This window comes from Zingiber officinale, chromosome 10A (assembly GCF_018446385.1).
Source record: "Zingiber officinale cultivar Zhangliang chromosome 10A, Zo_v1.1, whole genome shotgun sequence".
NCBI classification, from domain to species: Eukaryota; Viridiplantae; Streptophyta; class Magnoliopsida; order Zingiberales; family Zingiberaceae; genus Zingiber; species Zingiber officinale.
This window is the reverse complement of record NC_056004.1, coordinates 30,284,672-30,356,760: the sequence shown is the minus strand read 5'-3', so window position 1 is coordinate 30,356,760 and position 72,089 is coordinate 30,284,672. Positions and strand designations below refer to the sequence as shown.

At 40.6% G+C, this 72,089-nt stretch overlaps 2 protein-coding genes and 1 long non-coding RNA gene across 3 annotated transcripts; all 3 read right to left on the bottom strand.

Moving 5' to 3' along the window:
- Nucleotides 1–22,087: 22,087 nt before the first annotated feature.
- LOC122028133 (NADPH-dependent aldo-keto reductase, chloroplastic-like) lies at nucleotides 22,088–37,936 on the bottom strand. The gene is made up of 7 exons (XM_042587148.1): nucleotides 37,814–37,936; nucleotides 23,516–23,566; nucleotides 23,261–23,337; nucleotides 22,950–23,037; nucleotides 22,577–22,852; nucleotides 22,242–22,487; nucleotides 22,088–22,171 (listed from the first exon to the last, which is right to left on the bottom strand). The coding sequence occupies exons 1-7, from the start codon at nucleotides 37,934–37,936 to the stop codon at nucleotides 22,088–22,090; spliced, it is 945 nt and encodes a 314-aa protein (XP_042443082.1).
- Nucleotides 37,937–38,241: 305 nt separating this feature from the next.
- Nucleotides 38,242–40,552, bottom strand: LOC122028131 (laccase-4-like). The gene is made up of 6 exons (XM_042587147.1): nucleotides 40,393–40,552; nucleotides 40,161–40,312; nucleotides 39,848–40,092; nucleotides 39,653–39,781; nucleotides 38,614–39,576; nucleotides 38,242–38,548 (listed from the first exon to the last, which is right to left on the bottom strand). Exons 1-6 carry the CDS (start codon nucleotides 40,483–40,485, stop codon nucleotides 38,415–38,417), a joined length of 1,716 nt encoding a protein of 571 aa, XP_042443081.1. The 5' UTR covers nucleotides 40,486–40,552; the 3' UTR covers nucleotides 38,242–38,414.
- Nucleotides 40,553–60,004: 19,452 nt separating this feature from the next.
- On the bottom strand, nucleotides 60,005–60,589 carry LOC122027931. The gene is made up of 3 exons (XR_006124578.1): nucleotides 60,430–60,589; nucleotides 60,232–60,307; nucleotides 60,005–60,140 (listed from the first exon to the last, which is right to left on the bottom strand). It is a non-coding gene; the product is annotated as an uncharacterized LOC122027931 (long non-coding RNA).
- Between the last annotated feature and the right edge of the window lie 11,500 nt (nucleotides 60,590–72,089).

Below are 72,089 nucleotides of genomic sequence, written 5' to 3'. Positions count from 1 at the left end.
CTCATGTATATTTTACCTGTTTATACATGCTTATAGGGGGTAGTGATATACCATGCTTGACCATGTTCAGGACCTAGGTTTTTATACCTTCTGTGTACCTTTGATTCAATATGATTCGTTGACCTAGGGTGCACTTTTCTATATATATGGATTAGGTCAGGATGTTTATATGGTTATTGCCATACATCATTTGCATGATTGCATGTTGTGCGATAGTCCGCTCCATTATTGCTGAGCACATCGCTAGTTACATGGATCTGCATACCCCACCACTCATGGGTTAGTGGTCGATTCAGGCAGAGTGTGTTGCAGCAGGGACTCTGTTAGGCACCATTGGTCCGCTCATGGGTAGTGTGACACAACGTGTTATCCGGCAGGGATTCCTCCCTGTCATCGTGTACCGGGAGTTGAGAGCATTGTGCTCTCCCATCTATGATTTGGGGTAGGAGGATAGGTGTACTCCAACAGCATCCCGTCCACTCGGTCACTCATCAGGAGTAGTGACGACAGATTGAACGGTTGTCACAGCCCTACCCACTCGGCCTCACTTTTGTATGAGATGATCGACTGGCGTCAGGGGTGACCAGGACGCATCATTGGCATCATATGCATGATGCATTTATTGTTTGTGTTTGTGGTTGCTGCATTTATATGTTGCATATTGTTTGGATACCTATGTTTGACATGCATACAGGATTCCTATACCACTCGGACTGTTTGTCCTTATACTCAGGTCCTGGTTAGTACAGTTTCTCTCCTGTTTACTTCAGATGCATATTTATATCTTTCTTATATCAGGAGACTGTACGCATGATTAGTGTTAGGTGTTATTTCTTTATTTTGCATATCAATTGTACCGAGTGTTGGACTCACCCGCCTCCATTGTTGTTATTTTCAGGTTGATCCGGTGGGAGTTCCAATCGCTAGTCCCCACCCTGAGTGCTACTGGTTTTTGAGTTGTTGTTTCATTCTAGCTTTTCGCTATCAGACTTTGTGTTAGTTTTGTTTTGGACTTACATATGGATATTGTATGGAATATTTCCGTTGGATGGACTTTTAGTATGATTTGGATTTACTCTACTACATGTCTGCCTGGACGGCAGAAGAGGTAAGAAAAATCGGATTTGGGCTTTACGAGTGTAGTTAAGTAGGGTTGATTTCGAGTCAGAGTATTACTATGTTGTTTATTTTTATTAACTGCGTGGTTGTGACAGCTAGAGGCTGAATACATATATAAACTGCGTGGAGATTGATTTTATTTACTGTTGTTATTCCAGCCGCCTGTGGCTGAGGTATTTGTGAGATGTAGAAAAGTTTCAGATTGTCCACCGTACATGGGAGATGCTGCCGAAATTTTCTCGGACAAAGACTCCTCTGGGGCGTGACAATTTAGTGGTATCAGAGCGGGTTATGATACCTGCTTTCGGTGTTCTGGAGATTTATCGGATACCGGTTGTTGGTATTCAGGATATTTGGGTTAGCCAGGTTTGCCAGTCAAATTGGGCATTTTCGGATTTCGATATGGTTATGTTTCGGATTTCCGTTTCTGATTTATTGGATTTCCGGCGATATTCTCGTTCGGAATTTTGAGGTCAAATTGGGAACTGGACAGCGACGGAACATCTCCAGACAGCAAATAGGTATGTTGTTATTCTATGATTTTTATACTTGTAGTAATATCTGTAATCTAATTTAACAGATATGAGACGATCCACAGTATTGCTGCGAGACGTGGTGCTGGACGACCACGTGCGAGGACCACGGGATCTCTGGATATGCCAGAGATGCCCAGCATCGGGCTCTCAAGTCCTGATAGCTCCTGTAGAGATACCTACTTTGGCCACACCGACGGTATCCACTCCTACCGTATTTACGGTACCATCAGGTGTACCATTGGCGTACCCGACATTTGCTCCAGAGCAGCCTACGACGTACTCGGCACCACCGCCACCTGGACCTACAGTGTACCCGACACCAGTGGCACCTGTGCCCCCAGTGCCTACAGTAGCAGCAGCTGCACCATATCCGGTACCATTACCTACCGTACCTCCAGCTGCCACCACTTTTGTTCCCCAGGCAGTACCACCGACGGCTTATGCTCCGGTATATACAGCAGCACCGGGAGTTCCTCCTCCGGTTTATTCCGCGGTACCACCTGTAGTATCAGCTCCAGTGTTTCCGCCAGTTCCTGCAGCCGTCCCGACACAGCTCACTGATATTGTCGCTGCACGAGCTAGGATTCCAGCACTGGCCGAGTCGATGAAGACTCGTTTCACTCTTTTCCGCGGAGATCTCGATCCGAGTATGGCTCTGTCATGGATAGAGACTATGGAGCAGACTTTCTTCTATATGGCTTGCTCCGAGTGGGAGAAAGCAGAGCTGGCTGCTTACCATTTACGGGATGAAGCTAATGCCTGGTGGGTTACTCAGCGTTCTATTATTGGTGAGCGCAACGTAACATGGACGTTCGAGAGGCTTTTGAGAGCCGCTTTTCCATCGTCCTATCGATGGCTCGCCGATGATTTTATGAGTCCGAGGCAATAATCGCCGATGATCGAGTATAATCTGAATTCCTCCGTTGGCTCGGTTTTGTCCGAGTTAGTCATGAGGACGTAACTCGCATGATGCGCTTTATACAGGATTGATGGTTATCTCGCATGTACGACTTTGGGATTAGGGATTTCATCTTACTCGATGCATTGAATCGAGCTTTGATGATAGAGTTAGCTCGGCAGACATATCCGGACAGAAAAGAAAGCATACGGTCGACATCGTGGCAGTCCAGCAGACACGATGTGACAAGATCGAGTAGTCACGGTCAGTCGAGTTCTTCCGGGTATCTCGTAGGCCTCGTGTCGTGGTGGTCTTCAGACGCCCTTTTCTCAAAGAAACCGCAACCACCTCCTAGTGATACTCATTGTTTCAGATGTGATCCAGAGATCACCTCACCCCAGCTTGCTCTCTAGGGCTTTTATTGCAACCTGCCGAGGCACCAGAGCCGAGATTGTCAGCCGAAGGCTCACAGGTCAGAGGGGACAGTCTAGTCAGTCAGGGCATATCGAGGAGGGCGAAAGCCCAATCTTCACATAGCAGCTCCCTCGGCAGCAGCATTTGGCATGCTTGGACAGAGTACTCCAGTGCTTCTATAGCACCCCAGAGTTTTTCTCCAGGACCTTATTATCCGACTCAAGGGCGATTTCACCCCACCACCGTGACAAGATCACCATCCTCTCGGTCTTATCCGCACATAGTCCAGCCACTGGGTGCTTACCACCCGGGCAAGTTACCACCTCCTCCTCCGCCAGAGCCTGGTCGTGTTCATGCGATTACCGAGAGGATGCTCGGCCGATTGATCCGCTTTTCCGCAGACGATTTCTATTTATGCATTTATCGCTGATATTTTGATTGACACTGGTAGTTCGCATTCTTTATATCCCGTACCTTTATGCGAGATTGGTAGATTACCTCCGTTAGGTTGCGGTGATTGACTGTCTCTCTACCGTCCGGTGATACTTTAGACGTCACCCAGGAGATCAGAGGTTGCCCGTTAGACTTTGGCAACATAATACTTACGGTAGATCTTCTAGTATTGGAGATGATCGAGTTTGATGTCATACTTGGCATGGATTGGCTATCAGTTTATCATGCTACCGTTGATTGCCAGACGAGGGTGGTCACCTTCCGGCCTCCGAACCAACCCTCGTGGAGTTTCGCTGGCATCAGAGATGACGGCATCTCGATTATTTCAGCGATTCAGGCGCAGAAGCTGCTATCTCATGGCTGTCATGGTTTTATGTTATCTTTGATTAGTACAGACGACAGCAGCAGTTCGCAGCTCTCCGACATTCCTGTAGTCCGAGAGTATCCAGATGTATTCCCTGAGGAGCTTCCTGGTTTGCCTCCTAGAAGGCCAGTGGAGTTCACTATTGAGCTGATTCCGGGAACCTCACCGACATCGAAAGCTTTGTATCGTATGGCACCGAAAGAGTTGAACGAGCTGAAAGTTCAACTCCAGGAGCTTTTGGATAGGGGATTTATACGCCCTAGTATTTCACCATGGGGTTCTCCAGTTCTATTTGTCAAGAAGAAAGACGGTACCATGAGGTTATGTATTGACTATAGGCAGCTGAATTCAGTGACCGTCAGAAATAAATATCCATTACCACGGATCGAGGATTTGTTTGATCAGCTCAGAGGTACATCAGTGTATTCTAAGATTAATCTGCGATCCGGATATCATCAGTTGAGAGTCAGAGATTCTGATATCCAGAAGACAGCTTTCCGTACCAGATACGGTCATTATGAGTTTTTGGTAATGCCATTTGGGCTTACCAATGCTCCAGCGGTGTTTATGGATTTGATGAACCGCATCTTTATGGAGTATCTGGATCAGTTTGTTATCGTTTTCATTGATGACATATTGGTCTACTATCGTTCCGAGGAGGAGCATGCACAGCATCTTCGCACAGTCTTGGAGATTCTTCGACGACATCAGCTGTACGCGAAGTTCAGCAAGTGTGCATTCTGGTTATCCTCAGTCGATTTTATGGGACACGTGGTTTCTAGCAGAAGTATTTCAGTTGATCCTCAGAAGATTGAGGCTGTCAACAGTTGGGAGCAGCCGAAGTCAGTTCAGGAGATCCACAGTTTTCTGGGACTAGCAGGATATTACAGACGGTTCGTTGAGGGTTTCTCGCGTATTGCTATGCCATTGACACGTCTTACCAGGAAAGGCGTGAAGTTCATGTGGACAGAGGATTGCGAGACCAGCTTTCAGGAGCTGAAGCGGAGATTAGTGTCGGCTCCAGTTTTGGTTTTACCTTCTGGAGATAATGGATTTGTACTTTACATCGATGCATCTCTTCAGGGTTTGGGCGCTGTTCTGATGCAGCATGGCAGAGTAGTCTCTTATGCTTCTCGTCAGCTGAAGGAGCACGAGAAGAATTACCCAGTTCATGACCTGGAGTTAGCTGCCATCATCTTTGCTCTGAAGCTTTGGCGTCATCATTTATACGGTATCACATTTGAGATTCTCACTGACCATAAGAGTCTCAAATACATTTTCACTCAGAAGGAGCTTAATCTCCGACAGAGGAGATGGATGGAGTTCCTGAAGGACTACGATTGTACCATTAGCTACCACCCGGGGAAAGCTAATGTGGTTGCCGATGCACTCAGCAGGAAGTCCAGAGGGACTTTGGCTTGCCACCGAGTTTCAGTTACAGACTTGGTTCAGGGTTTCTCTGAGTTAGACCTTGAGGAACAGGGACAAACAGAGCAGGGTATTCTTGTTACCATGGTTGCTCAGTCGTCGATCAGGACGAGGATCCGAGAGGCCCAGGCCAGTGATCAGCATTTGCAGTTTATTGGCAGTCATATAGTTTCCGGGCAGCAGACCGAGTTTACACGAGACGAGGAGGGTATTATATACTTCCGAGGCAGGTTATGCGTACCTCAGTCTCATCCGGTCTTACAGGAGCTACTTCAGGAGGCTCATCGCTCTCGATTTACGATCCATCTAGGCAGGACCCGCATGTATCGATATTTGAGGCGTTCTTACTGGTGGAACGGTATGAAGAAAGACATCGCGAAATTTGTAGCGAGATGTTTGGTCTGTCAGCAGGTGAAGGCCGAGCACCAGAGACCTGCAGGATTACTTCAACGGATTCCTATTCCTGAGTGAAAATGGGAACACATTACCATGGACTTTGTGGTGGGTTTGCCGAGGACACGACGAGGCCATGACGTAATTTGGGTAATCGTTGATCAAATAACCAAATCCGCGCACTTCTTAGTGATCCAGAAGACTAATTCCCTAGATCGATTAACGATTCATTGTCGAGAGATTATCGGACTACATGGTGTTCCATTGAGTATCATTTCGGATAAAGATCCACGGTTCATGTCTCGCTCGGCGAGTCCGCAGCAGCCTTGGGCACACAAATTGCTTCAAGACCTTCCATCGGCTGCATGGATGGACAGAGCGGACCATCTGACGTTAGAGGACTTGGAGGTCATGTGTTATGGATTTTGGAGGCGTTGGGAGGACCATCTGCCGTTGGTAGAGTTTGCCTACAACAACAGCTTCCATTCGGCTATCCAGATGGCACCGCTTGAGGCGTTGTAGACCTTGTCGGACACCCGCCCTTTGGGATGAGGTTGGAGAGGCTCAGTTGTTGGGACCTCATAGAGTTCAGCAGGATGCAGAGTTGGTCCGTACTATCAGACGGAGGATGTCAGAGGCGCAGGATCGTCAGAAGAGTTATCCTGATCGGAGACGCAGACCACTAGAGTTCTCTGTTGGCGACCATGTATTTTTGCGAGTTTCACCCACGAAAGGGGTGAAGAGATTTGGCCTCAGAGGTAAGCTAGCTCCGCGGTACGTTGGTCCTTTCGAGATCTTGGAGAGGATCGGAGCAGTAGCTTACCGACTGGCACTACCACCGTCCCTGTCAGGCGTGCACGATGTATTTCATGTATCCATGCTGAGGAGATATGTACCCGATCCGACGCATGTGCTGACAGATATTCCAGTTCCTGTCCAGCCTGACATTACATATGAGGAGGTTCCGGTACGGATTCTCGACCGGAAAGAGCGTCAGTTGCGGAACAAGACTATCCGGCTGGTTAAAGTCGGAAGGCAGCATCACTCGGACGAGGAGACTACTTGGAAGCTCGAGGATAGTATCCGAGCTCGATATCCCCATCTTTTTACTTGAGGTATGTGATTCAGTTTACCGTTCAGCATTTATACTTCCTGTTTATTGTTAGTACTTGCTGATGGTAGATAACGAAATTTGGGGACCAAATTTTTATAAGTGGGGGAGAATGTAAAATACCGAAAATAGGCGAATATTAATAAAGGAATTTTCCGGAATTTTTGGACATTTTTCGGGAATTTTTCGGAGCTCGTAAGGACGAATTCACGGGGATAAAAACGGGGCCCCGAGAAAGCCTGTTTGGGCTACCCATTTAAGAGAGGAAAAGATTTATTTATTTATCTATTTTTCCTTTTCTTATTTATTATCTTATTTTCTTTTATTTCCTCTCATTCTCGCCGTTCTCTCTTTTCTCCCCGACGCCGCCCGAGCCTTCTCCTCCTCTCCTTGCCCTAACCGCCGGCCGGCGGTTTCTTCTTCCCGAACGTCGGCGGCCGGTTCATTGTCGGAGCCCTAGCACCGTCGCCCGACCGCCTGCCCGAGCCAAACTCCTCTCCTCTGCTTTCCCTAGCCACCCGACGCCACCACAGCGCCAGCGTGCCCTAGATCCAAAGTCGGTCGTTTTCCTACTGCCGACGCCGTGCCCTAGCCTTTGTACAACGCCATCGTCGCCCTTCCTCTGATGACGCTGACCCCTTCCATGCCCTAGCGCCGGTGCCGCCACCACAGTCGACGCCGAGGACTTCTCTTTTCTTCCTCTCTGTTGTGCCCAAGATTCAAAGGAGCGTGCCCTAGATTGCCTCTTGCTGCCGGATCTGAACAAAATAGTAAGGTGAGTTGGGATTGTTGTATGATCCGTTTGAATTCAACAGTGACTCCAGCAGTGAGGTTCGGTTTTTTTTGCAGGGTTGTGCGCTGTGGGGAAATTAGCAGCAAGGAGGTCTTGCTGTGGTATACCTTGTTTCCAGCCAGCAATTACCTCATCGTGTTCTATGTTCAACAACGACTGAGCTTGAGGTATAGTGTAGGAATTGATCTTAGTTGTTGAGGATTCCTAGTCGAGTTAGCAATAGTTGTTAACTTGGATTCATGTGTAGGTTTTAATGAAATCGAATAGTAGAATGGTTAGGGTTAATGGAACTAATCCTAATTGATTTTTAGTTCAATTCAATTGGGGTTCCTGAAGAAAATAGTTTGGTTTAGCTATTTTAGTTATAATTAAACTTAGCCAAACTGTACGATTTATTACAGGATATTGATTCGGGACGGTGTCTTGACGGGGGATCTGTTTTGGATACGATCCTTTTCGATTGGAGGCGGGTACTTTTGACTTTTTTGTCTTTGATATGCTTAGTAATGGAATTAACATGTTGCATTAATTGTGTTTCTTATATGTTTCGGTTAATCACTACCCAAATCTTGGTACGTGCTTGATTGATTGATTGATTTGCATCTCATGTATATTTTACCTGTTTATACATGCTTATAGGGGGTAGTGATATACCATGCTTGACCATGTTCAGGACCTAGGTTTTTATACCTTCTGTGTACCTTTGATTCAATATGATTCGTTGACCTAGGGTGCACTTTTCTATATATATGGATTAGGTCAGGATGTTTATATGGTTATTGCCATACATCATTTGCATGATTGCATGCTGTGCGATAGTCCGCTCCATTATTGCTGAGCACATCGCCAGTTACATGGATCTGCACACACCACCACTCATGGGTTAGTGGTCGATTCAGGCAGAGTGTGTTGCAGCAGGGACTCTGTTAGGCACCGTTGGTCCGCTCATGGGTAGTGTGACACAACGTGTTATCCGGCAGGGATTCCTCCCCGTCATCGTGCCGGAGTTGAGAGCATTGTGCTCCCCCATCTATGATTTGGGGTAGGAGGATAGGTGTACTCGACAAGATCCTGTCCACTCGGTCACTCAGGAGTAGTGACGACAGAGTGCACGGTTGTCACAGCCCTACCCACTCGGCCTCACTTTTGTATGAGATGATCGACTGGCGTCAGGGGTGACCAGGACGCATCATTGGCATCATATGCATGATGCATTTATTGTTTGTATTTGTGGTTGCTGCATTTATATGCTGCATATTGTTTGGATACCTATGTTTGACATGCATACAGGATTCCTATACCACTCGGACTGTTTGTTCTTATACTCAGGTCCTGGTTAGTACAGTTTCTCTCCTGTTTACTTCAGATGCATATTTATATCTTTCTTATATCAGGAGACTATACGCATGATTAGTGTTAGGTGTTATTTCTTTATTTTGCATATTAATTGTACCTGCTGAGTGTTGGACTCATCCCGCCTCCATTGTTGTTATTTTCAGGTTGATGCTGTCAGGAGGGAGTTCCAGTCGCTAGTCCCCACTGCACGTAGTGCTACTCCTCTGCTGGTTTTTGAGTTGTTGTTTCATTCTAGCTTTTCGCTATCAGACTTTGTGTTAGTTTTGTTTTGGACTTACATATGGATATTGTATGGAATCTTTCCGTTGGATGGACTTTTAGTATGATTTGGATTTACTCTACTACATGCCTTCCTGGACGGCAGAAGAGGTAAGAAAAATCGGATTTGGGCTTTACGAGTGTAGTTGAGTAGGGTTGATTTCGAGTCAGAGTATTACTATGTTGTTTATTTTTATTAACTGCGTGGTTGTGACAGCTAGAGGCTGAATACATATATAAACTGCGTGGAGATTGATTTTATTTACTGTTGTTATTCCATCCGCCTGTGGCTGAGGTATTTGTGAGATGTAGAAAAGTTTCAGATTGTCCACCGTACAGGGGAGATGCTGCCAAAATTTTCTTGGACAGAGACTCCTCTGGGGCGTGACAGTATACATCAAATGCACATCACCCAACTTCACCTCTATTCACATTGATCATGGCTTTGGCACAACAAATCAACACTTCAAGTTTAAAACCAACCCATTAATCATAAGATTGCATCTCTATGGCTTGAACATACTTAATTTCAAGTTGATCTTGACTATGGTTAACAACACAAACAAGAACTTAAACTCTGGTTCTTACCATATTAACGAAAGGTGCAAGTTCTAATATTAAGTAAGGGATTTATGTCTCATCTACATCATGCAAAATTCTGCCTACATGACATTACACACATGGCATAAATGATGACATGACGCATCGCACGCATGACATAAATGATGACATGACACATCAAACACATGGCATAGCATGACACATCATATATATATGGTAAGATCTAATCACATCACATGCATGGCAAAAACTAATCATGTCATAATTAATACATCTACATGATATACAATATGATATGTTCATGACAAAAATTTACATATATTATAATTCTATTTTGGAAATAAAAATATATTATAAATCTGATTTTAATAAATAAAGATTTATCTAATCAAATTAGGAAACCAATTTATAAATTTAATTAACATATTTCATCTAGAATCTTTATATCAATCAAGAATCTTTAATTATTTTAGAAATAAATTTCCAAATTAATTTCCTAACCATTTAAGAAATAAATAATTAATATTTCTTAATTTATTACATAATAATTTAAATCTGTATTTTTTGTGATTTTTTAAATCTTTTCAAATTTGGTATTTCCTCACAATTTAGAAACTTTCCAAAAATAGAATATTTTAATAAATCTAAAAAATTCAGAAAATATTAATTCTATAATTTAATTTAGAATATCTCAAATTTAGATTTTTTATGATTTTTTAAATCTTTCCAAATTTGGTATTTCCTAACAATTTAGAAAACTCTCTAAAAATGGAATATTTTAATAAATCCAAAAATTTCAGAAAAGATTAATTTTATAATTAATTTAGAATATCTCATATCTGAATTTTTTTAAAAGAATATCAGAATCTTTTCATATTTGGTATTACCTAATAAATTAGGAAATTTTCTAAAAATAGAATATTTTTTAAAATTTAAGAAAATTTCAGAAATTATAATTTCTAAATTAACATAATATTTCTAAATTTATTTTTATGAAATTATATAAGAAACTTTCCAAAAATAGAATCTCCTAACAATTTAGGAAACTTTCCAAAAATAAAAAAGCTTAATAATTCCAGAAAAATTCTAAAAATAATTATAACACAAATTACGAACCGTAAAATAATTTTAAGATCATGTCAAAGCACGATCAGGCTCTGATAACACTATTGGGATATTTCCGATGCGGTGTGTGCTAAAACACGTTTCGAAAACATGCGATGTTGAAAATAAAATAATAATAATTCCTAAATTATTATATCACGCGCACCACACGCATACAAGGATACAACATGTCAAACATGATCGCATAATTAAATTTGTATGGAAAGTAAATTTATGCTAGGTGTACCTTACGGTTAACCTGTAACGAGAAGAACATCAACCGTAGTGACGTTGTCGAACCTCGCCTCTATTCGTATCCACACCGAGTTCCTCAAGACAACTCCTTGAGTACAAGCCTCTCCTTCGAAAGTTACTAGCCACAAGCGAAGAAGAGGGATCAAGAGGAAGAGGAAGAGGAGCACACAAGGAAGAGATTTCTTCCTTGTGGTGGTCACGGCAATAAGGGGAAGGGCTTCCCCTTGTTGGCGGAGGCAAAGAGAGAGTGGAGAAGAGAAATTGAGTTAAGGCTTTCCAAAAACCTTACAAGCCAATTAATGATCTCATGTGTATAATCTTCTCTCAACCATATCAATATATAGCCTTCATTAATGAGTTGGATTAGAAAGTCCAAATCCAACCCATTATCCCTTAACCAAAAATCATCTCATTAACCCCTTGGTTTGGTTCACAACTAAACCAAGTTGGTTCATGACTAATTCATGATTAAACCAAATATGGTCTAACTCTTCCATAAGAGATGTGGCCCATCCGTGCTTCCATCGTGATAAATATTTTTATATTTGTCTTATGTATGGTCCAACCAAACATTTATCTCTTGATCTAAAAATTCTATTCTTTAACTTATTTTACGTCTTTTAGGTCTTTAGACTCGTTACGCTTGGCCGAACCAAGGAGTATAACCCGTGCTAGTCTTACAAAATTGATGGCGTTCGAATACATCAATTCGACGACTAGGGAAATTTCAATATATTCATAATTGCACATATAGAGATAATCACTAGTTGCGATCCAATCACAAATTCTCTCAAGCTATGAATTATATTACGAACATTCGGTAAATGAGTTTAAGACAATGAAACATATACTATGCACTCAAATAGTGAATCAATACTTATCAAATAAATAGAAAAAATCATAAGACGATTGCCTTAGGACATCCCTCAAATTCTAACATATGTAAGCAATGATAACCATGGTGCAAATTGCTATAACCAAGAAAAACACATTATAGTGAACGAGAGTCAAGTTTGTATTTAGAGTAGGGGAGTAGCCACAGATAACATGTGCAACCAAAAATTCAAAGGAAAGTGTAATCAAGAGTTGATTATAAAGTTTTTAAAAAGGACATTTATGATTGAGTAATGAAGTAGAAAGTCAATTTATGAGATATATGACAGTGCTAACAACTTCAACCCAAAATTTATGTAAAACTAATGCATGATGAAGAAGTACTAAAGCAATTTCAACTATATATCTATGTTTTCTCTCAACAAAGTCATTTTGCTTTAGAGTGTGAGAACAAAAGATTCGATGAACAATTCCACATGAGACAAGATGACGATGGAGAGCTTGATACTCACCTCCCCAATTAGAATAAAAAGAGATTATTTTACGATTGAAACACCGTTCAACTTGTTTTTGAAAACGATAAAATATGTCAAATAAATCAAATTTCCTTCTCATAGAATAGAGTCAAGTATATTTACTAAAATGATCAATGAAAGAAACATAATATAAGAAATTTTGGTTAAACAAGATAAGTGTAGGGCTCTAAATATCAGAATGAATTATTTCAAGTGGAAAACTAGAAACATGATGGAAAGAATAAAAAAGGCAACTTATGACTTTTAGCTTCCATGCATGCCCTACATGAATGAAATGGAGAGGAGGTGAAGGAAGTAAGTAAACTATACTTATTGATGATCGTCTGAACAATACGAAGAAAAGGATGACCAAGTCGAGCATGCCAAACTGGTTTATTTGTGTGTTCACCAATAAAAACTTTGATGAAAGAACTTTAAAAATAGTAGAGACCATTTTTACGCCACCATAAAATAAGATAGTATTTATTCCTATATCTTTTATAAGATAACGATTGTGATAAAATTCAAATACGACATTGTTGTCAAAACAAAATTGACGTATGGAAAGTAAATTTTTTGTAACAGATAGAACATGAAAGATGTTGCGTATGTAAAAAGTATGATTAGATAAATGAATGTATGTGTTTTCAAGATTAGCAATTTACAAATTTGAACCAGCACCTACTTGAATCATATCTGAGCCATAATACGACATTACGTTTGTAAAGATATTATAATCTGATGTAACATGATGTGTTGCTTCAGTGTCAATATATCATTCTATTGATGAAAACTCTGGGAGTTTACCATGAATAGGCACAGATAAGAGGATTTTAGGATAGACTTGTGAAACAGTTGATTGTCTTGAAGCTGTAGGACCATCAATGAAATTTGAGTCAAATTGCCTAAGACATTGAATACCAATATATCCAATTTTGAGGTAAATTTAACATTTACTCTGAGTATATGACTAATCAAATCTTCTAGAGCATTGATTTATAGTATATCCAATGATGCGATAAATTTGACATTGTTCTGAATGTTGCCTTTATTCATGATGTTGTTGATTATTTGACATCATAAATAAAATAAAAAAATGAACAAAGATGTGGGAATGAGCATGACTAGTGATGGAAATGGATTATTTTGAGATGAATTGAAAAAGATGAAGTCTTTGTTAAGCAAAAAAGGGAAAGAAAGATGTGTAGGGGGATCGGTGGCCGGCTTGAAGGGGGGTTGGATAGACGGCGCCCCCAAATCGATCGCTCTTCCTACAATGTTAGCTTGCACAGCGGAATACAAACAAAACAAACAAGCTAAACTAAATACAAGACAAGAAAGAGTGCAAACCAAGCTACACGATCATTTAACGTGGTTCGGAGATTAGGGCTCCTACTCCATGGTTGTCCGTAAGGTGGACGATCCCTATCCGTCGATGGATTAGCCCCCGACAAACTCCGGCTAGCTCAAACATCCTTGTGGGTGGAGAAACCTCGCCACAAACTCACCAAGACCTCTTGGACACAAGGGAAGCATTTGAGCATTGGTAGACTACTAATTAGACTTTAACCAAGTCCAATTTCGTCAGGAATAACCAAGCTTCTAAGCCTTGGTTATATAGGTCGCGGGTTGAAAACCCCGCCTACCAGTTGACTGACAAAACATGCAGTCGACTGCCCTTTGTGGAAATTCGACCGTTACATCCCAACGGCTCGATACTAGTCGACTACTAAAACTAGCAGTCGACTGCTCCACACTAACCGAGCGAACAGAAATATTCTGTTCGCTGCCAGTCGACTGGTGAAACCAGCAGTCGACTGGTACCCGAGTACATTCTCTCAGCACTCAGACCCTCACCCTTACGACTCACTTGACGCTTCTTTGCAGCCTTGACCTCTTGCCTTCAAGTCTACTTCCTTTGGCTCTCGTCCCTCGGATGCATACAAGCCCGCGGCTCATCCCCAATGTCATCCTTCGCGTATGCCTCGAAGTTTCTTCCCTCGGCCCTTGTCCTCGCTGCCTTGTCCACGGTCCCTCAGATGCTCCATCCTTCTCCAGACCCGAAGCCGTCAACCTGAGTCACATGTGTATCCTACAGTCCTGCACAACTCAAGTACACATATCAAATATAAGGGTGAATCTAACTTAAATCGTTTGCCTAAACACCAAAACACATGGCCCCACAGACCATTGGGATTGCTCCAACAATCTCCCCCTTTTTGATGTTTGGCAAAACGTTTAAGTTAGGGAAAACATAATAGCAAAATAATATGCTAAAAAAAATGGATTTACGATGTCAAGGCTACACACTTGGACTTACACCGCTGAATGGACTTATGTTACCAAGGCTACACACTTGGACTTACACTGCCGAATCAATGCACCATGCATTGGAACCTATCCAAGGCTCCCCCTACACCTAAGCTCCCCATTGAGCTACGAATTTCCCACAAGGCTTTTTAAGAACCTATCACAAGGCTCCCCCTACACCTATGCTCCCCATTGAGCTAGGATTTTCCCACAGGGCTTTTTAAGAACCTATCCCAAGGCTCCCCCTACGTAAAGACATTTTCAGGTTTTCCCAACTAAACTTTACTTCTCCCCCTTTGCCTAACATCCAAAAAGCTTTCCAACAATATCTCAATTGTTAAAAATTTATCATCCAACTGACTCTAAACTCATGTATTCATCCTCCATGGATCTCATACACCTCAACGAGTTGACCCGGTCACAAACCAATGCTGAAACAAAATTAGACTGGTATCAGTCGACTGCCCCAGTCGACTGCCCTTATCGAAACAGCACACAGAACCATTCTGTGCTCGATTTTCACTGTTACCAGTCGACTGGTAACTGTACCAGTCGACTAGTACATTGTTTCAGCCCTTTTCAGCATTTTGAACGTAATTTCAGAAATGCGTCAATAATTCCACAAACATCAAAAAATCCTCATATTTTATGGAGAGGTTTGTTTTACCCATGTCTACTTGGTAAAAATATATTCAAAAATGTATCTATCACCAATCCTAAGATTGACACAAAACTCAAAACTAGCTAAATGGTTCAATTAAACCTTGATCTAAAGTCCTAGTTTTGGCTTCCTCTTGATGTATTTGCCCATACTAACCCATAATGCATCCCTAGCATTGGTTTATATGACATCTATACATCAAAACCAATTATCATGCTATATGACTCCCATGTCATATTTCTAAGCATGAAACACAACTCAAATGTGTTAAAATCCTAGATTTGAGACTCAAGTCCGTCTCCAAACCACTTGGCACATTCCATGGCTTATCTAGACTCCCAAATAAAACTCATTTGAGATTCATTGGTCATGGGTCCCAAATTGACTCTTTGAGCTCTCCCTAGAGCTCTTAGCCTTAGTCACCTCCCTAGGTGACTCATCCACAATAGCTAGGCCACATCGGTACACCTTCGGTGACATTTGGCCTACAAACCTAACCTTCTTAACCTTGGACATCTTGTCCTTGGTTAATTTAACCTTACCATTAAATGACTTTCCCTTATCATTTATTGGTTTCTCCTTGCTATAGTCATATGCAACCCTAGCATACGACTTTCCCTTAGCCTTGGAGACACTAGATCGGTATTCTAGACCCGATCTATCATTGTTGGGTCTTTGGCTATCCAACACCATACCTAAACCTTAGATCCAACATTGAATCTTTCTAAGATTTTCTCCAACTTATCAAGCTTTGCCTTCAAAGCTTAATTTTCCCTTTCTAGGTTCCTAAACCTAGAATCAACATATCCACCATAGACATTCCTAGACCTATCCATTTTTCTAGGCATATGTCTCCCCTTCTTGGGATTAATGCCTTGGGTCTCCTTAGGTCTACCATTACTAATTTTATCATGAATGGTTCTCTAGGGTTATGATCTACAATTACCCTATTCCTATCATGATATTTAAATCCAAAATTTTTCATTGCTACATAATGATAATCATTATTTTTCCTAGCATGCATGGAGGAATTTAAATTTGACTTCAAATTTAAACTAGAGTTTACTTTACCCTTTACCTTTGGAGCTCCCCCTTGACATGAGCCTCCATTCTTCCTCCACTTCTTCTCCTCCTTCTTAAAATACGCCAACTTCTTGATTTCTTTCTTCTTTGGGCATTTGGTGTGGTAATGACCCCGCTCACCACACGTGAAGCACACTATGTGCTTCTTCTCCTTCTTCTTCCTACAACTCAAATTAGATTCAAAATGAATTAAATTGAGTTTAGGAGATACCTTCTTCTTACCTAATAGACACCTACTCTTGTAGTGCCCCTTCTCATTGCACTTGAAGCAAATGATGTCATCTTTTGACTTTGCTTCGGTGGAGGTGCTCACTAAGTTGACCTCCAAGACCTCTTCTTCATCCGTCTTGGATTCTTCTTCAACCCTTGAGGATGTTGATGATGCTTCATCTTCCTCATCCACACTTGCGGATGGCCTTTCTTCATCCTTCTCTTCCTCATATGTTGAGCAAGGCTCAACTTCCGTTTGCTCCTCAACTTGAGCAATTAAACTCATCTCCTTGGGTTCTTCTTCTTTTTGTGTAGGTTTAGGTTCTTCCCGTAAAACCATCTTCACTTTGCTCCACAAATCGTGGTCGTTCTTATATTCACCTACATCACTCATCACATTAGACGGCAATATATCTATTAAGATTGATATTACCTTTGAGTTTGCCTCCGATCGTGAGGTTTGCTCTTCCGTCCAATGTCGTGGTCGGAGTCTTTTTCCCTTCTTGTCTCTTGGGACTTTGAACGGGTCCTTGATCACTATCAAGGTGTCCCAATCCGTGTCGAAGAAGACTTCCATCTTCATCATCCAAAATGTGATGTCCCCAAGGCTTCCTCCTTCAAACTTTGGAGGTTCAATCAAGCCGGTCAATCTTCTTGTAGTTTCTCTTCTCGGTGGTTAGTCTGGTGAAGTGTGAACCTCGCTCTGATACCACTTATAGGGGGATCGGTGGTCATCTTAAAGGGGGGTTGGATAGACGACGCCCCCAAATCGATTACTCTTCCTACGATGTTAGCTTGCACAGTGGAATACAAACAAAACAAACAAGCTAAACTAAATACAAGACAAGAAAGAATGCAAACCAAGCTACACGATCGTTTAACGTGGTTCGGAGATTAGGGCTCCTACTCCACGGTTGTTGTAAGGTGGGCGATCCCTATCTGTCGGTGGATTAGTCCCCGGCAAACTCCAGCTAACTCAAACCTCCTTGTGGGTGGAGAAACCTCGCCACAAACTCACCAAAATCTCTTAGACACAAGGGAAACCTTTGAGCACTGGTAGACTACTAATTAGACTTTAACCAAGTCCAATTTCATCAGGGATAACCAAGCTTCCAAGCCTTGGTTATGTAGGTCGCGAGTTGAAAACCCCGCCTACTAGTCGACTAACAAAACATGCAGTTGACCGCCCTCTGTGGAAATTCAACAGTTACATCCCAACGGCTCGATACCAGTCGACTGCTAAAACTAGCAGTCAACTACTCCACACTGATCGAGCGAACAGAAACATTCTGTTCGCTGCCAGTCGACTGAACCAGTCGACTATACTAGTCGACTGGTGAAACTAGCAGTTGACTGATTGTAAGGAACTAGATGCGCTAAACACGCAAACGCGCAGCGAAAAATACTAGTTCCTCTAGAAGATCCATGCGAAGGGAAACAAAAACGTATACTAAGTTAGATCTAAAACATGATGGAGTATACCTTTGTTGCTTACTCACGGACTCCCGACAGCTCGGATCTCAGCACGAACACACGCTCGCGCCTCTATGGTATCCACACGAACAAGGGTTCGTTTGTCTCACAAACTCACTAAGTGGAGATGCCTACCACCTAAGGTTGTGCTAGCAATCTTAGAAAGAGGATTCGTCCAAGAGGAGAAGAGAGGGAGGAGATGATGAAGAAGTGATGAAAAATGAGAAGAAAAATGGCTTAAATATTTTCATCCAATGAAAATACTTAATGATCATTAATTCCATTAATGAGCCTTAATGCTCATTCACTCTCCATTAAGGACCACATTTGAAAACTCCTCATTTTCAAATCAATTTCGAAAATTGAATTGAATGAAATGATTCATTGAATTCAAAATTCAATGAATGCCTCCATTAAGTCTCACTTGAGTCTAACTTAAGTCTAATCCACTTGAGTTTAACTCAAGTCTAATTCAATTGAGTCTTACTCAATTAATCCTCATACAATTCAAATTCAATGAATCACTATTTCATTAATTTGAATTGACTTTCTCTAGTCTAGTTTGAATTGGACTTAATCCAATAATTAGATTCAATTGAGTCTAACTCAATAAGTCCAATTCAGATTAGACTTAATCTAATTATTTATCATATGAATATATCTCCACATCTACTTGTTCTTTATGTGTGACCCAATAGGTTCTCGTAATGTTGGCAATATATCCAAATCAACATTTAGATACATAAGCAATGAGTGGCATCTAGCAAGGCATCATTGCTACCCAAGTGACGAGAAGGTCAAGATCCGACCTAACCTATCCATGGCTATTATCTTGTATGACTTGGTCCCTCTATCCTTGATATCTTGGTTGATCAATGAGGCATAGACCGTGTCATCCTCTTATCAACCTTTGTATTTCTTGATCTAGACACATTCAATCAAATAAGCTCAATATCTCATATTGACTCATTTGCACATGACCATGCTTTCTTGTGTCATACTAATCAAGGGGCCCACAGATATTGCTTCCGTCATATGGAAGGAATAGATCTCATCTACATCACTCACATCCCTCTGCATAATTCATTGCACACCCAGTGATCGACTTTATTGTCCACCTTGTTACAGGTGACTTTTGCCGATACCAAAGTACACAACTCCTTATGTAGGGAACTATAGTGACTTCAGGTCCAAGAACTATTCATACCAATAGTCATATGAGAATGTTTATGACACTCATATAACGATCCATGAAGCATTCTCATGGCGAGTCATTCAGTATATATTCTCTAATATATACCCATGTATCAACCTAATATCTCATATCCATGACTTGTGAGATTAAGTCATCAGTTGACCTACATGCCAGTCTCAACGTATTAATATTGTCCTTGTATATTAATGCTTGACTAAGAATAGTTAAGAGTAGTGTTCTATATATATCTATATATCTCACTATCAATTCAACTAATTGATATGTTGTAGATAAGAATCTACTACCCAAGGACATTATTATATTTATTCAATTGGCACTGAACTGAAATAAATATAATAATCAACTTTGCCTTTTATTTATAATGAAATATGATACAATAATGTGCTCATTACAATCATCTCATAATTGACACTAGAGCTAATACTAACACTGGTACCCGAGTACATTCTCTCAGCACTCGGACTCTCGCCCTTACGACTCACTTAACGCTTCTTTGCAGCCTTGACCTCTTGCCTTCAAGCCTACTTCCTTTGCCTCTCGTCCCTCGGATGCATACAAGCCCGCGGCTCGTCCCCAATGTCATCCTTCGCGTATGCCTCGAAGTCGCTTCCCTCGGGCCTTGTCCTTGCTATCTTGTCCATGGTCCCTCGGATGCTCCATCCTTCTCCGGACCCGAAGCCGTCAACCTGAGTCACATGTATATCCTGCAGTCCTGCACAACTCAAGTACACATATCAAATACAAAGATGAATCTAACTTAAACTATTTGCCTAAACACTAAAACACATGGTCCCACGGACCATTGGGATTGCTCCAACAAGATGGAGATTTTTTTTCAAAAAATAAAGTAAAAAAGAAGAAAATGAAGAGGGAGAAAAGTTTTTTTTAATTTTTTTTAGTTTTTAAAAAGAAAGTAAAAAAAGAAAAAGAAAATGAAGAGAGTGAAAAGATTTTTTTATTGCTAGAAAAGAAAGAAAGAAAAAAAAGAATTAGGATAGTAGGGTTTGTAGGGTTCTGCGGGAGATGCGACAATAGGATTCGGACAACAAGCTGGGAGAGGGAAAGAAGAGATGATGAGATAATAGAAAAAAGAAAAAGAGAAAGAGGGATAACTTAGTTGGTAAAAAGATAAAGCTGGTGGAGGAGGCTGAGTGAGAGAGAACAAGCGGTGGAAAATTTTAGTAATGAAGCAAATTGTAGCAATGAAGGTTTAAACTGTTATAAGAAATCCAAAATTTTAGCGATTCGGCCTCAAGGTGTGTCTTCGAGTGTACCGCGAAAGAAGAAGAGCTTTAACTCTAATAACATGTCAGAAGAATAGGAAAAGGGTAAGAAAGAATATAAGAGTAATAATAAATTTTATTGTTCATTGATATTTGTCTTAAAGATAGTACAATATATAATGTATAAGAAGTACTTGGTCAATTAATCAATTAATAAATAACAGACTTATTCTAAAAATTATTCTAATAATTATAATAGAATTATTTTAATAATTCTAATCCTAATACTAATTTAATTTTATTTGATGATTTAATCTCGTCAATTCTAATATATTGAAGGATTCTCTTTTAGAGGCAACTATCGTTCAAAGGAGGCAATGATCGAAGCTAGCACTCAACAAAACTTGTGTACATAATGGCGGAGCCACGTTCAAGGCTATTCGAATGGTAGACGGGGAAAAAACATAGATTTACTATTGGAGAAAGAAAGAAAATGTGAAAGAAAGAGGAAGTAGCCCGAATGACGGCGTCGGCATAGCCCACAACCCGGGTAGATCACCCGGGCTAGCTCCACCAGTGAGTGTAACGGAGTTCGCTTAAGAAGGCCCCTTCAGTTTTGTTCTTCAACTCTCCAAAGTTACAGTTCAAAAAAAACAAAAAATAGAAAACAAAGAGCATGAGGAAAATAAAACAAGGAGATCACAAATCATCACCTGGTACGTGGAGCTACAGCCGCTGAAAATAAAGCCAGAGGGGAAGTTGTCTCTACTGATGTCTCTCGCCGGAGCTGCCACCGCTACTAGAACTATTATAGCACCCAAAGCAACGCCGGGGGATACCATCTCTCTTTTCTCTAAGCAAAGAAAGAAAATGCTTAACTTTTCCCACCTTTAAATAATCATCATACCACGGACTGATAGAGACGACTTCTCTGCTCTCTGGATGTGTTTTACTGATGCCACTTGAGGTGTGCGGTTGCGGACAACAAGTAACAAAGGAATCAGCATTGTCAAGGATCCAGGAATTAGGGCCCAGGACAGCCCTTGCCTTGTCTGGATCCGTCTCTGGTAGGCGGGAGGAGTAAAATGAGAAATAAATGTAAATTTAAAAGTTAAATACATCTTTTCAAAATTTTGCATCATGTAATCAATTGCTAAAGAATTATTGTTTAAGGATCTTGCCAAATAATTAGTTATTTTTTAATAAATTTGTATCTGTTGAATAAATTTAAGTTCTCATCCTCCTCATTTTTTTTACTAGATCTTTTCCTTCTCCTTAGGTAAACACTGGCTAAGAAAATCAATCTGTCGATCAGTATTTTGTCTTGAGGGTAAATGCAATTATATGCTGAAATCTTCTTAAACAATACATCAACCAGCTTTAGTCGTAAATTATATATTACTACAATTATCTTTTCCTTCTCCAGTGCTGAATTAAGTCGTAAATTATATATTACTACAATTTTTTTTTGAAAAAAAAAGATAATTAATAATACATAGAAGCTCTCGACAATGGGGTGTTATATTTCACCATCCCACAGCTCCTCCAGGCTTTTGTAAGGTCCATTTGAATGAACAGCAAAGTCCCCTCGAAGCAGCCTCGTCTGCACAACCAACGTCAATGAGAAGAATTTCATGATCAGTTCTAATAGATTTAGTTTCATGTTAAATTACCTGTTGGATTCTAGTGAACCTGGAAAACGCATCTGGAGGGATGCACCAACTGAAAAGATCAATGTTCTCTTTGATCCGCGACTCGTTTGTGCTCTTTGGAAGGACACTGTGACCACTCTGAATGCCCCATCTCAGTGCAACTTGCGCCGGTGACTTGTGTAGCTCTTCAGCAATTTGTATCAAAACTGGCTCCTTTAGGACCTCGCCCTTTATCCATGAACCCGGCGAACCCAACGGCGAGAATGCCTGACAAATGAAAAACACCATTAAAAAAAGACTACCAAGTCACGAGAATCATCAACAATCTACTCTGAATATGGAGGGAAATAGCGTACCGAGAGATGGACGCCTGTGGACTGGCAGAAGTTCCCAAGCTGTGTCTGTTGCCACACAGGGTGGCACTCAACTTGGTTGACGGCCGGTGGCACTTTAGCAAAGGATAAAAGGCCCTGCAACTTCTTGGTGGAGAAGTTGCACACCCCTATAGCTCTTGCCTGCCCAGATGCATAGAGGCCCTCCATGGCATTCCATGTCTCAGGTAAGCAAAGGGGAAGGATGGCACCCTCTTCGAACCGATGAGAACCAGGCTTAGTCCGAATTGGCCAGTGCACCTGCATGAATTCACTAGTAGGTTAGGAGAGCCAATGCGACATTTGGAGATAGGAAGTATGTGTGGAAGTTAGAAAAGCTAAGAGAACATTTGTATACCAAATACAGGTCAATGTAGTCCAGTTTCAAATCCTGCAGCGTTTTGCTTAGTGCCTTTGGCACATCACATGGTGAGTGATCACTGCACCTGTTCATAGGATGGGCATCACAAGTCATAGTGGGGTTACTCATCGGAAAGGTCTACAATTTCTCTGTTTATATATGAACATTTTAACACTAGTGACATTCTTCACAATTTATTTCTATAAAGAAGAAAATAAGAGATTAGAAACAACTTACTTTTGTCTTACCAATGAAAACAATTTAGTTAAGGAGTTTAAACCAAAAGCTCAACTGCATGATTTAGTTACCAGAGTTTGGAAGTTATCCAGAGATCACAGCGTTTAACCGTTCCAGTGGAAAATAACCGCTGCAAGGCATCCCCGACCTGTATTTTGGGAGAGAAATGGCTTACCTCTTGTAGGTCATAGGGCAACAGAGCTTAACAGGAAATTTTGAAGGTGACTATTTCATAGAATGAAAGGTTAAGTAGGGTATCTGAGGAATATCTACACTGAAATGGTCATCAAGGCAGATAACAAGACTATTTGTAGATCTTTCATTACCTCATTTTCGTTTCCATATGCACTTGCACAGTCAATATGCCTATAGCCAGCCTGCATCAGAGAATCTATTAGAGTTTACAGAGCAGCTGTGAGATAATTCAGTGCAAGGACTAGCAAAAGAGATAAGCCAACAGAATCTCTTATCACGATCTCATGTAGCCTATTTATTTTCAATGTTCTTATTTTTTTATTTTGTTTATCCGATAGGGTTTGTATATCAATCTTAATATATTTATCTTCGAACTCTCACATTTTATTCCAATTCATAATTCAGCATTTAACTTTCGTCTAATATAATAAATCTAATTACAATTTTATAAAACATTCTTTTAAATACGTTGCGATCAACAAAGAATTTACGGCAATTCATCCGAGAGGCACTTAAAGTTAGGAATTTATAAACGAAGCACCTAATTTTTAATTTTTTATATATTTATTTTTCATCTTACCTCTTCCGTTAATTACTATGGTACTATATTCAAAGAACAATATCACTACTATTATGATACTATATTCAAAGAACAATATCATTACTACTATTGATCTTATCTAAAAACGATAGAGATGATACACTGGACATGATAGTTTGGTTGTTGACTGAGATAAGATTTTTTACTCCACGGATAGACTTCCTTTCTATCCTTCGTAGACTTAGATGAGCAAACACAACGTTAGTGTCCCAAAACCAAGGAGGAGTCTCTCGCGAAGGTCCTCCGACACTCAAGTCAGTACAATTCCTGCCGCATGTATGAAGAATAGTGAATATGCGCCCGAGAGTAAGTTTTAAATGTTCAGAGAACGTACCTTGCCAATAGAGAGGGTCCCCCTTTATATACCACCTCTCATAACCTCCGCAATCATGAGGTGACAAAAAATGTCAGAGGTTATTGGATAATGGAAAGTGTACAACTTAGGCAATGTGCAATAATTATCCGAGGAATCTTCCATTTACCCATATGTATACCTCCTTTGTCGTTTATAGCTTATATCGTTGCCGAGGCCATTGAAGGAATATACTGTTATAAGTGATTAGCTGATGGAAGACACAATAATCCTTGAAGAAGGTTTCAGTAGAATATTCTCTGACATGTGATTGTTTTCTAACAAGTTGTTAGGATTCTCTACTTATGTTGTCGGCTGAGTATATCTCAGTCTACCCATAAGGCCAACCGTCTTTATATTTGACCTTGCATTAAACTGCTCAGTTATGTTCTGCATAGTATTAGCAATCTGCTCAAAAAATAATCTGATGTCTTGGACGTGCTGAAATCCGTTCAAGAAATCATATGACGAACTATGTGCTGGAAATCCATTTGGGAATCAATATGAAGTTAAGTGTCTTAGGTCCAGGTAGCCTTTTATCTAGTCGGGCATGCATAGAAAGATTTGTAAGAATAAGTGCCTTAAGTCTGACTGACATTTTATCTAGTTGGGCATGTATAGGGAGATTTTTGAGGTTGTACCTTAAGATCAACCGACCTTTTATCTAACCAGGCATGCAAAGAGAGATTTATGAGTCTCGGGGAGGCTAGTTCATATTCTGTCCATACATATAGCTGGTTGATTATGAGGTGGGTCAGACATTCCGGGCAACTTATAAGGCTGACTTTCTTTAAACCCGGTCGACTATTGAATGATTGTACATGCTATCTTTTCAGTTCAAGAGTAAAGCCCCAAACCTCTTATGTTCGACCAGCTTAAGGGTCGGTTGGCTTTCTCTAGAACGGCTTACAATTCGGTCGGGCTGGACCTGAAAGTCTTGACGTTGGGTGAACAATCAAGCCAGGTGGGGAATGCCCTCTTCCCTTAACTTTGACCACCATGTCACTTTGACTTTGACCACCTTATTATCTTCTGGGTCTGCTCATTACAACTCGTATCACTAGTCTCCCCTTTAAGTCTAGTTGAAAGAGGTGTAGCCGACTGACTGGACCTAAGTTTAATTTTTTGTCTGTTCACCCTTTTTATTAGAATCATTTGAAAAATTTCTATTTTCCTTCGCGCCTTGGACACTTAGCAACCTTTTTTCAAAAATTACTTGTCAAAGGCGTGTTGTTCAGGAGAGAGTACTGAGGACGCACGAAGAGGTGCTTCGCCGGTGGAATGATTTGGTTGTTACCTCCTCCATCATAAATGTCTATTTATGGGTGAATGCCACGTGACACCACTCCTCACTTTTTAAAATGACTTCTAGCGCACGCTTCTTTGTGCGGACTAACGACATCTCTGTTGGTGCAATTGACCCAAGTTTGATCAGTACGATCATGGTTTGATGTGTGTGTCAAAGAGTTTAAGTTAGGCTTTCATATGTGTTTGATATGTGTGTTTGAGTCTTGCAGGACTTGGTGAAACACACATGAGGAGCTTGGTGCAGCCTAGGGCTCAGATCTGTGAGTCGGTGAAGGATGATGTGGAAGACATCCGAGGGACCGTCGGACAAGGAGCAATGGAGTGGAGCCAAGGGAAGCAGACTTCAAGACAACGTGAAGGATGGCACGGAGAGGAGCCGCGAGCTCAGGTGCATCTGAGGGACGAAGGCCAAAGAAAGAGGGCTTCAAGGGCGACTCCGGAGAGGAAGAGTGTGAGTGTGTATGAACCAGTTGATTGGTGCAGTTGACTAGTGCAGTTGACTGGGAACGAACAGAAGCATTCTGTTCGCTCAGCCAGCAACTACCAATCGACTGATAAATAACCGTTGGTGTTGCGAAGTAGCCGCTGGCTACCTCCAACGGTAGCACCAGTCGACTAATTGTTTTGCCAGTTGACTGGTGCCGAGATGAGTTGATATAATGATCAACTCTCTCTTCTTATTTATAGGAAGCTTTGGGGCTTGAAGGAGGTTACTCATACTTGTTGAATAACTCCTAAGTCATTGGCCAAAGCTTCCAAGTCATCCTCTTCTTTCTATTCTTAATCTCCATCTTGTAAAAGAAGAAGAGTGATTTGTGAGAGGTTGTACTCCACCGAGAAGGAGTAAACTCTAGTCGGAGATTGCGGGGGATTGATCCACCGAAGGATCAAGGGTTCATCCACCTCAAGGACACGCCGTGGAGTAGGAGCAAGCAATCTCCGAACCACATAAAGGAATTGTGTTAGCGTTTGTATTCTTGCTTTGGTTTCATTGTTTTAGTTTTAGTATATTCCGCTTGCGCACTAACCTTGTAGAGAAGAAATCGATTTGGGGGGCAACCTAGCCATCCAATCCCCCTTCTAGCCGGCCACCGATCCCCTACAATCTCTCCTCTTGTAGATCAACGGTTTGCTCCATGCCCATTATTTTGATCAAAAGCAATAATTAAGTGATACCTTGTAAAAAAAACCCTAAATGAACTCTCAACCCTTTGCCTTTTGTCTTCCCTGATTTTCTCTCCGGCGAACTCTCTTCTGGAAACTTCTCTTTTCCGCCTTAAGTGATCTAGTAAGTCACTCGTTCCTTGTTTACTTTGCATTCTCTCATAGCTCAAGAATCCTTCGCCCCCTAGTATACTCTTACGTACTCAAATTTTGATGATTCTGATAGAATTTACATCCGTTCTTGATATGAGATCCCAAAAAGTTATCGTATTACTATCCCTTCCCCGAACTCTCGTCCTCATCATCCTCCCGCTAACCATATCATTTTCTTTAAAGACCAGTTAGTAGTCGGTCTACGTTTTCCTATCCCTCAATTCTTGTCAGAGGTAAGTTAGTATATTTTAATCAAACTGTAAGTTTCAAGGAAGGTGTTTTATTTGAATTTATTGTGCAAGTTATTCAACCCCCTAGTTGACCACAAGGGACCAACACATTTTTCATTCTCTTTGTCTTCTTTCTCAGAATGGATGAGGATAGCGAATGGTACACACTCTATTCCTCATATCTTCATACTGTGGATGTTGACGACCTCCGTTTTAACTATGAGCTCCCCACTTATGTAGTCATACCCAATAGCTAAGATCGTCCCCACCTTCCTCCCAATGAAAGCGCCACTGCTTTTTAAGGAGCAGGTTGTAGCGGGGCTTTGCTTCCCTCTCCACCTTTTCTTTGCTACTGTTAACCAATACTTCCATATTCCACTTCATCAACTTGTTCCAAATGTCATTCACATCCTAAGTGGTGTCATTGTTGCTTTCCAACTACTTGGCGCCCCTTTGTCTCCTCATTTATTTCATCATTATATTTACCATCAACAACTGACAGATGGCTTGCTCCGTTTCTGTGCCTATCTTAAGGCAACTTTATTTGATAGGATTCTACTTCAGGGCGAGTAGATAAACAAATACTTCTTCATTCGACTTCTGATTTCCTTGTCTTGCCCAACGACATAGCAGCAACACCTTCCCCCATCCCAGATTTAGACAATATTCACATGGATCCAGCCCTATGCAAGGCCTTGGAGAAACTGGGAGGTCTGAAGTTTAGTTTACCCAACTTGACTATAGAGGGCTTGTTATATGTTGTTGGATTTACTCTTATTGATCTTGAGCTAAGCTCCACTTTTGGTAAAGAATTTTTATTACCCCCCCCCCCCCAAAATTATCTATGAAGCTCTTTCTCATCGTATTTACTTATTTTTATAGTGGAGGCTATTACCCTGATATTTTTCTTTAAAAATACTCGGGTAACGAAAGACGCTCTGAACCGGCTGGGTGAAGCCCCTACTAAATGATCTCAATATCGAGTAAGTCTCATCCTCTATCGGCTACGTTCCTCCCCTAGATTGCCCCATAGAAATCTCCTCTTCTATTTTATTCTATTCGAATACTCCTCTTACGTTTAAGTGCAAAAGACCCCAATCGGAGAATCTGAATCTACCCGAGCAACTATCGGCTAAGCGGACTTCACTTGATATGACCAAGGTTTTCTCTGCTCGAGGAAAAGAGCCCATGACACTAAAGCGTCGTCAATCTAAACTTGTTATGAGGTCGGTCAATACTACACTTGTGCCTTGTGCAGTCGCTTAGGATCCCAAGCTGATCGAGACGATATCAGAATCTTTACCTGCTCAGCCGACATCACCGCAAGCCATAGGCATTCCTCCCCCCACATTGGGGAGTTTGAGGCAAACGTTTGTTGCAAGGTTGGTTGGTCCTACACTCGCGCGCTCTATAGTTGTGCGGGATCTTGAGCCCGTTGGGAGAATACCAGAACCCTCCTCAACCGTTCGTTCAATATCAGGTTGTCTTATGGCGCGCTCCTCCTTCAAGGTCCAGCTCTCCAGCTAGCCCCCATCAATACTTCAAACAATCTTACGTGTTACCATCTCAACAAGGAGTAGGGGTTATTGCCTCATCCTCCTACGGAGTACTGAAGCTAATTGGCCCGTTAGCCGAATCTTAAGTGAAAGCATGTGGACAGTCAAAAGGGTCCACGGTGTTGTCGTGCATAGAAGAACACACTCAAATGCTACTGCGATAAGCTCCTAACTTAACCCACCTTATAAATTAAGACATCATTGTTATTCTTTTTCAGCTTTACGCTTTAGGGATACATTTAGTCAGCTGGATGTGGACTTGGAGTGGACTAACAATGAGGAGTTAGAAGTTACCGCATCCACTCCAAGTACCGAGATGGCTAATTTGCGAGAAGAGGTTAAAGTTCAAGCTGGGCTTCTCTTAACTATGGGGCAAACCTTGAAGGAATCCGAACAATTAGTGGATTCTCAACAGATGGACAACAAAGATTAGAAATCTTGCTACAAACCAGTGAATCCAAGCTTCGAGTAGAGAGCGCTATAAGGGCTAGGGTCATTTCTGACTTAGCTTAGAAATTTGCCCTGCTAGAGGAGTTGAGATTTTCTCACACGTCCGGATCCTCTAAACAAAATGATGAATTATCCTCCAAGGACTTAGTGCTATTGGAACAATAGGAAAAATTGGACATGCAAGCAACTCGATTGGAGTCACTACAAGCTGAGTTGGACTCTACAAAAATTGAGTTGGAAACACACAAGACTAGGGAAGAAGAGTGTTTTGAGGTTAGATGGAGAGCTCATCTCGATTCTCCCGAATTCAGTAAAAAATTCACCAAACACATTTCAAGAACACTCAACCATATAGCCAGAGAAGTTGTTCAACAATTACAGGAGGGCGGCTATCCATCAACAGAACCTCCTCCACAATTCATAGACCATCATCGACTTCTTAAAGAGCTTCCAAACGATTAATATTTTTCATGTTATATTTTCGTGGCATGTAATTTTTGAAAAGAACAAAAATTAAATGTCAAGATGCGCATTAAATATTGTTAAATCATACTTGTTTTCTTATATATCTTTAGAACGACCAGTACTTCTTGTAAAATAGCTTCCGTATACATTCTCTATGAAATATTTATCAATCCGCATAATAGAGTGGGCATGATTATAATATCGATTCAAATAATCAGGTCGAATAAATGAATTGTATCATAAGGGGTTACTAGGTTAAATAATATATTGGACGAGATATTGCCGCTGAGCGGAACAATCAAATTAGATGATTATAAACTCTTAATATTGGTGAGAACCTCTTAATGAATTTTTCATAATTGATTACCGAACTGAATAATAAATCGGGCGAAATAATGATACTGAGCAAAATAACCTGACCAACTAATACAATGAACCCCTTATAATCAGAACCCATATAAGAATCTAAAAGTCTGGAATTTAAAGGCACGAGAGCATGCTCACTTATAACCTGGCTAGGAACTCAGGAGTTTGGAATATAAAGGGTGAGAGAATGATTGCTTATAACCCGGCCAAAGGCTCAGGAGTCTGGAATATAAAGGCATGAGAGTATGCTCTCTTGTAACCCGGTTGGAGGCTCAGGAGTCTAGAACTTGATGGTCGGAGTCTCTTGTAACATGGCGTGAGATCATGCTCGTTTATAACCAGCCGAATGTGTGGGAGTCTAGAATCTAAAGGCACGAGAGCGTGCTTGCTTATAACCCAGCCGAATGCTCGAGAGTCTGAATATAAAGGTGCAAAAGCATGCTCGCTTATAACCCGGGCGATGCTCGAGAGTCTAAAATATAATAGCACGAGAGCATGCTCACTTATAATCCGACCGGAGGATTGGGAGTTTGGAACTTGAAGGCTCGAGAGCATACAATCTTATAACCCGATCGGATTCTCGGGAGTCTGTTATATAAAAGTGAGAGAGCATACTTGCTTATAACCCGACCGGAGGCTCGAGCGTCAGGAACTTGAAGGCGCGAGAGCATGCTCGCTTATAACCTGGTCGGATGCTCGAGAGTCTGAAACTTGAAGGCACGAGAGCATGCTCACTTATAACTCAGCCAAATGCTTGGGAGTCTAGAATATAAAGGCACGAGAACATACTTATAATCCGGTAGGTAGCTCGGAAGTCTGGAATATAAAGGCGCGAGAACATGCTTACTTATAACTTAGCAGGTGGCTTGGAAGTCTGGAATATAAAGGCACGATAGCATACTCGCTTATAACCCGGCGGAAGGCTTAGGAATTTAGAACTTGAAGCTATGACAGCATGCTCGCTTATAACTTGGCCAGAGGTTTGGGAGTCTGGAACTTGAAGGCACGAGAGCATGCTCACTTATAACTCGGCTAGATGCTCGGGAGTTTAGAATATAAAGGCGTGAGAGCATGCTCGCTTATAACCCGGCCGGTGGCTCGGTAGTCTGGAAAAAAGGCATGAGAGCATGCTCGCTTATAACCCTACCGAAGGTTCGGGAGTCTGGAACTTGAAAGTATGAAAGCAAGCTCGCTAATAACTAGGTCGGATGCTCAGGAGTCTAGAATATAAAGGAGAGAGAGCATGTTCTCTTATAACCTGGCCAGGTGTTCGTGAGTCTGGAACATAAAGGCGCGAGAGCATGCTCACTTATAACCCGATCAGAGGCTTTGGAGTCTGGAACTTGAAGACACGAGAGCATCCTTACTTATAACCTAGCCAGATGCTCAGGAGTCTAGAATATAAAGGCATGAGAGTATGCTTGCTTATAACTTGACTAGTGATTAGGGAGTCTATAATATAAAGGCACGAGAGCATGCTCACTTATAACCTGGTCAGAGTCTTGGGAGTATGAAACTTGAAAGTGCAAGAGTATGTTCGTTTATAATTCAGTCGAATGCTCGAGAGTCTAGAACTTGAAGGCATGAAATTATGCTTGCTTATAACTCGGTCGAAGGCTCGGGAGTTTGGAACTTGAATCCGCAAGAGCATGCTCGCTTGAAACCCGGGCGAATGCTCGGGAGTCTAGAACTTGAGGGAATTTTTCAAATGAATTTGCCTGCATTCTCATTAGGTGTAAAAATTTTATATAATACATGAGTGAATTATAGGCGTACTTTTCAAACCCTATAAGACTGTAGATAATTCGCACTCCAAGGTCGCTCCAACCCTTTCCCTTCTGCGTCTTTAAGGTAGTAGGAACCCAAGACAGGCTTTTGTACCACCTTATATGGTTCTCCTCCTGCTTGTTGACGTCTCCGACCAGTTTCATCCGCTTCTAAACTAGATCACCCACCTGAAAAAACTTGTTGCTTCTTGGGGGTGCTAATCTTCTCGGGAGAGTTGCAAGTTGTGGGAACTTTTCCTTTGTGCCTATCTCGGACAGGTGCTTGGTATAGTCCTTCTTAGCCCATGTACTCAAGCAGCGTACGGAAGAGCACTCGATGACGCGGGATTGGCAAGTGAGGCACGAGAGGTAGATAAGTAGGGCATTCCTCCCGATCCCCTATTTCCTTTTGATAGGTTGTTGTCGACACTACGGGATTAGGTGGTAAATTACCACCAGTAGCTGCTTGTTGTTGCTTCTAGGCTAGTTTCTATGCTCGGGCATTGATGAACATCTTTAGATCTTCTTGCATTAAGGTGACTGTGGTGAGTCATCCAACTTCTTCCATCTCTGATCTTAAGATTCAGGCAAAAGTTTTCACAAATAGCGCTAAATTTGATCCTATCTGAAAACTACAAAGATGGTGCACTAGGCATGGTGGCTTAGTTGTTGATTGAGAGAAGACTGACTTTTTACTCCACGGATAGGCTTCCTTTCAATTCTGCGCACACTCAGACAAGCAAACATAATGTCAGTATCCAAAAACCAAGGGGAATCCCTGCGAAGGCCCGCTGACGCTCAAGTTAGTACAATTTCGGCTTAGTGAATGAAGAACAGTAAAGAACATGTGCGCGAGAGAAAGTTCCAGATGTTCAGAGAACGTACCTTACCAATAGAGGTGACCCCCCTTTATATACCACATCTCATAACCTCCACAATCATGAGGTGACTAAGAATGTCAGAGGTTGTTGGATAATGGAAAGTATACAACCTAGGCAATGTGTAATAATTGTCTGAGGAACCTTCCATTTATCCATATATGTACGTCTTTTGTTATTTACAACTTATGTTGTTGCTGAGGCCATTAAAGGAATATATTATTATAAGTGATCGGCTGATGGGAGACACAATAATACTTGAAGAAGGTTCCAGCAGAATATTTTTTGATATGTGGTTGTTATTTTTACAGTTTGTTAGGATTCTCTGCTTATTTTTTCGGCTGAGTATACCTCGACTGACCCATAAGGTCAACCATCTTTATGTCTATTGTTGCATTAAGCTGCTATATTATGTCCTGCATAGTATTTACGATCTGCTCAAAAAATAATATGATGCATTGGGCATGCTGAAATCCATTCAAGAAACCATATGTTGAACTGTGTGTTGAAAATCCATTTGGGAATTGATATGAAGTTGAGTGTCTTAGGCCCGGCCAGTCTTTTATCTGGCCAGGATGCATAGAGAGATTTGGGAGAATAAGTGCTTTAAGCCCGGGCGGCTTTTTTTTTGGCTGGGCATGCAAAGGGAGATTTTTTAGGCTATTCCTTAAGCCTAGTCGACCTTTTATATGGTCGGGCATGCAAAGAGAGATTTATGCACCTCCAGGAGGCTGGCTCTTATTCTGACCGCATATATGGCTGGTCGATTATGAGGTAGGTCGGATATTCCGGCCGACCTATTGTTGATGCGGGAAGCATCCGACCATCGAACTCGTGTTTTGATAATGGCAAAGGATTCAAAGTTAAGGTGTTTTGTAATCTAACAAGTCTGCTTGAGTATTTCAGAAAAGTCCTAGCTGCGGTTAGGCAAACGGAAAACCCTAGGGGGTGATAACCCTAGGTCATAGGAGGTGGTAACCCTATGCGGAAAGTCTTGGCAGGTCGATGGCTTCAGGCAAAAGTCCAAGGGGGTGGTAACCCTAGGTAGAAAGTCCTGGTGTCGCTAACCAGGTGAAAGTCTAGACTAGCCGGGAAGCGGATGTCCAGCAGAAAGTCCGGAAGCGTCGAGTGCTGAGCAAAAGTCCAGTCGATCTGGAGGATCGCACTGGCAACAGGTAAATCTCCTGAGTGGAGTAGGTGAGGATGCGTTCCCCGTAGAGGGAACAGTAGGCGTCGGGTTGACCTAGGGTTTCCGGACGGAAATCCGAAGTCAGACCCGGACAGTTCAGAGACTGTCATAATATTCTTTATCATATTAATGCTGCTGTTTATGCTAACTTTGTGTTGCAGGATAGTATTTGGGACTAACATGTCTTGCAGGTACAAAATAATGAAGTTTTCCCTCGGATGAACAGTGTCCGAGGTGCCTCCATGGAGCTTGGAGACGCCTCGGGTGCAAAAGCTGACCTGGCTGCGAAGCATCCATGGAGGCGCCTTGAAGGGAGTATAAGGCGCCTTGGAAGGCGCCTTGAGTAGGGTATAAGGCGCTTTAAGCAGATAAACTTCGACCAGTTCAAGCTTGATCCACGCGGAGGACTCGGCAGCATGGAGGCGCCTTGAACAGCCTTCAAGGGGCCTTGAACACCCTTTATAAGGGGGTTTCGACCAGCACTTCAAATCATCAACTGCCAAGCGATTTATTTGCATCTAGCTGCTAACGACACGATCCAGAAGTGCTGCAACAACCTCCCGACGACCCGGAGCTCTGTTTTCCTCTTCTTTAGTTGTCGGTATAAAGTTGTTATAATACTTTCATTGTAATTAGTTTGTAATTCTTATCGAGCTTATAGTTGTTGCCCATGGAAAGCGATCAAGGATCGCGGGCCTTCGAGTAGGAGTCGCCTTAGGCTCCGAACGAAGTAATTCCTTGTGTCTCTGAGTTTCTTTATTTCCTCTTATTATTCCGCTGCACGTTTTAAACTCTGATAGTTTTCCGATAATCGAACGAAATAGCCACGAGCTCGATCCAACACCTATAAGACTGACTGTTTTTAAACTCGGTTGTCTATTGAATGATCGAACATGCTATCTTTCCAGTTCAAGAGTAAAGCCCCAAATCCCTTATGTTCGACCGGCTTAAGGGCCAATCGACCTTCTCCCAAACAGTTTGCAATTCGGTCAGGCTAGACCTGAAAGCCTTGAAGTTGGGTGAACAATCATGCTAGGTGGGGAATGCTTCCTTTCCTTGACTTTTATTGCAATATCACCTTGACTTTGACCGCCCCGTCATCTTTTGGGCTTGCTCGTTACAACCCGTATTAACTATAATTCTTGATTTTCAAGAATAGTACCCCTAAGACTACGGTGCAATGGTAAGACATCAAATTTTCACTCAAACATCCACAGTTCGATCTCTAGTTACAATGCATTTGCAAGAATTTTTTACTCTAAATGGGGCACGCAACTACGAGATGTTGGGCTTTTGGACCATCTACCGTGAGCGCTTCTACAATTCAATTTTAATATGAACAATAATATAATATAATTAATAAAATATAAAATATAAAATATAAAATTTGGGTTACAAATTAAGTCGGTCAAACTCATGAGCTCATTGAATTTTTTATTTTAATTTTAATTTTTGGAGATTTTTTTTTCTCAACCGAGAGCCAACCCAAGCTTATTGTGGGTTAACCCGCAAGGGTCACGGCCTATGTGGGGTCGTCCACCTTTAAATGAGTTGATAAAATTTTAATCCAACTTGCTTAAATTGTTTAGTATGGCAGGCCATTCCGATGAGCTCAATCCAAATTAACGGCTCTAAATTAACGACTCTAGTATTGCTTCCCAATATCACTACTAGTTCAACACCGTAGATGTGCTCTATGTGGGAATCAAACTTTATTGCTTGGGAAAACCACTTGTCACTTACTACTAGTGTAGTGAAACGAGCCAACTTGAGGCAGGGTGGGACAACTCGTCTGAAACCCATCGTATGGTGGGGCAAGGCGGACTGACCCACTATCTTAGCAGGTTGAAAAATCTCTAATCCGACCCAAGATGGGTTGTGAGTTAGGTGGGTCAAACCATGAGCCTATCAAAAAATAAAAAATATGAAAAGGTTGAAAATTTCATGTTTGAATTGCAGTTTAGACAGATCAAACACACGAGCCCATTAAGTTTTACACTTAAATTTTAAATTTTGGAAAGAAAAAAATCTCAATCCTTAGACCGAACGTGGGTCATGGGCTTAGGCAGGTCAGCTCGTTAAGACCAATTTTAAAATAGATTGATAAAATTTCAACCAAATATGCTTAAATTATTTAGCGGGCTAGGATAATCCGATGGCCCCAACCTAAATTGAGGACATTAATTACTACCAAACCATATCCATGGGGTTGCATAAACTTTTTTTTAGTTGATACTAGGTATCTAGTTCTCCTAACCGACTAATCCTGAGTGTGACCAACCCGACCAAAAAAAAAAAATTCATTGGTTACTAAGTAAATCAGGAAACACTAATGAAGGCTCATATAGATCGTCAACATCCTTAGGCTTGTTTCTCACATGAGAGAATGCATAAACTTTTTTTAACTTGAAAAAAAATATTGAACCAGTTAATACTAGGCAACCGATCCATCCCCATGAAAGTTTTCATAAGTTATCAGGATAAATCGAGAAACGTTCATGATGGATGATCCAGAAGTTTAACATTCTCTAATTACACATTTTATTTGAGTTTTTTTTTTATAAATATGTTATAATTAAGAATCGAATCATAAATACTTAAATGATAATATCTAAGAGTTCTACAATGTTATTACTTATTAATTAAAACAGATCTTCAGTTCGTATGCACAAAAACTGAAGATGAATGTGCTTTCGCAAAATCCAGAAATAGCAAGAAGTATAAACAACCAGCACAGTGTATTTCCTCTTATCAATGACTTGAAAACATGAGGTAGTATTTCTTATAATCAACGCTTCATGATAACAAAACTAGTAAATTGTGCCAACTTTGACAACGTTTTTCAAATACAAGTGATAAATTGATTTTTTTTTATTCCACGTCTCATATTCTATATGGGTTGAATTGCTAACAAATGTGAGTCTCGTAGGGCATCTTTAATGTTGAGAGCTTTAAAGGTATTTTTCATGAGTTCAATATATCACATTGTATGATAGTTTATTAAAATATTTATAATGTCAAAATTCTAAATGAGTTTTTTATGATCTTATTCATAAGATAATGTATGGTTTCATATCTATTGTATCAAATTCAAGATAAAAAGATAAGTTTACTTCTCTTAAATTACAAATCTCAACCTTACCTTTAAATAATTCAAAAATTTTTTATTCAATTTTTTAGATTTTACAAATCTCTCATAAGTCTTACATTAAAGATGTAAGTACCTCTCTATGCAAAATGATATTAATTTTTTAAAATATAATACATATTGATTTTTAAAATCTAACAGTAATATTATTTTTTTTAATGCACCACCCAGAGCCCGAGTACAGATCCTCTGTTTCTAAACTTTGTTATCCTCGTGTCTCACTCATCGTCCCAGTCCATCGTCGGCGGCCTTCAACCGTCGGCCCGATTAACACTATATCTTAGGGGGAAGGTGAACCTAGGAGATTGCTACCGACGTGATCAACGCCGGAATCTGATCAGATCTGAGCAGACTTTCCTCCATCGTCAATATGTGCTTAGATCGAGTCAGATTCTAACGTCGATCGCATCGGCAACGATTCCTTTATATTAACCTTCCTCCCAGGATATAGTACTGATCGATCTGAAAATCGTTGACAGTAAACTAGGGCGATGAGTGAGACAAGAGGATATAAGATTTTAAGGACAGATGATCGAACTCGGTGAGAAAGATAAAATAGGAAATAAATATACCATTTGAAAATTTTCAAAGTTAAATCCGACTTTTGATAATTCCATAATTTTAAGAGAATTTAGTAATATACAAAATATAATTCAATAAATATATAATTAATATTTGGTAAAAAAATAATTGAATTACGAATGCAAATAATTCTTTAAAATCGTACAAAAGAGGCAATCACATCAATCTTATCCGTGCGAATGTTTATCAGTAACGTTTCATGACCGCAAAGTTGAACGTACCGTGACAGCGGCGACGACGGCATCTCCGATCACGTCGGGCGGAGCTCTCCACGTTCCAAACCCAACCGACGGCATCATCGTCCCCGTATTGAGCTCAAAGTACCGTGGCCCATACTCCGCCATCCCTTTGTATCTGCTTCTACAAAACGTTTACCAGAGTGAAGAGTGCCAACATAGAAAAAGAAAAAAGCGGAACGATCGAGGTGTTCGATTAAAATCATCAACGAACATATTTCGAACAGGGAGAGGAAGATCAATCGGCCACTATGAATTCCTCTTCGATTTCTTCACCCCAGTAAAATTGGCATTAATGTCGGAGGTTTTCCGAAAAAGGAAGTAATGCTGGAGGCAGATCTCTTTCCATACCAACAGTCTCATTGAATGGGTCACCGAATCCCTCGGACATTCCTTAGATCGGATATACAAAATGACTAAATTGCAATCTTATTAAAGCAAGAGAGTGGCCAAAGTACAAGTTCAACACACCAAAAAGAAACGAGAAAGCGAGATGCAAAAAAACAATCAAATTTGAAGTCAGGACGGTCCATGCGAGTTAGTCGTCCAAATACCAGCAAATTAAAGAATGAATTGATTCGGAAGATCATCCACACTTTGGTAGGTCCGACGGCGGAGGAGGCAGCTTCTGGCTGGGAAGGCTCCCGTCGAGGACCAGCCACGCCATCTTCAAGCCCCAGCTCATGTGCGCCTCGATGTGACAATGCATGAACCACACACCTACGTTGATTAATTAATCCATTACCAACAATTAGTTGATTAAATTTCGCTCCGAATATATTTACCTGGATTGTCGGCCAGGAATCTTATGGCCACCCATCCGCCGGCCGGAACGCCGATGGTGTTCCTCTCCACCGGATCCACCAGGTTGAAATTGGCAGGGTCCTTGGCGGGGTCGAAGTTGCCGGAGCCCTGTCCCACGACGAAGAAGTTGTAGCCGTGGAGGTGCAGCGGGTGGCTCTCCGTGCCAAGAATGCTCGTGTCCTGCATCACCAACTCTACGCTGGCGTTGAACGGAAGCACCACCAGCTTCGTCCCGTTGCCCACCATCGTGTTGTTCGGCGGAGTTCCGGTGTAATTGAACTGGCGGAGTGGGTACACCGGGAAGTCCGGAGTGTAGACGCCCCTCGACTGCCCGAAGTAGTGCGCCTGGAGCAGAGCCGTGGTCGGCATCGCGAACGACACGTTGTTGACGGCGGCCGCGAACTTGGTGCCGTTCGGCCCCTGGCACGTCCCGTTGACCTGGCACGGATTCGTCCCCAGTCCCACGGTGAAGAAGAACCGCCGGTCCACCGACTGCGGCACGTTGGCGGGGAATCGGACCGTCGCCAGGGTGCGCAATTTTCCAGCGAAGTTTGCCGCGAACGACGTGTCGTTGAATGCCGGGAGGGTTGGTTTGTGGAGCGGGAGCTTCTTGTCGAAGGCGGATACGCTGTAGGGTTTCTGATATTCCACAAAGCCGGCGACGGTGGTGTTGTCGAAGGTGGCTTGGCCGGTGGCGTAGGGCCTGGCCTTCATGAGGAACATGGCACCAGGGAAGTAGGGCTTGGTGCGGAGGAGCAGGTTGGTTGTTTGGCCGGGGGATACGAGGACGATCTCGGTGTCGAAGGGCTTCACGTAACCAGCGTCGACTTCGACGACGGTGACGGTGTGGTTGGCGATGCTGAAGAACAGCTCGTCATTGACTGCAGCGTTGATTAGGCGAAGCAAATACACCTTCCCCGGCTTCACCTTCAGCTTGAAGGTATCTGCATGCCAATACGTATATAGTAGATATCATAGGCAAACAATTGGCTAATTATATCAGAATGGTATAGTACGTACGTTGAGCTGAGCAGTTGTACAAGGGACCAGGAAGGCCATTGATCGTGTAGGCATCTGAAACGTTAGGGGCTCCTCCGGTCTGAAGAGCTTGGCTAATGACGGCCTCTGTATCAGTCTTCCACCACTCCCCTGCACGCAAATCAGTTAATTATCCGAGCAACGTTAATAAACGTGCAATAGAATATGTATCGATACCAAGAATGATGGGGACTTCTTTGTAGGGTTTGCCGAAGGGATAGGGAACACCAAGCTTGGGAAGGATGATGATAGGGCCGTAGAGGGTGGCCCTGAGCCATGAGATGTGGGCGTGCCAAAACAGAGTGCCTCTTTGCCCCACAATGGTGAAGTTGTACACATAGCTTTGCCCTGTTTGGATGGGGCATTGGGTCACGTAGGCAGGGCCGTCCGCCCAGCCGCTTCGCAGCTGCCGAACTCCATGCCTGGCAAAAAATGTCATCGAGTCAGGTGCCACTTAACTAAAACTACCCTATTTATTTCTTAATTATACCAGTGAATGGTGACATTGTGATCGACATGGTTGGTCACCCTGACGACGACTCGGTCCCCTTCTCTGGCGACGATCTTTGGCCCCGGGAACTGCCCGTTCACCGTCAGGATGCTCTTTGTGCTGCAAAGCCGAGTCACATTTGCTATTTGTATCTGCAATGAATCAAATAGGAACACATATACATCAACCATGAAACTTTAATCCACGCCCACGTCAACGAACAACAACATACGTTGAACTTGTAGTGCCTGGTTTGCTCGGCTCGGGTAGCATGTTGAAGCATTAACAGGAAGGAGAAAAGCAAGAGAAGAGGCGGGGAACCCATCCCTGTGCCTAAGTTGATGGATAGTTAATACAACTGATCACAAGGAGATGAGATGGGGTGTGAGAGTTCACGATCAGAGCATATTATATATATACAGAACAGAAGAGGGATGGGGCAGCTAGAACATAAGATTTTGTAATCTATTTGGTGGATATGAGGTCCACGAAGCTTTAGAGTGTAGGCAAAGAAATATTCTACTGATTTACAATGTGACCTTTTTCTGGCTTTTATTCAATCTAGCTCCAAATTAACTGGACATGTAATCCAATCAAGCAATAACTGTTCTCTCACACTACGCAGTATCTTCGAGTCATTTTACTACAAGAGTACAAGGATTGTAGGTGGAACAGAGGTTTGGTGGTGCAGCTGTGCATGTCTTTCTTTTTTACTTTCTTCTCTGTGGTTCTAAGCAAAGAGAGAGATGTTTGACCCAACTCGTGTAAAGTAACAAGGATGGTAGGTTTGTACTTAAGAAGGCAAAATGTCATAGTTGCTAGGAAGAGTCAAATCTCATGAATTTTTTTTTTTCCTGTTGGACAGTAATGACCACGCATAAACAGTTGACATTAAGTTGATTTTAATTCACTATATTCTGCATTGCGTAGTAAAGTTTTGCCTCTAATGCAAGTATGCAGGATAATGAAAGTCTTTTCCGGGGGTTGGTGTTGATGTTTATTTATCTCCCTTGTCAATTACACCACAAACCGGTGGAGCAGGCATAAATTGATCAATAATTTCAAATTGAATTTATAATAATGCGCTCCGGACAGATTTTGGTAACCTATAAAACCTAATAAATTGATCAAAAATATAAAGTGCACATAACAATTAAGTAGACAGCTAATTGTCAAGGAAACGATTAATTCTTTTTTAATATGTACACTAAATAACAGTTACTTTTAACGAGATTTACCTGCCGACGTTTTAAAAACGTCGGCAGTGTTTTTAAATGCCGACCTAAGGCGACATTTACTGCCGTCACTGCGTTCTGCGATCGTATTGACTGACCTCCGATCCTTTGCAATCGTTCGGACCTCCGCCGTTCTTGTTGTTGAGTTCGGAGTTGATAAAGACAGAAGGTTGCAGATATATATATATATATATATAAGGATCATATATCCTGGGTATTTTGCAGTCATCAAATTATTTTACAGGACTCGCTTGGAGAGACAAGTCTAGCTTTGTTGATAGCATCCCTTTTATGTGCCCTTCATAGTCTTGGGAAGAATTGCATTTTGTTTGTATTATGACAATTGAAGAATGATGCAGAAGCTTGTGTACACAATCAGTTTGGCTGCTCGCAGTTGACAGTTTAGCTTGCGAGGAGAGTCCGAACATGAAAGTTGATATGGGAGCTAAGCTTAAATCTTGGTTTCACTTAAAAAGGAAATAGCAAAAAGTGCTTACAGGATACGAGGACCTTTCTGTCTATTAACATCAACTAATCATCATCATCCATAAGAATAAGGATTATAATGTTTTTATATGGTTGTGTAGGCATAGCCGAGTTGATATTTGGATGATAGATTATCAATCGAATTCCTCCAGGGATAATACTTCTTTGAGGAATAAAATTCCTCCCAGCTATAGAGGTCATTATGTCATCCCTTCATTTCGTTATGGGGCCGATGGTGAAGGATGCTTGGGGTGAACCGTTCACCTTTTGTCACTTGAAAATAGGTCTAAAAAAGAAAGCGTTCCGGCAAAATACCTATTGGTGAAGGGTGCACTAGAATCAAACATATATTTTGATGTTATCAAAGATTCAAGTTAATTAAGTCTTGTTGTGATATGATAAATTGATCAAGTGTGTAGGATGCTTAATTTGAAAAGTCCTAGTAGGGGTAGCTAGACCTGATACTAGGTAAAAAAAATCTCAGCAGATCATGGAAACAAGACAAGAAGTTCAGATGGATCAAGTGGACCTGACATTTGGTAGGTGGATTCGATGGGTCCGAAGGATCCGATATTAAATCAAGTGGAAGCCTTGGCAGGCCAATACGATGCTGAGCAATTAAAGTCCAAATAGATCTAGAGGACATAATGTTTGATAGATGAGTGAGGTAACCTCCTTGAGGGAGTGCATTGAGGTCGTGTCCTGGTAGGGACAAACTTTAGGTATTGACCCAACTAAAGAAACCAACGGAGGTTTGTAAGTTGAGATCAAGACAGTCTTAACTGTCATATTCATGTATCATTACTATATATTGTGCTAAATCTGTCTTGTAAAACTTCTATTATTATATATTGCTTGTGCTAACTTTGTTTTGTAGTTAAACAAAATTCCAGAATTGATCAAAGGTTCGGTCGACCAATAGTTGGGATCAGTCGACCGATCCAGCCAGCCTGACATAGATCAGATCAAAGTCTAGTAAATAGGTACACAACATTTTTAGTCGACTGATCAGTGGAATCAGTTGACCGATTAAGCTAGTGTGGCAAAGATCATATTGAAACTCAACGAATATGGTATACACCTTATTCCGTCAACTGATAAGTTGGATCAGTCGACCAATCCATAAAAAGAAATTACAAACGATCATATTAGATCTCGCAGGAAGGAAAATTCATAGGTTCAGTCGACGGATAAGCTTGATCAGGACCAAACAGTGAAAATCACAGAATTGAGTTGATTGAACCGAGGCAAATAAGGAAGGGCATAGAGTTCAGTCGACTAATAAGAGATTTAGTCGATGGATAGGTTCAGTCGACTGGCCAGAGTTTAAGTCGACCGAACAATACCTATAAAAGAAGACCTTAGGATCTGAGCCGAGCATCCATTCATTTCGATCACACTCACCGCTTCGTCTCTGTTGTTACTGCATGTGCAAGTTTTGCTACTACTACTATAAGAGGCTATTCGACAACCTATGCCTAAGACCTAATCTTCATTGTTGATATGTTTTATATCTATACTTTCATTGTAACTGCTCATCTTTTATATCTGTACTATTCAAATATTTAGTAAATTGCCCATCGAAAGCCATCAAGGATCACAGACATTAGAGTAGTAGTCACTGGACCGCGAACCAAGTAAAAAAAAGGAACTATGTTCTTGTGTTTATTTCTTTCCGCTATACTTTGATTTACATTTAAAAGAAAAGATTTCTAACGAACAAGATTCACCTTTCCCTCTCTAGTCTATTAGGATCCTATAATTGGTATTAGAGTTGGTTTGCTCTAAAATAACTTAATAGTCTTTTGAGCCTTTTAAAATCTTTTCTATTTCTCAAAAAAGTTTTCTTTTCTTTTTCTATAGCATCATTTCTTCTATCTCGCACTACTAATCCCAAGACAAAGTTTTGAAAAAAAAATTGGATTATCTCTTATTGCAAGAATGTTGATGTCTCACTAAGAAGGATATAGCATGGTTCGTCTTCCACTATTCAACGGAGAATACTTTAGTTACTGGAAATGGAGGATGGAGTGCTTTCTCAAATCCAACATCGATATGTGGTTCACAATCATAAAGGAATACTCACCACCAACTGAACACGGAGAATCACTAGACCTAGAAAAGTGGAATTCTGAAATGAAAAGGAAGACCCAAGTCGATTACAAGACAATGAATACACTCTAATGTGGTCTAACCAAGGAAAACCTCATTTGAGTTGGTCCATTTGACAATTCCAAAGAATTGTGGGACCAACTAGTCAAATTACATGAAGGAACCAACTAGTCAAAGGTAACTAAACTGGATCTACTTTTAAATTAGTTATTCAATATTAAAATGTTGAATGGAGAAACCATGACTCAACTACACACAAGAATAATGGGCTCACCTCATCGGCCACCAACTTGAAAATCAGAACATAATAAGGTAAGCTCTAAACTCTTTCTCTTGGAATATACTGTGGGCATCTATGGTGCCTATAAAGTTTCAAAGGATTTTTCTATTATTAAATTAGATGAATTGTTTTACAAGTTAGAGTTATATGATCAGACTAACTCTAGTATGACCGAGAAGGGTATAACTTTGTATGTAGGTTAAAACAAAAGCAAGGAGACTATGTTTAAGTCCCGACCGAAACAAGAATATGAAAGCGAGTCAAACTCATATTTGAACAATGAAGAGGAAATGGTAAACATGTTACGAAAGATGTTTACTAAAAAGAAGTTTAATAAAAGAAAAATGAAGAAAGTACAAAACACCTCAAACACACCAAAATCTGAGGTAACATGTTACGAGTGCAACAAAAAGAGCTACTACAAATATGAGTGTCCTAACCTAAAAGAGGAGAAGCCCATGTCTTCAAGAACAAGAAAAGAGTTCAAGGCTACTTAGGACGAATCATCTTCAGAAGAGTCGGATGCATAGGAATCAAAGGAGTCAAGCCTCTTGGTGTTAGGACCTTCGGATAGCGGCTAGAGAGGGGGGGTGTGAATAGCCGACCCCAAGTTCACGTTTCTTCCTACAATTTGAGTTAGCGCAGCGGAAATAAAAAGTAGAAACAAAAATGGAGAAGATCAAACCTCAAACGCGACGATATAACGAGGTTCGGAGATGATACTCCTACTCCTCGGCGTGTCCGTAAGGTGGACGAATCCTATCAATCCGTCGGTGGAAGAGACCCTGGAAAACCAGCTAATAAAAACTCCTTCTGGGTGGAGAAATCTCGCCACAATCTCTCTTGCAACAGCAAGATCGGAGTACAAGAAATACAGCAAGAAGCCAAGAACAATATGAATGTAAAAACACTAGTTTGCTTGCCTTCTTGTCGACTGTTGATGAAGCAGCAACTTCACGGATGCCAACCACAGCACAGCAGCAACTATTCAGTTGGAAACTCAGCCGAGGGAAGCTCACACGAAGCTTCAGGGATGAAGAGCTCGGCAAAGCTCAGATCGCAAGGAGGAAGAAGAAGAGTGAGTTCAACAGTAGAGGCCCTCCACCTTATATCAAAACCTGCGAAGAAGAAGACAGAAATCTAGTCGTTGTGTCTCAACGGCTAGGCCTGGACCGATCAGGCTCCACCCTGATCGGTCCAGGATGGGTCTGATCGGTCATGGGACCGATCAGGGCCTAGGCTGATCGGTCCCCAGACCGATCCCAACTCTCACAGAGAGTTGTTGTCGATCCCTGATCGGTCTGTGGACCGATCAAGCCCTAGGCTGATCGGTCCCCAGACCGATCCCAACTCTCACAGAGAGTTGGTTGCTAGAGCCTTGATTGGTCCGTGGACTGATCAGGCCATTCCTTCTCCCAATCTGTTTGGTTTCTGATCGGTCACCAGATCGATCAGATGACCCAGTGTATCACTGGATCGGTCAGCAGACCGATCCAATTTCCCAGCCTTAAACCTAAAGCCTTCCTGATCTAGAGAACGAGCTACCGAGCCCTCTCTGACCTAGTCCGGAGAACGAGCTACCGAGCCCTCTCCGACTTCCACGTCTGGTCCAGAGAACGAGCTACTGAGCCCTCTCTGACCTAGTCCAGAGAACGAGCTACCGAGCCCTCTCCGATTTCGTCCGGTCCAGAGAACGAGCTACCGAGCCCTCTCTGACCTAGTCCGGAGAACGAGCTACCGAGCCCTCTCTGACCTAGTCCAGAGAATGAGCTACCGAGCCCTCTCCGACTCCATCCAGTCCAGAGAATGAGCTACCGAGCCCTCTCTGACCTAGTCCGGAGAACGAGCTATCGAGCCCTCTCCGACTTCCCATGCCAAGCTTCCATACTTGGACTTTTCCCCGTGCCAAGCTCCCTGCTTGGACTTTTCCGTGCCAAGTCTCCATACTTGGACTTTTCCCGTGCCAAGCTCCCTGCTTGGACCTTTCCGTGTCAAGTCTCCATACTTGGACTCTTCCCGAATCAGGTCAACTCAAGTCGGGTCAACCAGATCAACCTTGACCAAAGGTTGCACCCACAATCCCCCAAGTTCCTATTCTTGTCAAACATCAAAATACAACTTCTTTATTCTTGTCAAACATCAAAATATACCTCGAGTCAGGTCAACTCGAGTCGGGTCACCCAGGTCAACCTTGACCTAAGGTTGCACCAGTAATCTCCCCCTTTTTGATGTTTGGCAAAAGCCATAATCAAGTTAGGTTAACCCGATAACCTAACTTAGGTTTTCCAATAGTTCTCCAATGTTCTTCCTCGAACATTATCTGAACATTCTTCCCAAACTCCAATGTTCTTCCTTGAACATTCTCTAGACATTCTCCCCCTTTTTGACACACATCAAAAAGAGTGAATCAAGGTCAAGAGTTTCTTCCTAATGAAAGTCTCATACCTTTCATTGAAACCCTTAATTTCTCCCTTGATACTAAAATCCACAGTCAACTTAGTGATAATCCCATATCACTCATCCTCAGAAATCTTGACGAGTAAAAACTCCCCCTAAAGGTCATCTCCCCCTTGACCATTAGGTAAAACTCCCCCTAAAGGTTAACTCCTCCTTGACCATTCCACCAACAATGTCTTGGAGAGTTTCAACCCTTTAGAAATCTAAAACACCAACTTTCATAGCTGAAATTTCAGACAACAGTCGAAAAATCAGCATTTTGGCACGCTCTGATCGGTCACCAGACCGATCAGAACTTCACTAGATCAGTCACCAGACCGATCCTCACTGCCCTGGATCGGTCCAGTGACCAATCCAGACTTCCCTGGACCGATCAGGATCTTCTCTGATCGGTCCACAACTCTCTGATAAGGATTTCTGATTTTTCTCCCGAAATTCAGAAACCCCTAAAAAATCACAGAAAATTCCAAAAATTGTAAAATTTTGAGGATACATTCCTCATAACATATATTGTCATGGAAAAATAGTTTTATATGAAAATAACTCCCATTTTTTAATCTTGATACAAAGTTCGAAAGACTTTGAAATAGCTCAAGGTTAATCCATCTTTGTATCAACTTGCTCAATGATGAATGCTATCACTAGAAAAACTTCATCAAGGTTTTTCAAAACAATTTTGAAATGATTTTAAACCATTCAATTTAGGACCACAATCTTAGGACTAAATGTACATGACTTGTACACAAGTTTTCCCTATGATCCTCAATTTCGAATTAGGCTCATCTAGGTACAAGAACTATGCACCTTGATCCTAACTCATAATCCTAATATCTCACACACATCTAAGGTGTATCAAACACATCCAAGTTAATTTTGATGTGAGATATGGGTTTAGGTCATCTTAAGCTAAGTTCTCATGCATTTTCTAAACAATAATTAGATCTCCATATCAAATTGTGTTTTTATCCTTAAATCAATTTAATTGATCATAAATGCAAGAGATGATGACATGGCATAAAATAATATCATAAGTGGAAATAAGTGCCAATGTCATGATGTCATGGCATAAAGTATGAAACTTAAATAAGGCATGACATATAACTAACCTAAGCATTATCATGACATTTCAAATGATAATAAAATAAATATGATGTCATGACGTGACATATGACAAACAATGTATGGCAAATAACATATAAAGGTATAGAAAATACCTAATTCTAGCCTTAGTTGTCATTTTTGATAATTTTGATCATTTTGCCATAAATTCTATATTCTTAAGTGTAATAGACCTAAAGTCATATACTAAAGATTTTTTGGATCACTATGTGCCAATTAGATTGACCCTAGAAAACTTCTCAAATGTGGTTGGCACATCCTAATCACCTTAGGAATAATTTTTAATTTCATTTTCAAGGCTTGATTACACCTTGAAAATTTCTAAAATGCCACCTTTTGCCATGAGTAGGTTAACTACCTATCCAATTAAGGTTGGCACACCCTAAACCATCTAGCGTGAAGGAATCACGCTCCTAGGAACCCAATACCTATTTGAGCTCATTGGGTTCACTAAATATTCACTAGGGATGACTTCCCTAGCAACCCTCCTAATGACCCTCCTAGGCTTTAAAGCCTTGGTCATTTGGGACTCATCAAGATCAACTCTAGGGGTGACTCCCCTTGTGACCTTGGTGATGGTCTTCTTAGCCCTAGGTCTTGTTCCATAATCGAATGGAACATTATGATAAGCGGGCTTGACCACTTGAGACTTAGGTTTGTGACCCAAACCTCTCATGTCCTTGGGCTTTGGTTTTTGACCCTTAGACCCTAGAGTTGACTTCTCCAAATTCTTAAGAGTCTTTTCTATCAAGTCTTGACCTCAAGACTTGATTTTCCTTCTTTAATACCTCAAGCTTTAATTTTCCATTTTTCTTTGAGGTATTCCTAGGCATATGTCTAGTTGTTTTGGGATTCCTATCTAGGTTTTCCTTAACCTTAGATGAGTTAACTCTAGGGTTGGCATTTCTAGCATTGTCCTTATCTAGGCTAACATGTTTGGCACCTAAGCACATGTATCGGTTTCTATGGTTCTCATGCTTATCATTATTGACAATTGCAATAAAACTACTAGCATGTGTCTTATTAGAATTGCAAGAATGTGCCTTAAAGGATACCTTAGGGTTTGCCTTAGCTCCCCCCATAGATGTGCTTGGTCTCTTGTCCTTGTGAGGTTGCCTCCCCCTTGGACATTGACTCCTATAATGTCCCCTTTGCTTGCATTGGAAGCACACCACATGCTCCTTGCCCTTGCGTATCGGGACTCCGGCTTCCTTGACTTTTGGTGCCGGTGGAGTCTTTCGAATCCTCTTTGGACATTTACTTTTGTAATGCCCATATTCCCTACACTCAAAGCACATTATATGTAATTTACTTGAAATTAAGTTGCTTGAGTTACCTAGGGTTGAGGATGGATATAAGCTCTCTTCTTCATCCCTTCCGGAGGTAGAGGCTTCTTCTTCTTGCTTCATTCTTGAAGAAGAACTCTCCTCCTCTTCTTCCTTAGATGTTGAGTAGCCCTCAACTTCTAATTCCATACCTCCATGATGTGAGCTACTTGGCTCACTTGACTCCTCTTCATGACTTGAATTGGAGCTCTCCTCATGAAACTTAGCCAAGTTGTTCCACAACTCCTTGGCATTGTTGTATCTACCTATCTTACACAAGATATCATTAGGTAATGAAAATTCAAAGATTTTCGTTACCTCGTCGTTGATTATGGATTGGTGGATTTGTTCCTTAGTCCACTTCTTCTTCTCGAGAGGTTCTCCTTCTTTATCCACCGGAGGAATAAAACCTACTTGTACACAATTCCAATTTACTAGGTTAGTCATAAAAAAATACTTCATTCTTACCTTCCAAAACGTGAAGTCGTCGCGATCGTAGAAGGGTGGAATCGTGACGTCTTCTCCAAGTTGATCCATTCTCTAGCTCGTGCTCCCCCGGGTGTTAATCCGACGAAGAGCGACCTCGCTCTGATACCACTTGTTAGGACCTTCGGATAGCGGCTAGAGAGGGGGGTGTGAATAGCCGACCCCAAGTTTGTTGGATGATCGGTGGCCGGCTTGAAGGGGGGTTGGATAGACGGCACCCCCAAATCGATTGCTTCCTACGTATTCGTTAGCACAGCGGAATACAAAGAATACAAATACGAATATGAAAGCTAAATGCTAATACAAAGAACAAGAAAGAGCAAGCAAACCAACACGCGTCGATTTACGTGGTTCGGAGATAAAGCTCCTACTCCACGGCGTGTCCGTAAGGTGGACGATCCCTCAATCCGTCGGTGGATTAGTCCCCGGAAACTCCGGCTAGCACAATCCTCCTTGTCGGTGGAGAAACCTCGCCACAACTCGATCAAGAACACTTGGATTGCTAGAGCACTAGATGACTACTAATTAGGCTTTAACCAAGTCTAATTTCGTCGCCTTGGCCGGCCATACCAAGCTCCTTCTTATAGAGCTTGGAACAAATCAGAACCTGATTTGCCCGTTACCAGTCGACTGGTCCTTGCACCAGTCGACTGGTGCCAGCCCAACGGCTATCTCAACGGCTCTGCTACAGTGCATCAGTCGACTGGTCCATACACCAGTCGACTGCTACAGTACGCTACAGTAACTGCTACAGTGCGCTACAGTACTGCTACAGTGCCGCTACAGTAAAACCCTAAAACTAGGATTTTACTCCGAGTACAATCTCTCATGCACTCGTACCCTCACGACTCATTTGACTCTTCTTTGCAGCCTTGACCTCTTGCCTTCAAGCCTACTTCCTTTGGCTCTCGTCCCTCGGATGCATCCAAGCCCGCGGCTCGTCCCCAATGCCATCCTTCGCGTATGCCTCGAAGTCGCTTCCCTCGGCCCTTGTCCTTGCTGCCTTGTCCACGGTCCCTCGGATGCTCCATCCTTCACCGGACCCGAAGCCGTCAACCTGAGTCACATGTGTCACCTGCAGTCCTGCACAACTCAAGTACACATATCAAATAACAAGGGTAATCCTAACTTAAACCTTTTGCCCAAACACCAAAACACATGGTCCCGCGGACCATTGGGATTGCTCCAACAAAGTTCACGTTTCTTCCTACAATTTGAGTTAGCGCAGCGGAAATAAAAAGTAGAAACGAAAATGGAGAAGATCAAACCTCAAATGCGACGATATAACGAGGTTCGGAGATGATACTCCTACTCCTCGGCTTGTCCGTAAGGTGGACGAATCCTATATATCCGTCGGTGGATGAGACCCCGGAAAACCGACTAATAAAAACTCCTTCTGGGTGGAGAAACCTCGCCACAATCTCTCTTGCAACAGCAAGATCGGAGTACAAGAAATACAGCAAGAAGCCAAGAACAATATGAATGTAAAAACACTAGTTTGCTTGCCTTCTTGTCGACTGTTGATGAAGCAGCAACTTCACGGATGCCAACCACAGCACAGCAGCAACTGTTCAGTTGGAAACTCAGCCGAGGGAAGCTCACACGAAGCTTCAGGGATGAAGAGCTCAGCAAAGCTCAGATCGCAAGGAGGAAGAAGAAGAGTGAGTTCAACAGTAGAGGCCCTCCACCTTATATCAAAACCTGCGAAGAAGAAGACAGAAATCTAGCCGTTGTGTCTCAACGGCTAGGCCTGGACCGATCAGGCTCCACCCTGATCGGTCCAGGATGGGTCTGATCGGCCATGGGACCGATCAGGGCCTAGGCTGATCGGTCCCCAGACCGATCCCAACTCTCACAGAGAGTTGTTGTCGATCCCTGATCGGTCTGTGGACCGATCAGGCCCTAGGCTGATCGGTGCCCAGACTGATCCCAACTCTCACAAAGAGTTGGTTGCTAGAGCCCTGATCGATCTGTGGACCGATCAGGCCATTCCTTCTCCCAATCTGTTTGGTTTCTGATCGGTCATCAGATCGATCAGATGACCCAGTGTATCACTGGATCGGTCAGCAGACCGATCCAATTTCCCAGCCTTAAACCTAAAGCCTTCCTGATCTAGAGAACGAGCTACCGAGCCCTCTCTGACCTAATCCGGAGAACGAGCTACCGAGACCTCTCCGACTTCCATGTCTGGTCCAGAGAACGAGCTACCGAGCCCTCTCTGACCTAGTCCAGAGAACGAGCTACCGAGCCCTCTCCGACTTCGTCCGGTCCAGAGAACGAGCTACCGAGCCCTCTCTGACCTAGTCCGGAGAACGAGCTACCGAGCCCTCTCCGACTCCATCCAGTCCAGAGAACGAGTTACCAAGCCCTCTCTGACCTAGTCCGGAGAACGAGGTACCGAGCCCTCTCCGACTTCCCATGCCAAGCTTCCATACTTGGACTTTTCCCCGTGCCAAGCTCCCTGCTTGGACTTTTCCGTGCCAAGTCTCCATACTTGGACTTTTCCCGTGCCAAGCTCCCTGCTTGGACCTTTCCGTGCCAAGTCTCCATACTTGGACTCTTCCCGAATCAGGTCAACTCAAGTCGGGTCAACCAGATCAACCTTGACCAAAGGTTGCACCCACAATCCCTAAAGTTCCTATTCTTGTCAAACATCAAAATACAACTTCTCTATTCTTATCAAACATCAAAATATACCTCGAGTCAGGTCAACTCGAGTCGGGTCACCCAGGTCAACCTTGACCTAAGGTTGCACCAACACTTGGAACTTATGACAAGAAACGAGGAGTTCAAGATCGAGTCCGAGTCTGATTCTGAATCCGATAGAAGCCACAGATCCATATTTATTTCAAAATGACTAGATAAGGTAACCACCCTTTCTAAATATAGAATGCTCAAAATAATTAAATACTTGTTTAAAAATTTGACTAAATCTGAGCATAAGATTAACTTGCTATTCAAGGAAGTTAACCACCTTAAGGAGTAGGTCAACTTGAATCCTTCAACTAATCATGTTCAAGATAGAACTTCAACTCAGTTACAAAACTCGAGGAAGAAAATTCCATCTTAAAAGGTCAAGTGAAGGGATTTAAGAAAATGTAAGAAAGTTCAACTTGGGTTTCAAGTATTTGAATATGATGCTTGGGTGCTGATGCGGCGATGGAGGGAGGCCTACCTGGCACGGGGCCAACTGCCAAGGTGGAGGTCAAAGTCAAGCTGGTCAACGCTCGAGTATCAAAGGATCAAACAAAGGACAATTGCAATGGTCGGTCGGGTAGTTAGGGCCCGACTAACGGAAGACATGTCCGAGCAGACCACCCGTCCAACTCGAGGTGATACGTAAGACAACCGACTCTCAACATAGAGTAGCAAGACGTCGAGGCCGACCGGATAGCTAGTCCGAACGGGGGAGGATAGGTTGCTACACAGTCACCGTACGGAAGAGCCACTGAGGTCGATAGAGAGGAGGGGTCCCGACCGAGAGGCTACCCTGCTCGGCTAAGTAGCGGGACTAACCATGAACGGAGCAGAGTCTTGACTGAGCAGCTACCCACGCTCGACCAAGAAACGGGACCATTGTAGTATCTCTCTATATCCTTTTGGGAGGTAGTGTCGTTGACACGAGGCATGGTCAACAAGTGGATCATACGATGGAAGCTTCTACTGTCTCGTCAGGGATATGCATGCCCTGTTAAGGTTTGTTGTTAGAGGTACTTTCTTGATAGGTCCTTTCATAGGATATATAGGAGAGTGCCCCTATGCCTCGAGAAGCACGCGCATCGCCCACCAAGGCTCTATATAAAGGGAGAGTCAATCACCAGTGGAGGCATGCGTTATCTACTGTTTGCACATAGTTCTACAGTTCCTCCACTTTTCTCCACATTCCAGTGACTGACTTGAGCGTTGGAGTGCCAACGCTAGGGATCTCTTCCCTGGCTCGGCACTGACGTTACTTGTTTTACAGAACGGAGTGAGGTCTTCAGCCAGTCAGCGAAGCCGCCACATCCCCAGTTTTCCACATTCTCGCTTTCGGAGAGGATCATTTTGGCGTCGTTTGTGAAACCGTAGCCTACATCCGAACGAGAAGATGGAGGACGCTGGAAAATTCACTATGGTGACGCTGACACAAGAGGAGTTTGTCATGCTGGTACAAGCCCGAGCAGATAAGATAGTGGAGCAGCAACAACAACAACAAGCGTTGGTCGAACGCCAAGCGCAAGAGCCCGCAGCATCAGCCGCTGGTCGACTAGCTGAGCACGATGAATGAGCGGACCAAGTATCGGCTCGGGGTAATAGCAAGAAGCTGGCCATCACGTATGGGGAAGCACCCAATGCGCATATTCCCTTCCACCGAGCGTTGTTTAGAACTCTATCGGAGGAACGGGACCGAGCGGATAAAAACCTGGGGTCTTCTTCAGATGATGCGCCTATTCAAGATGCAAGGAAAGGGAAGGCACCTAGGGAGGATGATTCACCCGAGCGGATCAATCAATAATTTTCAAAGGGGATTCTGAATGACCCTTTGCTGAGGCACTACACACCGTTAGCGATTGGAGAGTATAACGGAACTACCGACCCAAACGACCATTTGACCAAATTCGATAATGCGGTCACAATTCATCAGTACACCGATGGAGTGAAGGACCGGGTCTTTCTCACCACCCTCTCTGGGTCAGCACAACGCTAGTTCAAGAGGTTGTCAGACGGATCCATCTGTTGGGGCCTTTACGTCTGCTAGAGGGGGGTGAATAGCGTCTCACCCAAATCGATTGATTCCTATAATGTTAGTGTACAGCGAAAATACAAAATCAAATCTAACAAATAGAATGCTAAACCTAAAGGTAATAACCAAGACAAACAAACTTCTAACACATTTATGTAACGTGGTTCAGAGATTACTTACTTCTACTCCACGGCTGTCCGTAAGGTGGACGATCCCGATCCGTCGGTGGATGACTCCCCGGAAAACCTTCGGCTAGCTCAAGCTCTTTGTCGGTGGAGAAACCTCACCACAAACACTTGAATACAAGCACACCGATCACACGAGGGCTTGGGAGAGTCTAATAGGCTTTAACCAAATATATTTCGTCAACCTTAACCAAGCTTCCAATGCTTTGTTATATAGGCCACGAGTTGAAAAACCTCGCCTACCAGTCGACTGCTAAAACCATTAGTCAACTGCCCTCTGTGGAGATTCGACTGCTACAACCCAACGACTCGATACCAGTCGATTGATACTTCCATCAGTCAACTGCTCCACACTAACCGAACGAACAGAAGCATTCTATTCACTCCCAGTCGACTGTCCGGTCGACTACACCAGTCAACTGATGAAAACACCAGTCGACTGCTACAGAAACGCTATAGTACTATTACAGTAACATTACAGTACTACTACAGTAATACTACATTAATGCTACAGTAAAATCCTAATCCTATGATTTAACCCCCTGAGTACATTCACTTAGCACTCGTCCTCGCCTGACCAACCTAGACCTAGCCTTCTAGCCTCCTCCATCAGCCTTGCGTCCCTCAGATGCCTCCCCATCCTTCACATCTTGCCTTCTGGAGCTTCCATCGACCTTGTCATTATTGTCGGGTCTTCCTTTGCCAAGAGGTCACACCTCCGGGACTTCATCCATTGTCAAGCCACACTTGAACTTACGTTGCCAATACTACATGCTTGGACTTACACCGCCAAGACTCATCCTTGGACTTTCTCCCTTTGCCAAGATCACACTTGAACTTTCCTTGTTGTACCTGTATCCTGCACACTCACAATATATATCAAATATAACAATAAACCTAACTTAAACATTTGCCCAAACATCAAAACCTAGGGTACCCAGATTGCTTCAACAATCTCCCCCTTTTTGATGTTTGGTAACCCTTTTAAGTTAGAGAAACAATATAGCAACACATATGTAAATAAATATGCAAATCAACTCATGCATAAATAATGGAACCTGTTGGTGCAATATTCCCTAGGTCAAGGTTGACCTGGTTGACTAAGCTTGAGAAGGCTCAAGCTTGAGTCTTGATGTTTGGGTTTCGATGTTTGACAATATATTGACAATACATGAAGATTGATAATACGTGAAGATTACAGATGCAATCATTCATTTGGGGAGATTGTGGGTACAATTATCCTCTGGTCAAGGTTGACCAGTTAGATGTGAAGAAGAGTCAAGTAGGTCAAGACTGACTGGATACTTGATTGGAAAATCCTGATGAGTGAAGCCAGGTGAAAGACCTAGTGAGTGAAGCTAGGCAGAGAAGAAGTCCTGGTGAGTGAAGCCAGGCAGTTAAAAAATCTTGGTGAGTGAAGCCAGGTGGAAAGTCCTGGTGAGTGAAGCCAAGTAGATGAGAAGTCCTAGTGAGTGAAGCTAGACAGATGAGTAATCCTAATGAGTGAAGCTAGGCAGATGGGAAGTCCTAGTGAGTGAAGCTAGGCAGAAGAGAAGTCCTGGTGAGTGAAGCCAGGCACGTGGAAATCCAGGTGGGTAAAGGTTGACCGGACACCTGGTATTGAGAAGTCCAAGTAGGTCAAAGGTTTGACCGGATACTTGGCACGAGGAGAAAGTCTAAGTGGGTCAAAGGGATTAACTGGGCACTTGGTGAGGAAGTCCTAGCAGGTCGAGGGTGACCGAATGCTAGGTATGATGTCCCAACAGGTCATGGTTGACCATATGTTGGGTTTTAGGGGCTTGGAACTTGATTAGGGAAAATCAAGTTGGCTCAATCGATCAACCGATCGATTGACTCATGCCTAATCGATCAGTTGATCGATTGGGTGAAGTGTCACGACAAAACCTGCTCCCAATCGATCAGTGGATCGATTGGGGGGAATCGACACAACACAGAAAGCCTCCCAATAGATCACCTGATCGATTGGGAACCTCTAATCGATCGGGCGATCGATTGAGAGGTTGGAATCGCAAGTAAACATTGAATCGATCGGGCAATCGATTCAAGCGATTTATAGAGAGCACAGAGGCGCTTTGGATCGATCGACCGATCGATCCAAAGCCTCCCCAATCGATTGGGATCCGACCATTGGCGCTGGATAAAGCCGTTGCGAGCGTTCTTCTTCGCACGACTCATATAGATACTCGCCTGATTCTTCTCCGATCCTTACAGTGATTTCTCCAGAGCTCACCGCCAGATCTTGAATCTTCTTGGAGCAAGGTGTTTGTAACACCCACAAAATGATAATCTATACCTATGAATATTTTTCCTTTAGAATAAAAGAAAAAAGAGAAATAGAAATAGAAACCAAAATGAAATAAAAAGAAAGTGAGGTTAAGGTTTGAACCTTGAACCTCCCACAAATAATAGAATTAAATTGGTGTATGGTAACCACTAGAGTAATGAATAATAGATGAATAGAAAAGAATGGAAATTGTAGTTAAAAGTAAGAGGATAGTTAAGTAAAGGAGCAAGAGAAAACCAAGTAGCTTACCTCCTCTTCCTCTTGGTTAAGGAAAAAATCAAGCAAAAGCCAAGTTGCCTTCCTTCCTTCTTTTCCTCTAATTTCGTGGGAATTAAGAGAGGGAGGAGATAGAGGGGTTAAGGGAAATGAATGAGGACATGTTTCATTTACATGAGGAATAAATAGGATTGAGAGAAGAAAAGGGAAAGAAAAGTTGTTAATTCTTCCTCCTCCTTCTTTCTCCTTCTTCCTTCTCCACCGAGACATAGAGCTCTCTCTCCCTCATTTCTAAAATCCAAGCTATGGTTTTCTCTCCAAGAAAACTATTTCCTAGGAAGGAGTCTCAAGGTTTACTCCTTACAAGAAAGAGAAAACAAAAGGGAGAACTAGGAAGAGAAGCTCCTTCTTCCTTCTCACAAGGGTACCACTTTCTTTAGGAACAACAAGTGAAAGAAAGTAAGTATCCCCTCACCTGTGATACAAGTTGTTTATGTTTTCCATAAGAATAGAATGCTTGAAACCTAGGATCACAAGGTTGAACTTTCGGCCAAGTGTAGATGAAAGACCTAGGAAAGCTTAAGACCTAAACTAACCATGATCACTATGTCCCTATGATATGTATGCTATGATAGGAGATTGGTTGGGTGTTCTTATGCTTGTATGTTGCTTAAAACTTAATTTCATGCTCCTAAGGGGTTCGGCCAAGACATGAATAAAAGGTTTAGGGAAGTTCAAGACCTAAATAAGCATGTTCATTATGTTCTTATGATAAGTACCCTAGTATAGGAAGCTAGTTAATGTTCTTATGTTGTATGCTTACTTAAAACCTAGATCTATAATTTTGAACTTTCGGCCAAGTGTAGATGAAAGACCTAGGAAAGCTTAAGACCTAAACTAACCATGATCACTATGTCCCTATGATATGTATGCTATGATAGGAGATTGGTTGGGTGTTCTTATGCTTGTATGTTGCTTAAAACTTAATTTCATGCTCCTAAGGTGTTCGGCCAAGACTTGAAATGATGGATTAGGAGAGGTTAAAATTTAGGTTATCATGCTCATGACCTTCTTTATGAAATGCTATGAAAGATTCTAAGTGTTTGCATGCTTGTATGTGTTGGAACCTAGTGGTATTACACTATAGGGTTTCGGTCATGATGTGAATGAAAGACCTAGGAGAGCTTAAAACTTAGTATAACATGTTCATGACTCTCCTTAGGATAGGATATAAAGCTAACTCAGGGTTATCATGTTTTGATGTTGCTTGAAATCTAGACATATGTTTCTTTATGGTTTGGCCATGGAGAATTTTAGGGTCTAAGGAAGCTTTAAACTAAATCTAGCATGCTCATGATTTCCTTTATGATATGATATCACTACAAGAAAAAAGCCTAACAACAACGGTTTTTCATTGTTGTCGTAGCCCCTTTAGAGCTGTTGTTAAATGCCGTGTTGTTAAAAGGGATGCTCAAAAACAACAATTTTTAACCGTTGTCTTTAAAGGCAAAGATAACATTTTTACAACGGTGAAAAACTGTTGTCTTTTCCTTCAAAGACAACAGTTTTTCACTATTGTCTTTGAGCGTCTACCTTTAATAACAGGGTCTTTAACAACAGTTTTAAACTATCTACGACAACGGTGAAAAATCGTTGTCTTTTTTAGATAAAAAACAAAAAAAATTAATACACAATTTTCTAATATTATAAATCATTTAAAATACTAAATTTCAAAATAAAATTTAATATACAATTTTTTAACATTCAAAAATAATATCTATAACATTCTGAAGAAATTTCATAAGCAACCAACAAAATGATAACACTATTAAAACAAAGGTAGAACAATATAACACGAGATTTTCTACTTAGATGTCGGTGAAGAGGAGGGATTGCAGCTCCTAGTGCTCCTTAATTTGTTAAAGTCTCTCCATTTTTTTAGCTTGTCAGCATTCTTCCCAATACTCTTGAGGACACCTATTCGAATAAAGATATATATTACAAATTAGAAACTAAACTGTACGCGTGATTCTAATTGCACTGCATAAATGTTACATAACCATAAAAATCATTTGATATAGTCATCTAACAAAAGTGCAAAAAGCATTATCTATGTAACATAAATGGTAACCTCTTGAAACAATAGTAGGAATGGCTACAGTAATTACTTGAAACAACATAAATCGTTAGTTTTGAAGGCAGAGTAGAGAGATGTCATGCAACTTTTAGAAATCAATGCAACATAATCTTAAAGAATAACATTATAGTAGGATAAAGATGCTAAAAAGAGCAGTAGATTGAAACTAAAAAAACCACCAAAGAGTCTTTAATATGTACAAAACACCTTTTAGCTTCATGTTGAATACAAAGTGAACATAATCAAATGAATCGAGATGCAAATATTGCAAATGTAAGTTAGAAAAAAAAATTAAGAAATGATAAAGTAACTGTAATTTAATCTAACTTACGATTTAATTCTAGATTTAAATCCTGTGGTGCCTGACTAAAACCCTGTGGCTCACCAGCATTTTTAGGGGGTAAATCAGCATTTCTATAATTATCCACAAAATGCTCACTTCCTTCTGAATTCTGTACAGGAAAAGAAAAAGAAAAACAAAATAGACAAGATTCAACAATTCTGTAGCAAGAAATATGTAGCAAGCGATGCACAAATTACACATTCAAATTGACCTTGTGTATATGCTGAGGCGATGCATTGTCAAATTGCTGACTAGATGACAATCCATCGCTTGGTTGTGTGCCCTAACAAAAGATAAAAAAAAAGTATGACATTATTAGGCCAACCAAGCAAAAGAAAAGCCTCTCCACAACATTATGTTATGGTTCATAAAAAGGAAACATTCTGTATTTTTTTTTATTTGGCTATGAAATACAGGTGATAGAGCATACATAAGTGTAGCTCGAGAGGCCTGAGGAAATTGATTGATCAGGATCACCACCTGGAGGACCTGGTTCAGGTTTCCGGCCTTCTTTAAGAGCTTTCCTTATATCTGCAGCTTTCCAAACTGCATACTTCTGTTTTTGCTCAATCTGGAAAGTAGAGTATGCTCAGAATTAGTCTGCTTGCTCATATTGAACCAAAAAAATAGTTCTTTATAAAATGGCAAAGTGCAAAACTTACTTCAGGCTGAAGTTCACCAAATTGATATAGTATCTCAAAAAAGATACTTGCAGCATAAAAAGTTTTTGCAGTATTCCTGTAATATTACTAGTACTTAATTTCCCAACCATTATGAGACTAAGAAAAGCCAGTGAAATGTCTTAATAGATATGCCTAGATAGATAAGAAAATGATAAAGAAACATGTTCCTTCACATACAGATCTGCACGACCAGCACGATCTTGCTTATCTGCCTTTGCAAAAAGATTTGATGCAAAACCCTCCACATAAAGGTTGTCCTCAGGCCCTAATTGCAATGACTTTTTGTCCTGTGCAAAATCACAGAATCTGAATCAAAATGAAGCAAATTATCATCCAAAATATAAAAAGAGTATTAAAACGAAATTCAATGGTGATTCTCTTCAGATATTAGGGCTGGTTGCTTACCTTCGAAGCCCTAAGGCAACCTCACGCCGGCGATCGGATGGCTCTAGCTTGATCCCACGGCACCAGAACAAAAATTAGGGCACAGCTATACCTCATACGCCGGCGACGATCCAGGGGAAATCGGAGCACAGGGAACCTACGCACTCCCTCGATCAACGGCGTTGTCGATCTGTCCTCAAGCCAAGGCGATGACGGCTTTGCGAAGGAAGGGAGAGCTCGGCAGTGTCGGCGTCGCGTGAGAGAGGAGAGGGAGGACTCGGCGACGGAAAAACCTAGGGCTCGGGTGGAAAGAGTTGAGAAGAAGAAGAGATCAGGATGATCCGGGCTTCGATCTCTAGCAAGCTCCGGCGACATGCTACCAGTCGACGTCGACAATCATCGGAGGTAGAACTCTGTTGCCCGTCGCCTTAGTGTTGTCCGCGAGAAAGAACAGAGGAAGAAGGGAAGAAAGGAAAAGGTTCGGGAGAGGTGAGGAACTCGGATCGGGATCGGCGTTAGGGAGAAATAATAAGAAAAGGAATATAAATAATTAAACATTTCCTTATTTAAATGGTATCCCAAACAGACCTTATCCGTACCCATAATTTTGTCCCCTCAAAACACGTCGCATGAGCTCCGAAAAATTTCCAGAAAAATTCTAAAAATTCTGAAAAAATTCTATAAGGCTATTAATTAAATAACCCTATTTAATTAATTTTTCGATATCTCACAGAGGAGCTCGACGTCGGCAAGATCGGGAGAGGGGAAACTAGGGCACGGGAGAGGGGAAAGGGCGGCGGTGATTGGGAGTAACCGGCAGCACCCTCGACAGCTGCGATGGCTGTGTCTTCGGGAATGTGAGGGCAGCGCCGGCTGCGTCGGAGGTCAGCAATGAAGAGGAGATCACGATGACGGTGAGATCGGCAAGAGAAGAGGAGGAATGGGGAAAAAAATGAGATTGTTTAGATTTATATATGTAGGTTATTAAATAAATAAACTCCCACTTTATTGGTACTCGAAATAGGCTTTCTCTAAATTTAATCGATTTACCCTATTAAATGTGTCATACCGACTCCGTTTATATTCTAAAAAATTTCTAAAAATTAAAAAAAAATTCTACCTCCCAAGGAAGCGCCGAAAAGTCGATGCGCTAACACTTTAAAGGCAAAGCAGCGAGAGCGACGAGGAGCTCTTTCGCGGAGGAGTCGCGAAGGAGGAGTCGGAGATAGGTTTTTGTTCGTTGAAGAGTCACAGAGAAGTGGGTTTTAGGTTTTTTTTCATGAAGTTAAAAAAATTGTTGTGTTTTTAGGATTCAACAACATTTAATAGACAACAGTTTAATAAAACTGTTGTATATTATTACATAAGCAACACTAAAAGACAATAGTTTTTTAAAACTATTGTCTTTGACACACATTAGACAACAGTTTTTTGAAAAACTGTTGTTATTTAAAAAACATTATGGTGAACAACAACAGTTTTCAATAAAACTGTTGTTACATGGAAAAAAGACAACAATGTCTTGAAAAACTATTGTCTATTTGGTGTGGTTAAATCCAAAATTTCTTGTAGTGTATGGAGTTAGCTTGATATTTATGCTTGTATGTTGTTTAGAATTTATTTTCCTCTACATGAAACTTTCGGCCATTATCCAAATTTAGGGTTCAAGGAAGCTTAAAATTAAATCTAGCATGCTCATGAATCTCCTTATGATATGATATGAATTTAGCTAGATATTTATGCTTGCATGTTGCTTAGAGCTTGGTTTCCTCTTCATGAAGGTTTCGGCCATGAACAAAATTTAGGGTTCAAGGAAGCTTAAAATTAAATCTAGCATGCTCATGAATCTCCTTATGATATGATATGAATTTAGCTAGATATTTATGCTTGCATGTTGCTTAGAGCTTGGTTTCCTCTTCATGAAGGTTTCGGCCATGAACAAATTTTAGGGTTCAAGGAAGCTAAAAATTTAACCTAGCATGCTCATGAATCTCCTTATGATATGATATGAATTTAGCTAGATATTTATGCTTGTATGTGTTAGAGCTTGATTTTTCCTCTTCATGAGACTTTCGGCCATGACAAGGATCAAGACCTAGGAAAACTTAGAAATTGGATTAACATGCTTATGACCTTTCTTATGATATGATATGAAGTTAACATGAGATTCTTATGCTTGTATGTTGTTTAGAGTTTAAGTTCATACTCTTGAACTTTCGGCCATAATGGGTTTAGGAGCCTAGATGTGCCTCACATGCTACGTTATGAATTAAGAGATGTTATTTAATGATTCCATGCATGATTATGTCTTTTCTATGATAGGTGATGTGTTCATTTATGTATACCTATGAACCATGCATGATAATGTCTCTTATGATGTGCTATGTGCTCAAGTATGCATGCTTTATGATATGACAAATAATATGCTCATTTATGTATGCTTATGATCCATGCATAATAATGTCTCTTATGATGTACTATGCGCCCAAATATGCATGCTTTATGATATGATAAGCAAATGCCTAAGAGTTGCTTCCCTTCTTGTTGGGATTAAGAGCACTCTTTATGACATGATAAGTGAAGGCCTAAGAGTTGCTTCCCTTTGGGGACTAAGAGCACTCTTCATGATATGATAAGATATGATATGCTATGTTATGACATGAATCATGATATGCTATTTTACTTTGTATGGCTTGTATCAAGGGTGGACTCCATAAGCGCCCCTAGGCCGACGGACTATGAACGGGTCTAGTAAAGGGATGGGCTCCTTAGTACGCCCCTAAGTCGACGGTCGTAGTACGGACCTAAATCCCTAGTAGGTTCGGGGCTAGCTACCCTGTCCTAGGGATTGCGCACATTTATGTATGTATGTGGTACAAGCCGGGCCCTCATGATGATATTATGTTCAAGTACTATATGATATGTTTTAAGACATCTTGCATATGACATGACACATGTTTTAAAAGACATCTTGCATGATATGATTGATGATATGACATGCTATGCCCTTATGATTTATATGATATGATGATTTATGATATGATATAGCATGATGTTCTTTATGAGATGATATGTTAGGATTTATGATATGACATGCTATGCCCTTATGATTTATATAATATGATGATTTATGACATGATATAGCATGATGTTCTTTATGAGATGATATGATTTATGATATGACATGCTATGCCCTTATGATTTATATGACATGATGATTTATGATATGATATAGCATGATGTTCTTTATGAGATAATATGTTATGATGCTATGTATTCACCATATGATGTTAGATGATCATATTTCCATGGTTATATGCTTATGTGTTTATGCTTTGATATATGGTTTTTGTGAGTAGGAAAGGATCTTACTAAGCCTGTGTGCTTATAGCTTACTTTCCTTGTACCACAGATAAAGGCAAAGAATGGATGACCTAGGGGAGCTGCAGGAGAGGCAAGGAGATGTGTGTGGTGGTGGCTCGGCTAAGACAAATAAAAGACCTGCTTATGTTATTTTGTTATGTTGACATGAACTAAGTTATTATGTTATTATTCCGCATGACTTCATGATATTTCTACTGTTTTACCTTCGAAAGAAATTTTAATATGCATGTATGTTCCGCAAATAATAATGGTTAAGTAAAGTAACCCCGCTCTACTAGCAGGAGGGGTGGGCGTTACAGTGTTCTTGCACTTTCAAGGTCAAGAGGCGTTCCAAACAACAAGGAGAAGCTAGCTAGGGTTCATTGTATAAAATCTTGTAAGATTTACTTGTATTTGCTTCTTCTTTTCTTCTTGTTGTTGTGTGAGTTTGTACAGGGCTTCTCCGCCTTCGGTAGTTACTGTAAAGGAGTGTTTTCATAGTGGAGAGTGTGTGTCGTGTGTGGATCCTTGGATTAGTCACCTCTTCTTAAGGTGGATACCAAGTAAATCCTTTGTGTTAGCGTTGTATTTTTGTTTCTTGTATTTTTCGCTGCCTATCATCACCAAGAAACAAGCGACAACAAGACGACAAGCGCACGATGAACTATTCACCCCCCTCTATCACATTTCGACCCTAACAAGTGGTATCAGAGCGAAGTCGCTCTTTACTGGAATCATAGCCGGAAGGGGCAATAAGGCTAGAGGGTGAAGAAGTTGAAGCAAATTAAAAAGTCAAGAATTCATCAAAAGCTCAACTTCAAATGGAATTCCGAGATGGACTCGGATTCGACACAAGGGTGCATCCACCATTCACTATGATGAGTTTCGATTCTTGGAAATCAAGAATTGAAAATTTCTTGATGATGGAGATAGAGCAATGGTTTGCTCTAATGGAAGGCTTCGAAGCTCCAAAAAATTCAAAAGGCAAGATCCTCAACAAGAGCAAATGGAGCCAAGAGCAAATTCAAAGGAGCGAGGCAAATAACAAAGTGTCCAAGCTATTGGTCAATTTATTGCCAAGCAATATTTTGGTTCAAATTGGAGAATTCGAGGATGCCAAGGAGTTTTGGAGCAAATTGGCAAAGATTCATGAGATCCCCTCCACTGTACCAAATCAAGCAGAATCTAAAGAGGGTGATTCAGTGGATCAAGACCAAGAGGAAGAGGACTTGGAAGTTGAGAGATGCTCAATTTCTGAAGAAGAGGTCTAAGAAATTTCATCTTCAATGGAATGCAACGAAAAGGGCAAAGAGGGAGCATACTCTTTGTTCCATGTACAAGATGAAGATGAAGAAGTCTCCACCTCTAGAATTGAGGGGGAGCAACCCTTGTTGACATCGGATCAAGAAGAAGGAAAAGCTTCTACATCTGAGTCAAGTGGAGAAGAAGATGATGCATCCTCCAAAAATCAAGAGACATCAAATGGAGGATCAAGTGTCATCCCTACATACGAAGGTAAAAATATTTCAATTAAAAATAAAAATCATATTATATGTTTTGAGTGTAGGGAACATGGGCACTACAAAAATAAGTGCCCTAAATTGGCCAAGAAGAAGGGCCAAGTGGCAACAAAGGGCAAGGAGAAGCCCAAGGAGACCGCTCCTATAACAAAGAAGAGTAAGGAGTACATTGTGTACTTTTCCTGCAATCAAAAAGGGCATTACCAAAGTCAATGTCCTAAAGGGAAGAAAGCGGTTAAAGTCAAGGGAGGAAGCACAAGTCAAGGGGGAGCTTCCAAGATAAAACCCAAGGTATCATTTATTGAGCCTACCCCCTTGAATTATGGTAAAAAGCATGCTAATCTAATTTATTTTATTTTAATGCTATTTACCAAGAAGGGTCACTACAAGAATGAGTGCCCGAGGTTGAAGAGCGACAAGACGAAGACATCCAAGAAGAAAGCTCTCAAAGTAACTTGGGACGACTCTTCTTTAGAAGAATCGGAGGTCGAAGATCAGAAGCACCAGAGCCACCTCACGCTAATGGCTCGCGAAGAAGAATCGGAGGAAGAATCGGAAGACGGGTCTGAACCCGAATCGAGTCACGACTCCGTACTCATTTCCTAAGGCCCCGAAGAGGTAAACTTTAATTTGAATAAAAAATTCATTAAAATTATTGCATGTTTAAATAGGAAATTAATTACAATAGAAAATGAAAACAAACTGTTGCTTGAGGAAAATCAAAAACCTCAAGGAACAAATCACAAATCCAAATCCAACTCAAGACCGAACACTTGAGGAGGAAAATTTATCACTAAAAATAGAAATTAATAAATTAAATGATCTCTTAGAAAAATTTACAACAAGATCTAAGAATTTAGATATAATTTTAAATAATCAAAAAACAATTTACAACAAAACTGGACTTGGCTACAAGTCAAGTTCAAATAAAACATTTAAATCGTTAATAACCCAACACAAACAATCAAGTAAAGCTTGGGTTCCGAAAGTGTGTCTAACCACGCAAGTAGGACTTAACCAATACTGCATACCCAAAGAAAAAAATATATTATATAAAATCAAATAAATCAATTCAAAAACCAAAATACAAACCTAGACCAATAAATTCAAAATCTAAATATTTTAAAACCCACCAAAACTTAGAATATCATCAAGTCAAATATAATTATAAAAGTAACAGACATAAACAAAAAACTAAAACTAAAAAATAAAGGCCAATAATTCAGGGGGAGACTCCAGAATAGCTGGCACATTCAAAAATCCTACTCGGCAGAGTAATTAGAACTAGTTAGAAAGGGACCAAGTTTAACTTGACCTATGGTACTGGTGAAGTTTTGGATGATAGTATGTTAGGAAAGCTTAGTCTATACATGTCTAGGAAGATATGACTTCGACCTGATACATTTAGCTAAGTAGAACTAACCAAAGCCCTTTATGGATCCTAACCAGTTAGACCAAGGTTTTGTATTAAGTTCAGTGGATAGGACTATTTGGAAAACCTCGAAGGCATAGTTACTCTAATGATGTCCAAGTGACTCACCATAGCCCAGAAGTTTATCCGAAGAATGCTTATTTGTTGAGCCCAAAGCTAAACCTGAATCTAACATAAAGTTAAACAAAACTCTAAAACTGAACCTAATTCATCTCACAAAATTATAGGATTCCCTGATTGAAAACGTAGATCAGGTGAGATAACTAAGGACTTAATTAAATAAAATTAATTCAATTAAATAAAATTAAATTAAATTTAATTCATTTAATTAAAATAAATTAAAAACTTTAAAAATTATTTTAAAAATTCTTTTTAAAACTTTAAAAATTCTTTTAAAAAACTTGTAAAAATTATTTTAAAAACTTTTAAAAATTCTTTTAAAACTTTAAAAATTCTTTTAAAAACTTTAAAAATTTTAAAAATTATTTTAAAAACTTTAAAAATTCTTTTAAAAACTTTTAAAAATTATTTTAAAAATTCTTTTAAAAAATTTTAAAATTATTTTTAAAATTATTTTAAAAATTATTTTAAAATTTTAAAAATCATTTAAAAAAATCCTTGAATAATAATAATAATAATAATAATAATTTTACTATTAGTTTTACCTAAACAAAATTGGAATCAAAACATAGGCTAACCTTCAAACTCTACTTATTATAGGAAACAAAGTGAATCTTGGGTAGTGGTTGCTCTAAACACATGACTGGGGATCACACCAAATTCACACAACTTACCTACAAAAGTTTAGGAACAGTTGCCTTTGAAAACAATGACAAACTCAAGATAATTGGTATAGGTAATATTGAGCTTAAAATTGACTTCATTATTACAAATGTTCTACTTGTTGAAAATTTCAAGTATAATCTCCTAAGTATCAATCAATTGTGTGACACTAGGTATAAGGTTAGGTTCTTATCTTTGGAATACTTAATCAAACACCTAGATAATCCTAAGATAAGTCTAAAAGGGTTTAGAAAAGATAACATCTATGCAATTAACCTAACCACTTCTTCAATTAAGTGTTATTTAACACAAAAAGAAGAAACTTGGTTATGGCATAGAAGAATGTCACACACAAATTTCAGAAATATAAGTAAATTAAATGGATTAATTAGAGGTTTACCAAAATTACCTAACTTAGACTCAATAATATGTAATGCTTGTCAACAAGGTAAACAAACAAAATCTACTAATCAAGCTCAAACCAACTCAATACTAGAACTTCTACACTTAGACTTATTTGACTCTCATGGGGTCAAATCAATAAATGTCAATTTATATTGCCTAGTAATAATAGACGACTATTCTAGGTTCACTTGGGTAAAATTTTTAAAAAATAAGGATGAAACTTTTGAAAACTTTACAAACTTTTGCAAATAAGTTGAAAATGAAAAAGACCTTAAAATTAAAAGAATTAGAAGTGACAATGGGGGAGAATTTAAAAATCACAACTTTAATAAATTTTTTCTTGAAAACGGATATCATCACGAATTTTCGTGTCCTAAAACTCCCCAACAAAATGGAATAGTAGAAAGAAAAAATAGAACTTTACTTGAAGCCTCTAGAACTATGCTGAATGAATATAATTTACCCAAATACTTTTGGGCAGAAGCTGTCAGTACAGCCTGCTATATGCAAAATAGAACAACATTAAATAAAACACATAACAAAACTTTTTTCGAAATATATTATAATAAGCAACCAAATATAAAATATTTTAAAGTATTTGGGTGCCCAACCTTTATCTTAAACACAAGAGAACACTTAGGGAAATTCACCTCTAAAGTAGAAGATGGAATCTTTGTAGGATACTCCCTAAACAGTAGGGGGTACAGAATATATAATAAGGTTACATTAAGAATTGAAGAAACTACTAATGTAAAATTTGAGGAATCCAAACAAAACCTAGAACAAACCCAACCTCAGCCAATTAAATTTATTCAAGAAAATAATAATCAAGAAGGAATCAATGATCACGAAGAAGAAGAAGAACCTTTAGATAATCAACCACCGCCTAGAACTATAAGAGTCAACCTAAATCATTCAATTAATCAAATAATTGGTGATCCAGACTTAAGGGTTCCGACTAGGTCATCTTTTAGAAACCTAAGTCAAATTTCTCTAATTTCAAAAATTGAACCCAAAACCGTAGCTGAATCATTACTTGATCCAAACTGGGTCATAGCTATGCAAGAGGAACTAGCTCAATTTAAGCGTAATGAAGTTTGGGACTTAGTACCACCACCCAAAAATAAGAAAATAATAGAAACAAAATGGGTGTTTAGAAATAAATTAAGAGAAACTGGGGAAATTACCGGAAATAAAGCTAGGCTAGTCGCTAAGGGGTTCAATCAAGTTGAAGGACTTGACTATGATGAAACTTATGCTCCAGTAGCTAGATTAGAGTCTATTAGAATGCTACTCAGTTATACAACCCATAAAGGGTTCAGACTGTATCAAATGGACGTCAAATCCGCTTTTCTAAATGGGCTAATAAAATAAGAAGTCTATGTAGGTCAACTACCCGAATTTGAATGTCTAGAACACCCTGACTATGTCTTTAAATTAAAGAAAGTCTTATACGGACTTAAGCAAGTACCCAGGGCTTGGTATGAAAGGTTAACCTCTTACCTAATATCCAAAGGGTTTAACCAAGGTCAAATTGACCCAACCCTATTCATTAAATTAATAAAAGAGGACATATTTATAATTCAAATCTATGTAGATGATATAATTTTTGGCTCAACTAATTCAGAATTTTTAGAAGAATTCATAAATTTAATGGAACAAGAATTTGAAATGAGTCTAGTAGAAAAATTAACTTACTTTTTAGGATTGTAAATCAAACAAACAAATGAGGAAAATTATATCTATCAGCAAAAATATACCAAAGAATTACTTAAAAAATTTGAGATGGAAAATACTAAAGAAATAAAAAACACCCATGGCAGTTAATACTATTCTAGATGACGACCCAAATGGGAAACCAATTGACCTAAAATACTATAGAAGTGTCATAGGTAGCCTACTATACTTAACTGCAAGTCGACCCGATATTTTATTTGCAGTGAATATGTGTGCTAGATATCAAACCTGTGCTAAAGAATCGCATTTGACTCAAGTCAAAAGAATCTTTAGATACCTTAAAAGAATAACAAATGTAGAAATTTGGTATCCTAGGACTAACAATTTTGAATTAATAGGGTATACTGACTCAGATTATGCTGGATGCAAATTAGACCGCAAGAGCACAAGTGGTGGGTGTCAACTACTAGGTCCATCACTTATCAGCTAGTTTAGTAGAAAGCAACACTGTGTTGCTCTATCTACAACTGAGTCAGAATACATAGCCATAAGATAATACGTTGCCCAACTACTATGGATGATGCACACTTTAAAAGACTTTAACTTAAACATTACAAATGTAAAAGTATTAATTGATAATATTAGCTCAATTAATTTAACAAAAAATCCTGTGCATCATTCCAGAACCAAACACATTAAAATTAGGCACCATTTTATCAGGGATCATGTCACTAAAGGAGGCATTGAACTCAAGTACATCGAGTCCAAATCTAATTTAGCTGACATATTTACCAAACCCCTCCCTGAAAGTGAGTTTAGTAATGTACGTAGAAAATTAGGGATGTGTTTAATAGACTAGGATACTAAAATTGCAAAAACTGTTTTCAAAAATAGTGTTTTCAAATTCTAGGATAAAATCTTTATTTTTTTAAAAATTTTCCATTTCTAGAATTTTAAATCTGTTTTAGCCTTAGACTAGAACACTTCCTTCGAAAGCATGTTCTCTTAGGGCTAGTACTTGAGCATCTCACCAACACCCTAGGATTCCCTTGTTTGTGATTGTCGAACATAGAAAGGAGTGAGATGCATAGGCAAATTGCCTGGACTTAAGATGCTTATTTCAGTGCATCGACATAAGTCTGGGCATTAAATACCAAACAGACATTAATCAGATTAAGTCAGTCAGTTTAGTCAAAGACTAACTGATTATGATTAGACTTAACTTGACTAACCAAGTGAAAGCTGTTATCCTCTAATAGTCAGTAAGTAGCTAACAGGTTAGACAGTTTTTGTAATATCAGCTTCAGGGGGAGGATTAATTGCTTTTATACCTATTTTGAAATTAAATTTTGAAAAATATCTCTTTCTGAATCAGTTTAACACTAACTAAGTGTTTTAAAATTTTTTTTATTTTTATTTTTCCAAACTTAGTTTTGAAAGTTAGATTGTTTTAAACTTAGTTTTGAAAATTAGTTTCAAACTCTAAACTTTTCAAACTTAATTTTGACACTCATACTTTTTAAACTTAGTTTTGAAATTTAGACCTTCCAAACTTAGGTTTAAAAAGTTGATTTTGAAAAATAAACTTTATTCGGGTTTGTAACTTAGACTTTTCATTTTGAAAATTATACTTGGTTTGAAAATTTACTTTAGAATTTAGAGGTTACAAACTTAGGGTTGAAAACAAAATTTACTCAATTTTGAAAACTTTATTTGAAAATTGGACTTAGCTCTAATAATTTTTAAAATACTATGATGTTTTCAATTTGCAAAACTTATTTCGAAATATTAAGTTAAAATTACAAATTTTAAAGATATTTTTTTTAAAAAAAAAAGATAAAAGCTTAAGTTATCTTTCTATATTTCTAGCTTAAACTCTCCCAAGATAATCTGACTTACAGTTCTAGATTTCCTTGCATTTTTTGTTCTATGATGATTTTTTGATGAATGCCAAAGGGGGAGGGTTAGGTGGTTTAAATTAGTTAAACAACAAAATTTAAAAATAAAGCTAACTTAACAACCTTTTTAACAGCCTTATAAATGCTTGTTTTTTCTTACATATTTTTTCACTAACTTAATCAGGTTGTCATTGCATCAAAAAGGGGGAGATTGTTGGTGCGGTTAGCACTAAAGGTCTAACTCAAGTTTTGATGAATGAAAAAATAGGCTAAGTTAGTTTCGTTGTTATCTAACACTCTGATCGAGTGTGCAGGAGAAGCCCAGACAGGTCGACGGGCTGACCTAACGTTTGGCACAAAGCCCAGCTAGGTCGA

Bases quoted from the DNA above. Each gene is read 5' to 3' on its own strand.
- LOC122028133 (XM_042587148.1), bottom strand. From the start codon at position 37,936: ATGGCGGAGTATGGGCCACGGTACTTTGAGCTCAATACGGGGACGATG. The intron at 23,338-23,515 runs GTAATGAAAGAT...CCCAAAATACAG, and splicing joins CATATGGAAACGAAAATGAG to GTCGGGGATGCCTTGCAGCG. The intron at 23,038-23,260 runs GTAACTAAATCA...TCCTATGAACAG, and splicing joins TGGATAACTTCCAAACTCTG to GTGCAGTGATCACTCACCAT.
- LOC122028131 (XM_042587147.1), bottom strand. From the start codon at position 40,485: ATGGGTTCCCCGCCTCTTCTCTTGCTTTTCTCCTTCCTGTTAATGCTT. The intron at 40,313-40,392 runs GTATGTTGTTGT...GATTCATTGCAG, and splicing joins CCAGGCACTACAAGTTCAAC to ATACAAATAGCAAATGTGAC. The intron at 40,093-40,160 runs GTATAATTAAGA...ATTTTTTGCCAG, and splicing joins CACAATGTCACCATTCACTG to GCATGGAGTTCGGCAGCTGC.